General features: G+C 39.4%; 2 protein-coding genes and 1 pseudogene across 2 annotated transcripts; all 3 read right to left on the reverse strand.

The window, feature by feature from the left end:
• Positions 1–20115: 20115 nt before the first annotated feature.
• MMP27 (matrix metallopeptidase 27) lies at positions 20116–31662 on the reverse strand. Its single transcript, XM_004427399.3, has 10 exons — positions 31561–31662; positions 30485–30723; positions 29173–29321; positions 28951–29079; positions 24710–24871; positions 24412–24532; positions 22973–23103; positions 21983–22142; positions 21320–21423; positions 20116–20357 (listed from the first exon to the last, which is right to left on the reverse strand). The coding sequence occupies exons 1-10, from the start codon at positions 31660–31662 to the stop codon at positions 20116–20118; spliced, it is 1539 nt and encodes a 512-aa protein (XP_004427456.1).
• Positions 31663–36708: 5046 nt separating this feature from the next.
• MMP8 (matrix metallopeptidase 8) lies at positions 36709–46536 on the reverse strand. The gene is made up of 10 exons (XM_087434033.1): positions 46376–46536; positions 44474–44718; positions 43680–43828; positions 43467–43592; positions 40685–40846; positions 39231–39348; positions 38331–38464; positions 37605–37758; positions 36975–37078; positions 36709–36818 (listed from the first exon to the last, which is right to left on the reverse strand). Exons 1-10 carry the CDS (start codon positions 46484–46486, stop codon positions 36709–36711), a joined length of 1413 nt encoding a protein of 470 aa, XP_087290159.1. The 5' UTR covers positions 46487–46536.
• A 16481-nt stretch (positions 46537–63017) lies between these two features.
• Positions 63018–70625, reverse strand: LOC101391648 (interstitial collagenase-like; annotated as a pseudogene).
• Between the last annotated feature and the right edge of the window lie 1464 nt (positions 70626–72089).

Raw genomic sequence — 72089 nt, forward strand, 5'->3', positions numbered from 1 at the left:
TTTCAGTCTTTTGTTCCCAAAATAAAATTTTCTGGACTGCATCTTCACTGTTATATATGCCCATAATAGAAAGAAAACTCTGCCTCTCTGGAGAATAGCTCAGTCAAGGAAATTCCATTTTTATGAGGAAGCACAGTTTCCCTTTAGAGGGTTGATTGGGTTGGAATCTAATGACAGTTCCTACTGGAGTATTGACAAGAGCTTTTCTAATGGTCCTGTATTATTATAATTTGATTCTGATATGAACATGTTATTATTAATTTGCTAAGTAATAATTAAAATATTGATTTATAGAGTACTTTACATTTCTTACAATATTATACCATCTGTTACTAATTTTAATTTTTCCTATAGTACCAAGAAGAGGTTGTAACACTAATCCTTCGGAGGAGTATAACATGTGGCATTATTCACGTGTAACAGATAAAAGAAAGTAACTGTTGAGTGAATCGTCAAATGCACCAGAACTATTTAAGCAGTAGGCCGAAGTCTAGAACTGAGGTCATATGAACTGAGCCCTGTATTCTTTTAGCTACATCGTTCTGGCTCTCTCTCTCTCTCTCAATCTCTCTCGCTCTTTTATTCTTTTGTAATTTTCTTTTTTGCTTTCTCACTCTTTTTAATGGTAAGAAACTCATAACATGAAATCTACCTTCTTAACAAACTTTTAAGTGTACAGCACAGTGCTGTTAACTATACAGCAGATCAACTACTTTAATCTTGTAAAGCTCATGTAAATAAAAACAGGCTAAGCAGCGTGGCACCGTGCTGTGTTTCCCAAAGACGGTGAAATGTTCAATATTTTTAGGTGAAAGGTGGACAAATATTTAAGAGTTATCTATTTATTTTAATGTGAATTAGGATAATTGGCCAACACATGAATCTCATTTATGAAAGTGAAATAAAGTTTACATTTATACTGTATTTATTTAAAGGAAAAAGAGCCAAATTAAAGAGTATTTAGAAAACAGCGTACACAGGTGGCAAAGCCACATAGGTGGTATGCAGTTGACTGAAGTTTGGAAAGAGAGACAGCTTTGGGTTCACATTCTTGCTCCAGGACTTCCTGCCCATGTGAATTGGGGAAAAATACTTAACCTCGAAGGGCCTCAGTCCTCTTACCAGCTGAAGGAGGAAAATACCGCCTCCTTCCAGTGTTGTTACTGGAAGGATTAGATGTAACATATGTTAAGTTTCTAGTTTCACAGCTGACGTATAATAAGACACTCGATAATAATTAGAATTAATTGAATGCTTCCTATGTTTCAAGATAGTTCCAGGGCTCTACATATATTAACCTAATCCTCCAAAAAAAAAAAAAAAAAAAAAAAACCCTCATGGGAAAGATACTACTATTAGCACCTTTTTGCCAATGAGGAAACTGAGGCATAGAAAGGTTAAGGGAATACTTGGCCAAGTCACACAGTCAGTAAGTGGTGGAACGGCGATTTGAACCTAGGCAGTCTTGCTCTAGAACCTTTCCATTAACTAATATTCTAACATTTTACGTGTTATCTATGATCATGAACTAAAGTTTATCATTCAGGGGCCTTCCTAGTGCCTGCCATGTGCTAACAGGGACACCTGGGGTGTTCAGCCTGGCTGGGAGTGGATGGGGCATGTAGGGAAGCAATTAAGGGACATGCTGGTGACCTTGAATGATAGGGCAAGGGGCTTGGAATTTCTTTGGTAAGTAATGGGGACCATCAAAATACTCCAGATCCATTTTTACGTGTTGGGCATATAAAAACCCAAACAAATAAATAAGATGTGGTCCAGCCCTCAAGGACCTTCTAATCTAGTGTGAAGCAGCTGGCTAAAAATTTATTGCAATGAAGAGTAATAGATACTGTGAGAGAAGTCTACCTGCTACAGTGGAGACACAAGGTAGAGAGGGTCAGTTCGACTCAGAGAGGCTGGGAGAGAGAAGGCTCCATAAAGGAGATGGAATAAGCTGATCCTTAAAGGGTCCGTAGTAGGTTTTGAGCAGAAGGTCATGGTCAGAGCTGTGCATTTCATTAAATAGCCTGTTGCAACAGCCCAGGGAAGTGAGGGCCTGACCCTGGATGGTGGTAGTAAGAGTGGAGAAGAGGCGTGCCCGAGGTGGGATTATTAGGAGATGATGGTTACATATGAGGTCCAAGGACAGCAATGACCTAAAGTCCCGTGACTGGGGTGCCATTCTCAGGGACAATTTATGGAAGAAGAGAGCAAATTTATTTGAGTTTGAAGCACCTATAAGCATAGAGATGCAGATAAAAGACTATATGAAGGAGATGTTGGGTTTCAGCAACAGCTTTCTCTCCAGAATGACTCTATTAAAAGCCATGTTACTGATAAGGAAAGAAAAGGGTCATTCCTGACTTTTCCCCATTATCTCAGGTTAGTTTATTAGCCTTGCAATTGTCCCTGGAGGCTTAAGGAATGTAGGAGATGAGAAGTGATTTCCAGAGGGCAGGGGTAGGGAACCCTGCAGCATCCAGCCTGGGCTGGTTGGACATAGAGTCTCTCCCGTTCACTTGCATCTTGGATTTGCTTTCTTGAGGGAAAGAGAAAGGGTGTTGTTTCAGCTAGTGGATGAACAACTTTTGAGAACTTGGGTATTCATTTAACTTTCATATGACAAATATTTATTGAGCAAATGTTTATTATTAGGTAGTAGGCACAGTTCTTGAGGTTCTGGATGCTGTGGGGAACAAAACACAGGCCCTGCTCTCCTGGGACTTACATTATGGAGGTAGGGCAGTAAGTAAACACATAAAGGAGTGGGCTATACAAATGGCTGGGGGAACAGGATCCAGGAAGATGGGATAGCAAGTGCAAAGGCCCCGTGGAAGGAGCAAACTCAGGTTAGTTGAGTGCCGTTGTGGAAGAAGTCATTGCTTTTTATTCTGCTGGACCATCACTCTCTCCTTCTTTGAATTTCAGGAAGGGGCCCTAAATTTCTTAGTTACTAGTGAACAAATTCTCTTTGAGGGGCCACCTGTCACGTGGTGTCACTCTAGGCCCGATTTGTACCCTGAAAGTGAGACTTGAAGAAGCCTTGGGGATTTTACTTCCTTTGAGCTCTAATGCTCTGGGGAGCAATCGCCATCTAGTGGTAAAATGAGGAAATATACGTGGTAGATTGAGAAGAGGGAAGTTCAACCTTCAATCCTTGGCTGTGCAGTTACTCTGAAAATTTGCCAATTTCCCATTCTTACAAAAGTCCAAGCAGGCTGGACAATTAGCCCAAAATAACTTCTATTACAATTGTTTTCTGACCGAAGACATCATTTCTTTGAGATCTACTTGGCATTTTACATGTTTCCACATTTAATCTTCACAGCAACTCTGCAAAGTGGCTGTTTTCATTATCCTCATTTTTTAAAAAATTATTTATTTATTTATTCATTTTTGTGAGGAGGATCAGCCCTGAGCTAATGTCTGATGCCAATCCTCCTCTTTCTTTCTTTCTTTTTTTTTTTTGCTGAGGAAGATTGGGCCTGGGCTAACATCTGTGCCCATCTGCCTCTACTTTATATGGGACTCCGCCACAGCATGGCTTGACAAGCAGTGCATCGGTGCATGCTGGGGATCCGAACCTGAGAACCCGGGGCCACTGTAGAGGAGCACGTGCACGTAACCCTTGTGCCACTGGGCCAGCCCCTCATTATCCTCATTTTGAATATGAGGATACCTAAAGACTAAATCACTTTTCCAATGTCTTAGAGCTTTTAAATGACAGAGTTTGCATTTAACCCTAATGGACAAACTTGGGTTACATTGCCTACCTGTAGGTAGCTCTGAGCATTTAGTAAAGGAACTAGTTCTTTTTTTTTTTTTTGGGGAGGAAGATTGGCCCTGAGCTAACATCTGCCAATTCTCCTCTTTTTTTTTTGCTGAGGAAGACTAGCCCTGGGCTAACATCCATGCCCATCTTCCTCTAGTTTATATGAGACACCGCCACAGCATGGCTTGACAAGCTGTGCATAAAGTGCGCGCCCGGTATCCGAGCTGGAGAACCCTGGGCCACTGCAGCGGAGCGCACGCACTTAATCGCTTGCGCCACTGGCTGACCCCACTGGAACTAGTTCTTAACTGCACACCAGCGAGTCCAATTAAACTGACTCTGAAACCAAGTCAACTAAATCTCAGCGTTGTGCAGGAAATGCTCAGAACTAGGATTAATAGGGAGAAATCACCACAGGTAAATGTCAGCTCAGCATCAGGAACTTTCTAGCATTTAGACTTGTCTACTGTGGAACAGGATGCCATAGCAAGCAGACATAGATGGGGTTGCTGCTGGGGGCTGGCAGCACATAGATGTGTTTTGTGTGGCCCAGGCCACGTCTTGTAAACATTTGCATTTCGATGCTTTGTCTTGGAGTTCTTTCCAGTTTGTCACAGTCTCAACCATTTCCTAATTACTACACTTGGCCCAATTCACATGTCAACCTTACCTGCCTGGCCTGGTAGGCATTTGAGTTGTTGACCATCAGGTAATTTACAGGTGTTTTATGAGATGTCCTATTGTATATTTGATGGGCTAACAGCGTTTTAAAACTAATGTATCAATTCATTTTCAGTAGGAGTGTTAATGTAAATAACTTAGTTCTTTGTTACCATAAACATTTTTTTGTATCTAATAGATAAAAATATAAGGAAAAAAAGATAATAACAATGACTGACATTTATTGAATACTTACTTTCAGTGACCATAAGCTCTGATTTTCCCAGTTTTGTCATTGTTGATGCTGTTGTCCCCATGCAGTTATTAACAGAGCCCTCTTTCACCTTCAAAATTGTCTCTTATTCTAGGTTTCCTCAATCTCTCTCCTGCCCAGGAGCAGCCTCTGCTATTAGTCTCTTGACTATCACTTAGGAAATTTCTATAGGTATGTAAGCATATGCGTACATAGCCTTTCTGAAAGAAAAATAAATAGGAGCATATTACATTGTACATCATTCTTGACCTTGCTTTTTTCTCACATAGAGTCTTTTAAAGATTTTTTTTTGCAACACACAAATCAAATGTTAAATTTAACATGAATATCTGTCTGTTTTTTTAAAAAAATCTTTTATTTTAAAATGATTCTAGATTCACATGAAGTTGCAAAGATAGTACAGAGAGAACCCATATACCTTTCTCCCAGTTCCCCCAAATGGTTACATCTTATACAATTATAGAACAATATCAAAGCCAGCAAACTGGCGTTGGTACAATGTTTGTGTATTGTTCTATGTCATTTTACCACATGTGGAGACTCATGTAACCACCAGTGCAATCAAGATAGGGAAATAGTCCATCACCACAAAGATCTCACCACAAAGCAACCCTTTGATAATTAACCTGCCCCTTCTCCCCAACCTCCCACTGTCCCTAAACCCTGTCAACCACTAATCTGTTTCCATCTCTATAATTTTGTTGTTTAGAAAATATCATATAAATGGAATCTTATAGTATGTGACTTTTGAGATTGGATTTTTTTTAATTGAGGTCATATTTGCTTATAAGAGTGTGTAAATTTCAGGCGTACATTATTATATTTCAGTTTCTGTATAGACTGCATCAGATTCACCAGCAATAGTCTAATTTTTGTCTGTCACCTTTCATATGTGCCCTTTTGGCCTTCCCCCACCCCCTTCCCCTCTGATAACCATCAATCTGTTCTCCTTATCTATGTGAGATTGACTTTTTTCACTTAGCATTGTGTCTTTTTGAGATCTATCCAAGTTGTTATATGTATTAATAGTTCATTCCTTTTCATTGCTGGGTAATGTTCCATGGTATGGGTTTACTACAGTTTGTTTAGCTGTTCACCTGTTGAGGGACATTTGAGTTGTTTCCAGTTTTTGGCTATTACAAATAAAGCTGCTGTAGCAATCATTTATTGATTTCGTGTGAACATAAGTTTTCATTTCTCTGGTATAAATGCCGAGGACAGCAATTGCTGGGTTGTATAAGTGTATGTTTTGTTTTTCAAAAAACTGCCCAACTGATTTCCCAAGTGTACCATTTTACCTTCCCACCTGCAATGTATGAGAGATCAGTTTCTCCATATTGCCAGCATTTGGTATTGTTGCTATTTTTCATTTTGACTGTTCTAATAGATATGTAGTGACATATCATTGTGGTCTTCATTTGTGTTTTCCTTTTGGCTACATTGTATCTTCTCCTGTGCCATCCATATATTCTCTGTAAATTGTCTCTTCATGTCTTTTGCCCATTTTCTTTCTTTTTTGCTGAGGAAGATTCGCCCTGAGCTAACATCTGTGCCAATCTTTCTCTATTCTGAGCCACCGCCACAGCATGGCCGCTGATGAGTGGTGTAAGTCTGTGCTCAGAAACCAAACACGGGCCGCCGAAGCAGAGCGCAGAACTTAACCGCTAGGCCACAGGGCCGGCCCCCTTGCCCATTTTCTAATTGGATTTTTTTAAAGGGAGACTTTGTCAGATATGTGGTTTGCAAATATTTTCTCCCAGTCTGTAGCTTGTTTCTTTATCCTCTTAACAGGGTCTTGCATGGAGCAAAAGTTTTTCATTTTGATGAAGTTCTTGGAGATTTTTCTGTATAACTATATGTTACCTTATTCTTTTTTTTTTTTCTTTGTGAGGAAGATCGGCCCGGAGCTAACATCTGCCAATTCTTCTCTTTTTCCTGAGGAAGACTGGCCCTGGGCTAACATCCATGCCCATCTTCCTCCACTTTATATGGGACGCCGCCACAGCATGGCTTGCCAAGCGGTGCATCAGTGCGTGCCCAGGACCCGAACTGGCAAACCCCGTGCTGCCGCAGCGGAGTGCACGCACTTAACCGCTTGCGCCACTGGGCCGGCCTCTTACCTTATTCTTTTTAATGGTTGCATTGTATTCATTTGTATGGATGTACAATAATTTATTTGATCAGTCCTTTATCTAAGTACATTTAGTTGTTTCTGATAATTTATAATTTAAAACAATGCTGCAGTGATTTTCTGTGGATATTCAATTTTGTGTATGGGTGCAAATATTTCCTTAGAATAAGTTCCTGGAAGAGGTATTGACTGGATCAAAAGATGTGCGTATTTTAATTGCCCATCAACTATATTGCAACAGTTTACATCTATACTAGCAGGAGGTTTGAACATCTTTTATCTACATTATGTGTTAAGACATTAAAAAACAAACAAATAACTTTGATGATCTGAGAGGTAAAAAAAAAAAGAATCTCAATGTTTTTTATATTTCTTTAATTATGAGTGAGATTGAGCATAGATTCATATGTAAGCCCTCCTTCCACTGGCCATGAACCTCATTTGACCATTTTTCTGTTGAGCTGGTGGTCATTTTCTTACTGATGTTAAAAGAGGTTTCCACTTAATGGGCTGGCCCGGTGGCGCAAGTGGTTGGGTGCGCGCCCTCCGCTGCGGAGGCCCAGGGTTTGCCGGTTCAGATCCCAGGCGCACACCGACACACCACTTGTCAGGCCATGCTGTGGCGGCGTCCCATATAAAGTGGAGGAAGGTGGGCATGGATGTCAGCCCAGGGCCGGTCTTCCTCAGCAAAAAAGAGGAGAATTGGCAGATGTTAGCTCAGGGCCGATCTTCCTCACACACACACACAAAAAGAGCTTTCAACATAAAGAAGGAAACAATCCCTTTCTGTATGCAAATATTTTTCGTTTTGCCTTGTTTATAGTATTTTTTTTATTGATGTCATAATAGTTTATAACATTGTGAAATTTTAGTGGTAAATTATTGTTTGTCAGTCACCATATAAATGCATCCCTGTGCCCCTTGTACCCCCACCACCCCCCTTCCCCCTGGTAACCACCAAACTGTTCTCTCTGTCCATGTGTTAGTTTAATCTTCCACATATGAGTGAAATCATGTGGTGTTTTGTCTTTCCTGTTTATAGCATTTTTTGCCATGGAGAAATTAAAATTTTTATTTGGTCAAATTTTTCAGTTTTTCCATTGTGATTTCTGGGTTTGTGATTTACATAGAAAGGAAAAAATGTTTTAAAAGATTCTCTCATGTTTTCTCCCAGTACTTTAACATTTGTAATGTAATCTAAAACACCAGTTCGGGTGGAATAGATCCTTTGTACTTAAAGCGTTGTTTGGAGAATCTCAGTGTGGGCATCAACCGGAAGCTCGTTAGAAATGGGGAATCTCGGGCCCTACCCAAGGCCCCCTTGTATCAGAGTCTGCATTTTACCAAGCTCCTGGGTGATTTATACACACATTCCATTAGAGAAATGGTGGAGTAGGTTGTGCATGTTTGCATTTTCCCTTTTATTAAACAGTGGTCGGACCCTAGAGGATAGATGAAGGAACCCATTTTCAGCTCACTGAAGTTTTCACTAGGTGGCGCACGGAGAATTTAAACAATGCTTCAGATTCAAAGATTTAAATTCAGAAAATTGTGAAAACAGACTTGACCTACTGGGTCCACTCAGCTATGAGAGTTACAAGAGGTTAAGAGAGAGCTAATCCAGGACTGTGCTTAGCAGAATGCCTAGTTCTGTGATCTGGTTCGTTCTTTTCTGATTATTGGTTTGAATGTTCTCTCACTGGCTGAATCTGGTGTTTTCTTCCTAATAACTCCATGGAGATTTGTGGAACCTGGCTGGTTGCTATCAAGCTCTAAAAATGGGGGTTTTGACTTTCCCTATGGAATCACCCTCTTTAGTAATGGCCCAATCCAGGCTGAGCCCAGCTCATATTAGCATTGGCTAGTTCCTCTCACTGCCCGGGGCTGCCCCGGGGCTGTCACAGACACTGGAGATGCATTTACTTTGCCCTCTCCTTCTTTCACTCAGAGCCTAAGGGGCAAAAATAGAGGAAGTGATTAATGGCAGCCAGAAGAATAAGTCAGGAATTCTCTCACCATTAGGCACTTCCCATTCTCCTCACTAGCTAGTCACACATCACTGTAGAGAGAAAAAGGCTGGCTCTGTCCTCAGATTATCCTTGTGAACAAGTTCCCTTTCAAAGTAGTTTGTAAAACTGATTTAATGAGTGCCCTGATGCTTCAAACAGATTCCTGAATCCTCAGAGTTCAGGTGGGTGTTGATCTTTTCTAGGAAGGATCTTCCACAGCTGGCTTTAATCATTCACTCCAGTGTTCCAAACCTTAGGGCCAGCCAAGGGAGTTGCCTTTTTTCTTTGGGGATCGAGTGGCTGCTATTAGAAAGCCCAAGTTAATGTGAGGCTGGATCCTGTTTGATAAACACATGACACACCAGTGGGGACTGTTGGACAGAGGCAACTGCTGGCAGCCTTGATCCAAATCCTGAAGTTGAGTTTATGCAGCCAGACCCAGAACAGTCAGAGGGATAGGCGCTCTCTCCCTGTCTTCCTTGGTCTTGCTTTCTATGCTCTCAAGTCTTCACCCTGGTAGCCACAATGGAATTAGAAGGACAAAAAATGTAGGTGGGGTCGGGCGTGGGGTGGGGGGGGCAGTACACGCTATAGCGGTTTTCAAAGTGGGTTCTCCAGACCTGCTGTATCAACATCACCTGGAAACTTATTAGAAATGCAGAATCTCAGGCTCCACCCTCTTGAGATTCTGATTTAACTCCTCTGGGATAAAGAAGTTTAATTATTAGTAATTTTAAAAGCTTCCCAAGTGATCCTAATTGTGTATGGTTATGGACTGAATGTTTGTATCCCCTCCAAATTCATACGTTGAAATCCTAATCCCTAAAGTGATCGTATTTGGAAGTGGGGCCTTTGGGAGAGAATTAAGGTTAGATTAGGTCACGAGGGTAGGGCCCTGATGATAGGATTAGTGTTCTCATGAAAAAAGGAGGAGACAGGAGATCTCTGCACACATGAACAAAAGGCCATATGAAGACACAACCAGGAAGAGAACTCGCACCAAGAATCTGACTATGCTGGCACCCTGATCTTCCAGCCTCCAGAACTGTGAGAAATAAATCTTTGTTATTTAAGCCAGCCAATCTATTATAGCCACCAGTCTGTTATAGCAGCCAAATTGGCTGAGGCATGCATCTGGGATTAAGAACTACTGCTCTAAGGAAGAAACTGTTAAATGCATTTTATGTTTTCTGGGAGAAAAGGTGGGCCCTTCTTCACAGCTATTAAAATATGTAAGTGATTTTCCTTTGCAGATTTACTGGAGGTCAGTTAGAAGAGCTAAGTTATCCCTCCTTCAGGGGTGATAGGTGGTAGGTTTCAGAGTTTCAGCAGAAGACGGCCTGGAGGAATCAGGCCAGGTGTTATAAGTGGCACAACATCAGCCAATGATACTTTTAGGTTCCCTCAAGGGAATGAAGCAAAGCGCTAAGATCAAGCTACTACGGTGTGAGATGAAGGCCAGGAAAAGCCAAAGTGGGGAATAAGAAAAGGAAGGCCCAGCAGTTCAAATTCAACTCCAACCCAGCCCAGGGTCAGCAGCCTAGGGGGCTGCAACCAAGGAGAAAGGTGGGCAGTTCTCAGCATGAGAGGCGTGGGGACTCAGCCTGGACTCTGCCTGAGGGCCGGGGCCAAGGTTAGCCATAGAGAGGCCAGGCTCAGGGGAGAAGGGAAGGCGGTATCTGGGAGTGCTTCAAGACTGTCCTTGCCAACTGGATGGCTGTCAGGACTGGCCTGCAGCCTCCCCAGGAAAGATCAGTATCTTGGGCATTTAGGTTAACAAACCGACTGTGTGTATATGTGATATCTTAAAGAAGCTACAGCTCCGTGATTTTGTGAACACCTGTTCCCACTTAAGGCCTGCTTCCAGTGTGTTATAATCCTCGGGGTGACTGGCAGCTATGCTTTTGGGTGTTAAATTTTAAATTTACTGAATGATCCTCTTCTTTGGATGATGCAAGGCAGTGAGCTGGATTTTAGCATTCCCCAAACCTCCACTGGTACCCCAGGCTTGTGTCTGTTGGAATAAATGCAGTGAATACGAAGGCCCAAACCAGATCATGGAAGTATGACTGCGAGGTCATTTATTTCAATCATGTTCCTTGAGGTATCCTAGGTATTAGACACTATCCTAAATGTAAAGATGCCTCAGGCATGGTCCCTCCATTTAGGAAGGGAGTCAGTTAAGACTAAAACAAATAATCATCATTAATAACAACGACAAAAAGAAGTTGGAGAGGCGAAGAATGTTATACAGAAACTAGTTATAGTAAAAAGAACACAGAACCACTAGCCAGGGTGTCTGAATATGAATTCCATCAATTTTATCAGCTCATGGTATCTTACCTTTCTTCTCTGTAAAATGGATTGATCACCACTAGCATTGTCTTTCTTACCTCCCAGGATAGAGAACTGAATAAGATCATGGATGTGAAAATAATTAATGAAATACAAACTTTTAATTGTCACGATTGTCATACTTTGCTTGTGTAGTTCTATACAAATAACTTGCAAACCCATATTTTTAGTTATTTTTGTTATTGTGAAATAAAGGAGTTCCAAGCTCAGAGGCTGGAGAGTTGAGACACAGTCGGGTTCCCCAGAGCCTCTTTGACAATTGCATTCAGCAGGAATGTCTTCGTGGAAGGATGCAGGCAACACTGGGTCCAGCATAACCCAGGTTACTATCTTTGGTCACTTGGTGTGTTATAGGATTGCTTAATGGGGAATGTACTGTGTTCTTTCTTTTTCCTTTACACACGTTGAGAAAATAAACCACAGCAATCGTGAAATCAGAACTTTTTGGTGAAACATGTTGCAGAAGAACGGGGAAACATGTTGCAATGGAGCCTGCGGGGTACTGCTGCAAGTTTGGGGGTGAACAAGAGAATCAGGTTCTTACAGGTAGACAGATAAATGTGTACAAGAGAGTTTTGTATTGTTTTGTTTTGAGTGGTGGTGATTACAGGGCATGACAGAGTATTAGAACATTCATATTCTATGAGAAGATTGAAACTGTGAATATATGACACAGGATTTGGATCCTAACATTTATCATGTAACCTTGGGCAAGAAAAATAATCTCTCTAAACCTCATTTCTTCATTTATAAAATGCAACAATACCCACCCTTATAGGGTTGTTATGAGGACAAATGAGATCCCATAAAGTAACCAGCGTATTGTGTTTAATAAATGGTCACCATTACTATGATTATTTGAAAAGTCCTTATAGAACTAGGTTGCAGATAAACTATCTTTAACACTGAAGACAGGGGGTTAAAAATATAGGAAGTCATTTTCCACTTGAGTGTCTGTTCCAAACAGGATAGGTACTCCATTCTGATAATGTGCTGTTCTCGCCACCGGGAGTTAGGTCTGAAAGCAGGATGTTTTCCTAATTTGAATGCGATGACTGAGGGAAAATGATCCAGTGAGTTTTGTTTTGTTTTGTTTAGAAATGTTGCCTCTAATTTTAAATTCTTGAATTGATTTTTTTGTTGTTTCTTAAAACAAGTTCCAGTCTTGTAAAAAAGAAAAAAATGTCAGTAAAGTTTATAACACATATTAAAATAAAGTCTCAATAGCCCACAAAGCCAGAAACTCAGCTTGTAGACCATTTACCAAGGAGGTGAGGCAGAATTCTCCTACGTCATAGACAACAGGTCTCTCCTCAAGAAGGTATGATGGAAGTTTTCTCATTTTGTAAAATTTTCCATATTAATGAAAAATGTATGATCTTTTTATATATTTACTAAATAAAACTCTGATGTACATTGTTGACAGATGATTACACATACTTTCGAGAGTTCCACTTTGTTTAAATCTGGGAAGCTAGGGGCTAGTGCCCTCCCCTCCAACCCCATCCTGTAAGACACACCCACATTCTGGGTTGGAGAATCCACTAGAAGGGCTTAAGAGTTGTGGTAAGTCATGCAGGGTGAAGCAGTGAGCTCATGGCACAGCATGGAAAATGAATATCCAACAGGAAGAACGTGCCCATGTGCATAAACAGAATTGCTGTGGGATCAAAATGTACAACACAGTTTATCTTTAATCTGTTAATGACTAGGGAGGGACCGGTTCTCAGTTTCTTCTTGTCTCTATCTGGGTCACTGCCTCGGTGACCTAATCCAATCCTGTGTCTCTACACAATGACAACTCTCAGATTTATACCTCCATGTTCGGGCTCTCTTCTGAACTTCAGACCGATGTATCCAACTGCCGACAGCACATCTTGATTTTCTCCTCAAATTTGTTCCTCCCTAGACTTGATCACCTCAGTGAATGGACACTCCATTCTTCCAGTTGTTCAGAAAAAAAAGTTGACTCCTCTCTTTATATCACACCAGACATCCAATCAATTATCAAATCCTGTTGTCCTATCTTCAAAATACACCTTCAGACTATTTGTTGCTGCTAGCACCATCATCTGCTGTTGCAGTACCTCCTGATATATCTCCTGTTTCTGCTCTTCTGCTCCTATAGTTTATTGTACTCAGAGCAGCCAGAGTGATTCTTTTAAAATACAAGTCAAATAATAATGTTGGTTCTCTTCTTAAATCTCTCTGGAATCCAAAGTTTATATAATGGCCTATAAGGCCTTACATGATCTGTCTCCCTGTCACTTCTCCAACTTTATCTCCTTCCCCTGCCTCTACCCCCTCCCTCAATTTGTCCCCAGTCACTGGAGCCTCCTCACTGTTCTTCAACCAAGACTCAGGGCCTTTGCACTGAACTGTTCTTCCTGGAGCACTCTTTTCCCCAGATATGGTTTGCTTGCTCGCTTCCTTCAGATTTAGGTCTCAGGTCTTCACTAAGAGCTCTGTGTAATTCATCCCCAAACACCTCATGCCTGTCACACTCTCTCTAACCCGGCACTCAAAGTATTAGTCAAATGTCAACGGGAAAACAGAAATCATTCTGCGTATTTGAAACAGGGGGGATTTAATGCAGGAAATTAGTTCTATGAGTAATGGAAGAGGCTGAGAAGCCAGAGGGGACCATGAAACAACCCAGAAGTCAGAAACAGAGGGAAACCACTAGCCCCCTCACCCCAGGAAGGAGGGAGGAAGGCACGCATATCACCTGGCGGAAGCAGGAGCCACAGTGGTTGTGGCAGAAGCTGGAGCACTGAAGAGACAGCCACCACTACAGATGCTGCCGTGGGAGAGAGAGGGAGAGACATCCTGGCTTCTTCCTTCCTCCTGCTCTCTAGTCTCTTGGCGCCTCCCGTTGGAGGAACTCACCGTGAGGTGGGCTAACATGAGGCCTCTGCGTAGCCTGCAGGGGGCAGCACCCACCAGGCTGTTCTGGGCAGAGGAACGAATCTGAAGGCACACAGGCCCAGCTCTGGCACAACCTGCTCTATTTTCCCTCAGAGCATTTATCATCCTTGACATATTGACAAATTTTTATTTGAGGTTTCTCTACCTTGACTGGAATATGGGGTCCATGAAGGTGGGGGCTTTGCTGTTTTGTTGACTACTATATCCCCAGCTCCTAAAACAGTGCCTGGCTCATAGTAGGCACTCAATAAATGTTTGTTGAATCAAAGAATATGCCTCAACTGACAATGAATCTATTCATAACACACATTGGATAAATATATATTGGATAAAAGAGACTTATTAACAATTGTAATACCAAGGTAAGTGTTATGTGAAAAATAACAAGGTGCCATCTTAGTTGAAATGCTTCTCAACAGATTTTCTAACATGAGACTCCTGAGAAGATCACATTCATTTGAAGAGCCTTATAATTTATGATGCATTTTCATATGTGATTCCTTTGAATCTCTAGTATCATATTTCCTGAGGGCTTTTAGACTCATTTGATTTCCATTTCATTTTTACAAATTTGCCTAGTTGAAATGCTCCCTATTTGATTCTTTTTGCTTCTAACCTTTAAAAATGATTCAGGAGACCTGAAACTCTGAACTCAGTTTGTTGAAAAAATAAAACAACCTTGAAAATAAATGCTTGTACTATTCATTCCTAATAAAATTGAACACTAATTCAGGAAAAAATGAACAAAAATCATTATTTTATTAAATCTCAAGATTAAAATCAGATCTGGCTCTGTGGTCAATTAAGCAATAAATACTGCATGAAACTATAAATAGTGTTGAGACAGCAACATTTCACTGTTCTGGAAACTTTCGACCTTAAGGAAGTCTTAAATTCATTGTTGACTATCTTGTTTGTATTTTCTTGGTCTCTCCTAGAGATCAAATTCTAAGTGATTCATATCAAGAATAGTTGGATTTTTATTTCCCTGTGGAAACTTTGGGTAGATAGTGGTATCTGGGAAGTGAATGAATGTAGACTTAAAATTTATGATTTTGTGACCAATTTAAGTATATTAAGATATTTTTTAGCTACTGATCTTCCTTTTTAGGAGTCTCTATATCTGAAGACAAATAAGGGACTAAATTTCAGCCTAAAAATATGTCATGTGTTTAAAATAACTACAAGACCAAAAAAAAAAAATCCTGTTTTCCTCTGGGACAGATGATTCATTCCAGTGAGCCTCTTAGGAGAGTCCACCCATGATGAACAATAGAAGGTTATGATGAGTTTCTCTCTTTGTCCCTGGGCAAGAAAAAATTCAAATATGTTCTCTCTGTATGAATTAATTTCTGTTACATCTCAAAACAAAACGAGATGCTGCTCAGGTGTCCAAAATGAATAACTATTGTCAACAAAGTCTTGTTCGTGCTTGTTTTTTAAACTGTGTTTTTCTTTCAAGAGCCAATTACAGGCCCTTGAGAAAACTAGAAATGACACAGCAAACTGGAACAAAGTTTGATGTTCCAGTTAATTTGTTCCCAGTAAGTGTATATACAGCAGGGAAAGAATTGGATCATATTGTATTCCAATTTTGAGAAACTCGGAGATTGGCTTCTAGTTGTTCCAATTGATTGTACTTTTGGATGAATTGCTTAACATACTGAATTATAATAATGATGGCTCACACTTATCGAGCACTTACTACGCCTCAAGTACTGATTCTATGCTCTGTATGTTACCAGCTGTTCAGACTCTGAACAACTCTAACAGCCTGGATCTCTTACTATCCTCATTACACCAATGGAGAAACTAAGGAACAGAGAGGTCAGTAATTTGGCCCAGGTTCCACAGCTAATAAGTGGAGGAACTGGGCCCAGGAACTGGGCCCAGCCTAAGCAGTCTGGCTCCAGAGCCATACCCTTCCCCAGCCTCTAAGCTAGCAAAGGGAAATTAAAATGTCTTCCTTTTGAAGCAAGGTGAAAGTGTGTTCTGACGTTCTTCTCTAGGAGAAAAAAATACCTTGTTAATCTGCTTTTCCAAGAAAGGGGAGGCCCTGATGGCATGTTTAAGAGACAATAAAACAAAGTTTGCAGCGTAACTGCTTTACATTTAAAAAGAAAAATAATTAAATAAGTAAAAACTTAGCTTTCTCATAGAGGGCAAGGCAGGCCAGACAGAAGAGCAGGAGGCTGGAATCCGGGAAGAAGTGTCTGGGGAGATGACTTGGGAAGTGTGTTGGCCAAAGGACATTACGAATAAGAATTTTTTTCCCCCAATTGCTTGATGGAGGGCTTTAGAATCCCTATAGGATTTTGGAAGTCAAGTTAATTTAAATTACAAAGGAAGAGTGATATCACCTGACCTCTGGGTTGTACTTATAAATCTTTAGTATAACTCTAATAGTCAACATAAATTCCTTGGAAAACTGTGTTTTTAGATATTCCACTGGGTTATTTATTTATTTATTTATTTTTTTCCCCCAAAGCCCCCGCAGATAGTTGTATATCATAGTTGCACATCCTTCTAGTTGCTGTATGTGGGACGCGGCCCCAGCATGGCCGGAGAAACGGTGCGTCCGTGCGCACCCGGGATCCGAAGCCCGGGCCGCCAGCAGTGGAGCGCGAGCACTTAACCACTAAGCCACGGGGCCGGCCCTCCACTGGGTTTAAAATAGGATTATTTTTATAGTTGTATCTTACCCTCTCTTATGGATCAATTTTTTTATTGAAAATCAAAGAGAAAGTAACCACCCATAAGCAAATTTGAGTGCAACTTCAGATGTTCTCCAGATTGTAGTATCACAGATATTTATGCCACAGACTTGAGAATAGATGCAAGGAAACAAAACAAGCTTGACCAACATCTGAGAATCTGCTACATGTTAAGTACTAAGCTGCACTACTTTTTTTAATAGACAATATTGAAGTAGAATTAACGTATAATAAAATTCACTGATTTTATGTGTACAGTCTTAAAAAATATATTCAGTAATGTCACCACCACCATAATCATGATATAGAACATTTCCATAACTCATGTTCCTTTGTAGTCAATCCTTTCCTCCACTTCTGGACCCTGGCAGCCAGCGATCTACTTTCTATTACTATCGTTTTGTTTTTTAAAATTTTTCTTACAAATGGAATCATATGACGTGTATCTTTTGTGTCTGGTTTCTTTCATTTACCGTAATGCTTTTGAGTTTCTTTCATTTTATTGTATGTGTAGGGGAGAAGAATTTGCCAGCCCAAAATGTGTCTCTTTGGCTTGATTATTTTTAAGAAAAAAGACTTAGGAAGAAACTTTGACCTTCTCTCTAACTGTCTGAAAGAGTTTAAAATAGAAAGCTCGTTCCAGGAAGGAGCTATCACCATGGATAACTATAGTATAATATGAACTAGGTGTAAGAGGAAGGAACCTAACAAGGCCCATTTGATCAAAGTCCTCTTCATGTCTGGTTGTATGGGCATGTATCATGCCCATACAAGGCATGGCAAACAGCTGTTTGCCAAATATTTGCTTTTCCATCTCCATGTGAATTTCCTTCCTCCCCTTTGAAGTCCCAAACCACTACCCCCGACATCCTCCTTTGTCTTTAACTGAAGATGGTATTTAAGGTGGTGGCTTCAGCCATTTTGGGAGTTACTCAGTTTTCCTGGGTTTCTCCCACGTATGCATGGTTTTGAACTTTGTTGATTTTTCTCCTGTTATTCTGCCTCCTGTCAATTTAATTCTTAGACCAGCTAGGAAAACCTAGAAAGGTAGAGGAAATTTCTTCTTCCCCTACACACATATCAGTCATTTGTTGCTTTGTATTGCTGTGTAGTTTTCCACTGTCTAAATGTACCACAGTTTGTTTACTCATTCACCAATTGATAGACATTGGGTTGTTTCCAGGTTTTAGCTATCATGAATAAAGCTAACATGAATAAAGTTTATGTATAACTATTTGTGTGAGCATGTTTTCATTTTTCTTGGATAAATATTTAGGAGTGGGGTCATTGGGTCACATGGTAAGTGTATGTTTAACTTTATAAGAAATAGCCAAACTATTTTCCAAAATGGTTGTATCATTTTTCATTCTCACCAGCACTCTAAGAGAGTTCCAATTAATCTACATCTTGTCAACACTTTATATTTTTAGTCTTTTTAATTTTAACTATTTTGGTTAAATGTATGGCATTTGTAGTGGCATCTTATTGTGGTTGTAATTAGCATTTCCCCAATGATTAAGATGTTGAATATCTTTTCATGTGTATATTTGCTACTCATATAGGAAAGGTTTTGGCCATTTAAAAAAATGAGCTGTTTGTCTTCTTATTTTTGAGTTATAAGAATTCTTTTTATATTTAGGATACAAGTTCTTTATCAGATCTATGTTCTCCCAATGTGTGGCTTGATTTTTCATTCTTTTAAGATTGTTTTTTTCAGGAGCAAAGTTTGAAATGTTGAAGTTTAATTCATCAATTTTTTCTTTTATGGGTCAGGCTATTTATGCCTTATCTAAAAATTTTTGCTTAATTCAAGGCCATTTAAAAATATTTTCTTCTAAAAGTTTTATATTTTTAATTCTTCTGTTTAGAGGTCCATGGCTCATTTTTAGTTAATTTTTGTGAACAGTGTGAGGTAAGGATCAAGGTACTTTTTTTTATGTGTATGGATATTTGATTATTCCATCACTATTTTTTGCAAAGACTAACCTACTATCTACTATGTACTAGGTATTAAGCTGTATTTCTTAAAATTTACTTTCTGTTTCAAACATGCAATAAGTCTTTTCTTTTAGGAATCTGGGAACACTGAACTCAGGTAACAATGTGTGAGTGGGAGACTAGCTGTAGGAATTCCCGAGATTTTCTATGCTTATTTTCTATCAGTTGACACCTGCTCAATCTTTCGCCTCACCTCATCAGAATCAAGTTCAACTGACAACCTTCCATCCATCTTCTGGGTCAGAAAACTTATGAAGAGCTTTGCTAAGCATTCAGCTTTAAGGGTGTAAAGGTAAGACCTAACCATGAGAGTTTAGAAACTCAATCAATACCTGGTGTAACAAAGAGGACAGGAACTTTCCACCTGTAGGTTTAGGCTCCTGTAGGTGACCCACATGTCTCAAACTCAGGGAGAAAATCTCTACATTTCCTATATGTGAGATCAGTGTGCACAAAACTCTATTTTAAACTCTCCAAGGAATGGTTAAATGCACTGGTCTATGCTTGGGGGGTTGGAGGGAACACTACTTTCCTACTCCTGCCAGTTCCTTAATTGTTGGGGGATCACCTTTAGTGTAACACTTCCTGCATCACTCTAGGTGCTCACTCCTCTCTTTGGGAGGTGGAATAACTTAATTGATTGGTGAATTTTGGAACAGAAACTGGGCATATGTAGCCCCATCCTCCTTTCTTTCTCCCTGGGCTCCATGCAGCCTATAGGGAACTCACCTTCTTGGGGAGGCCTGCTGCTTTCCAGTTCTCCCAATGACTTGTGGGTAAGTATGTCTCATTCTAAAATTTGATATTAGGAAAATTGCTTGCTCACAGATACGCTCTCCAAAAGAAGCTTTATCAGTAATAAAAGTGGTCTTTTGTTCTCCCCACTGTATGTTATTTCTCAGTGGGTTTAGAACATGGGTAGGGATGAGGAATGCAGTTTATCAGGCCTCTCCAACTCCAAAGGTACAGACAAAATAGAATGCTAAAGGTTGGTTTAATAAGTGACTTCAATATTTAGTTGTTTTAAGACACAGGGCTTACTTCTTTAAGTCCACAAAGCAAAAAATAGACTTCAAGTACAGTGAGAGTTTTGTTTATACATAATATCTTCCTATAAAAAGAATCAGGCAGCTCAAAATAGCTGTTGAATCTTTATCCAATAGACATTTAAAACTAGGACTGGCAACTTGATGTTAAAGAATAGTTCTCTTCTACTTTGAAGCAAAGTTCAGATTAAAAGACCTCTTGAGATGTATTTTAGGTCTATGAATTTATTAATAACTGTAGATATTTTTTAGCACATGAACAATACTGAAAATAAGCAAGTTTAAATTCTTATGATGAAACATCTCCACTCCTCCTGAATGTAATTCTTTCTTGCTGATACTAAAATCAGATGATGAGTTTAATGGTTCTTTACATTGAAACCAAGTATTGGTTTTCATCATTCGGGTAATGCTCTTTGCCTTAGGGTCATATTCAAATTGCTTTGATCTACGGAAGAAATAGAAGAAACCTAGAGAGAGAGAATCATGTTTAGTTATATTGCACAACTATACAATGGTTCCACAATTTTTATTTTTACGAGTATAGAATAAAATAATTGAACATTATGGAGACAAAATAAACTTGTGTAGTTATATAGATACATTTTACTTTACTACTGTCACATGAGAAATATTATTTCGTTTCCTTGAGGAAGAGGCCAATGTATGAAACATGAATTTTAAGGAGCTTACTACCTTTCTAGCCAGACTGTGGTTTATGCCAGAGGTTCTCAAATTAGCTTTCAAAAAAATCATCTCAGTAAGGGGGAGAAGAAGACCTCTGAGGGTATGGCCTTGGGGCCTACATCCTCATTTCTCTGGGGGTGTTCTGCTTTATCTGTTTTAGATTTTGAGATTCTGTATTAGATTTCATTGGAATAAAAGATTGTGTCACTCAGAAACATTTTTAGACTCCTGCTTATTCCAGGGTCTAGGTCTTTTTCTTTGAAGTTATAGTAGCTGGACTGGTACATTAAATTACCTGAAATTCTTTTAAACTGTAGGTTCCTGGATCTTACCCACAATCTTACTGCCTCAGAAACTCTGTAGTTTTGCACACAAACCCCAAGCTGTGCATATAATGTATACATTATAGTTTGATAAACACGGTTCAGTTCCTGTGCTTAGTCATTTTTCACACTTAAAACTCTTCAGGGAGTGTATAAAAGATACCAAGGAGGTATCTTGGATCAATGATAAGTAAAACTAATCTTGGGACTTTTGGTACAGCTAGAAATAGTATAACAGAGAACATAATTCAGGACTTAGTGATTCAGTTTGTGACAATGCCCACAGGGTTAAAGTTTATTATTACATGTACTCAAGAGTAATAAAATTACATTAAAATTGAAACATTAAGCTTTTGTGCTGTCTTCCTTCACAGTTAATAAAATCTTCCCAGTATCCTAATAGTTAAGGCATTGCTACTTACCTTTCTGCTGAAAAGCAGCATCAACTCGGAGACCAATTCCCGGAAAGTATTTTACCACCCTCCGTGGATACCCTTTGTCCATGGTTTGGGTCACTTCGTCATACCTGGAGACATGGATTTGGAAGGTTTCCAGGGGGTCTTTGTTTTGGGAGCTGAATTCTTCTACTGCCTAATTTGGAGTCAAGCGAGGATATGGAGAAAAAGGAGGCCTACTAGAGGAAAATTAATTGGATCAATAATAAAAAATATGGCAAAGATTATGTTCGGCTGAATCATTTATAGTGTCTTGAAAGGAAGAAATGATGAGGTAAAGAAGCCACATCATTTGTCAGATTGATGCTATTCTGTGGAACTGATCAATCAAAGTAAGGGCTCAGCTCAGAGCTTTCATAGGTTTTGAATGGTATGTTTGTCATTAACAATTTTATTGGCATCACCAGCTTTATTATTTTATCTTATCTTCATTTTTTAAGTTGGAGAAAGATCTTTGGACTCATTGTAACGTTCTTTTGTTTGATGAATGTCATCCACCCGAGATTGCTTTCAACATAATTCACTTTAAGAAGGCTATATGTTAGTTTTATTTTTACCTGTGTTAAAGTGATGCTATGTGGATATTTTTCTCCAGAATAAAATGAAAGTGTCAATTGTCTGTAAACTTACCTCCAGCACCAAATGCCCACAAAGAAGTAGGTTTTTCTTGTGTTGTGGTCACAGACAGCTGCATCAATTTTATTTACATGTCTTGGAAAGCCAAGTGTGTAGATGGATTTGGGATAATCTGGCAAGACAGCATATCCTCTGATCATCCAGAAGTTGTCATCTAGGAAGAGAGAAAGTGATTAACTTCTGATCTATTTCCTAAAGGGAGAAATAGATGTCTTAAGAAGTTTAAAAATAATTAGATACCTAGTTTCTCTCAGGTTCAATACTTAGAGATTTAGTAATTTTATGTCTCCATTTATTCTGACCACTTTCTTTAGCTGCTTATATCATTAATGTAACACAAATAATGTATACCTATAGTTAATAGTGTGCATACCCATGTCAATTGGTTTCACTATATTGATTGCTTTTCTAACTCTGACAAAACAGTCAAGTGTGTTTGGACATGTTCTCCTAAATTTCAGCACCCAAGTGTTCTCAAAGGCAAGTAATCTGATGAAATCCATGTTAAAAGTAGGGTTGCTAGATTACATACAAGATACCATTTAAAACTGAATTTCAAATAAACAATGACTAATTTTTGGTATAAGAGTATCCAAAATATTGCAAGAGACATAGTTATACTAAAAAATTATTTGTTGCTTATCTGAAATTCAAAGCATCCTGTATATTTATTTGCCAAATCTGGCAACCCTAGTGAAAAAGGAATATAGAAGAGAGATGGGTTACCTTTATTTGGCAAAAAAAGACTGTTTTTCAGTTTTTGTCATACAGGTGTCTTTTAGCTCCTGTGCAATTGGGATGGCGTTTATCTTTACAGCCACAGAGAATTCTTGGATAGTTGTTCTTTATGATATGAACCTAAGATCAGGGCAGAAGCCCTGTCCATTTGGCTCATATATGAAGATTATATTCCTTTCATCAAAATACCCACTGACCAGTTCAGGCATCCAGAGGGAAAAGAGGAATCATGATGGGCAAAGTTACCTTTAAAAACCAGAATCTTATCTTTGGGGTTCTCATATGCAGCTTGAATATCAGCTGGCAGAGATGGCCAGAAGGAAGAGATTAATTCAAATTCAATATTGGTGATATCATAATAGATCCTCCATACGTGCCTGTGTTAAACAAAAATCACTTTACACATACAGCCTATATATATCTATTTCATTCAATGGAAACTTTGCAATCTTAGGCTTGTCTTTTATCTAATGGGTTGATATTTTCCTCAAGTAATTTAGAGCATTAACACAATTTCCCTCAGCAAGTTTAGGGGGTTGTGAGTCCAGTTCTACCCTTTGGACTACCAAAGTCCGGATGTGTGTTTGTGCCCACTCTCTTGGGTACTTAGAGTAGAAAACTGTCCGTGGAAATCTCATAAAAAGTTCTCAATGTGCTCAATGGCTTGTTTTTGCCAAAGCAGCAATACTCAACATTCTAAGCCAACACTAAGCATTCTAAGAAGAACTTTTCGTGCTGATGTTTGCTAGACTGAAGAAATGTTATCATTGGCATGGCAAAATATTTCCTCAGATTTTCCCTTCTGGCTGTAAAGTTCTGAGTCTAAGAAGGAGACTTGAAAAGCCCTTATCGTCTATTTCCCTTCCCATGCTGGCAACCCCTTCCTGACAAGTGGTCTCTCAGCCTCTGCTGTTGAGAGAATGGTAGTGAGAGGATGTCATTACAGTGCTATACAACTGTGGGTGGAAGGAGTCTGATTTCAGGTATTTTTGATCTTTGCGCCTATATCCCCTATGTGCTCAATAGCTTGTTGACACATATATTGTCAGATGGTGTAAGTCTTGATACTTTCTTCTGAAAATATGGTCATGGTATACATAACTGATACACCATGCTGCAATTTAAGTCCTATAAATGATACATAATGAGAGAAGAGATTTCCTACTACAGCTAACACTTTATTGATGCAACATTAAGGAATGGTCTGCTGATATGTGTTTAACAGCTGGCTCTCCAGGTAGGAAAAAGACCTAATTTTTATCATTTGCTGATTTCCAGGGTGTAAATACTCCACCCATGGACAGTTTCAAACTACCAAAGCAATGTGAACTGGTTTACAAAATTCCTGAAAATTTAACAATTGGATCCTGAAATAGTATAAGTCAACTCCAACACATCACTGGGATTGTTGTATCATTTTAGCTAAGAAGTCACTGAAGGTAGACTCTACTTCACTTTCTTAAACAATGGCAATTTGAAAATTTGCTTAAAAACATTTAAAAATTAATTTATCAAACAAGTAAGATATATGCCCATAGTACAATATTCAAACAGTGTGGGCAGTTATAAAATGGAAAGTAAAAGGTACACATTCTCACTATCCCCATGACTCCCTCTTTATTCCCAAATCTCTGGAAAAGAAAAATCTTCATAGGAAGTTGAAGAGCTTAAGGAAATGGGTTTACCTGCCTTTAAAGAACATTACTTCTCTGCGGAAAGTGGTGATAGCATCAAAAGTCACATCAGGGTCACAGGCATGGGATACAGTGGGTTCTTTAGGCTTAGTAGGTGTCTTAGGTAGACCTCCTTTGATGAGAAAAGAAATACCACAGTGAATTAAGAAGGCATGTGGAAATATCTACAGAAGGATCTTACCCAAGTGAATATTTTCTTCATAAAATTTCAAGAAGTGATTTTCTCAACTTCCTCTTTGGAAAGCTTCCTATTTAGTTCACATATATTCAGATTTATGATGTTGCTCACCATAAATGGATTGGATTCCACTGATATCATCCTGAGAAAGTGGGTATTTGCTAGGATCCAGGGAGACATAATTTGGGAACATCAAAGCTGTTGGATCATTGGAGTGAGAGAGCCCCAGTGAATGACCAAATTCATGAGCAGCCACAAGAAATAAGTTGAATCCTTAACAAAAACAGGGAAAACATGAGTACATGAATCAATCAAAAGGAGAATGGTTGCATCTGTGATTAGGAAGTAGCTACGGGGAAACAAGAAAGGGCTTGCCATACAGCAGATAATTCTTATAACAAATGCATCATCACTTCTCTGGGGAATATTTCAATAGTAATAATTGGTATTAGTCACATCATGGAGCAATATGACCCAGAGGATGCAAATGGCAGGAAACAGGTGTCTCAGAAATGGATAGTATTAAAAAAGAATAGAAGTCATTAGGTTTTGATTGTTGCTAAGCTATCCTGTATGTGATCATGTTTCTCCTACATATATTCTTCAGAGGTTCTCCATTGGCTGTAGGATAAAGCACAAATACCTTAACATGGCCCTCCATGATCTAGTCCCTTCCTTTTTTTCCAGCCCCATATTTTATTTTCATATTCCATGAGCTTGCCATATTGAATCATTTGCATTTCTCATCTATGTCATGTTCTTTCTAATCTCTGTGTCTTAATATCTCCATCTCTTTTTCCCAGAATATTATCTCTCCCACCTCCTTTTTGCCTAGTTATCCTACTTATTCCTCAGAAATCCCCTCTAGAGTCATGTCCTTCATGAGGCTTCCCTTATCCCCCCAGTCCCTATCCAGGCTGAGTTAAACGCACCTCTCTGGGCTTCCGTAGACTCAGTGCTTAATTCTGTCATAGCACATAAGGGACTGCATTGTTTATTTCTTTCACCAAGCTGTGTACCCTTTCAATACAGGGACCATGTCTTAACCATTTTTTATTCCTGGTGACTGCTAAACTGCTTATCAGTAGGGGGTGCTTAGTAATGGTTGCTGGATATCCAGGTGTTTATTTGAAAGAACAGTTAGATGCACCTCCTACACGAGATCACAGTACCCTGTGCTTCCCCATATGAGAAGTCTCACTATGCATGGTGGAATTGCTTTTTTATTTCTCTCTCTCCCACTAGTCTGTAAGGTTCTAAATATAAAAGACTGTCCTTGGACTTGCAACTAAGCCTATGGATCCTGAAGAAAAGTCTGAGCCTTTCATAATGAAGCCTTGTCTGGTGATGTTTGCACAAAACAAACATGAATGGCAAAAGATTATTTCATGGTCTTTCACACTTTTCTGCTCTGGCCTTTGCTGCTGCCTCTTGTCTGGCTGGCAATATCACTGGGTGTGCTTTTGGACAAGGCATGGGACAAGTGAGTCTTTGAAAAAGTAATTCAAACTCTGTTCATCTATATGAAGTCCAAACCTTTATCCTGGCTTTCAAGACCCTCTATAATCTGAATCCTGTTCATTTTAGCCTTCTCATCCACCACAATTCTAATACTTGAGTTCTTGGGCTATTCTGTCCAGATCACTCTCTATTCCACTTTGCCTTCTGAGTTCCTGCTTAGCCTTCAGGTCTCAGGTTTGACATCACTTCCTCCACTGACCTCTGTATTTGCTCCTATTACAAGGCTATAGTTTCCTTTAGCCCAGTGTTGATCACACTGGTTTTAATTGCCATTTGATTGCATGTGCTCCCTAGACTGTAAACCCCTTGAGGGCAGGGTCTGTGTCTTGTACATTGTCATACACTCCATTTCTATCACAGAACCTGGGTCATAGTTGATGTTGAGTAAAAGATTGTTGAATGACTTCATTTACCAAATATTTGCAGAGCATCTATCAAGTGCTAACCATACTATGGGCCATATGATACTGTAGGAAAAAGATATCTCTGCCTTCTTGGAGATGTGACTAAATAGATAAATCACTGTAATCATCATCATAACCAATACCAATTATCACCAACATAATTTTCAATGTCGAACAATTTCTGAATGTTCCCTATGGGCAAGTTCTTTGCAAGGTGGTTTCACCTTTATTACAGGTAACTTCTGTTATCTTTCTGCAAGAAGGGCATTATTATCCTTATTCTATACGTAAAGAAACAGAGTAAGAAAGATAATTAACTTACCCAGGGCCCCTCAGGTAGTTAATGGGAAGCCCTGAAAGATACCAAGGTCAGGCCTTGTTTGTTCTTGCCACATCACAACATGTGCACCCGTAAGGCCTGTTTCAGTTGTTTAGTGCACATGTGTGTGTAGCACATACATACTCACACATGGGCTTGACACTGGCCTCGCTTTAGGAGATTCTCAGGAAAATCTCTGTATTGCTTGAACTCCTCTGACATTGCCATGCAATGTCTTGTCCTTCCCTTAGGAAGCAGTGGCATTAGCAGATGACATTGTCTATTGCCCTTAATCAAGTTACACTAAGACTTTTGTACCCTTTCCAGAGGGATAGCCTACATAGTCCAATAAAGGAGGTAATGATATATTATATATTATTGCCAATTTCCCTATTAAAAATACCAATTTTATTGGAGATTACATTTGCTTGAGGTTTTATGTTTTTATTAGAGAACAGGAAGACATTTTCCCTTTTATGTCAGTGAGCTAAGAGTTATACGATTGGGTGTCCCCTGGGGCCCACATTTTTGACCCTGAGGGAGTGTAACAAAACAATGAGAAGACACTCATTTTGGTATGTTGCCTGGTTATCCACCCAGAACTTGGTGGAAGCCTCTATTTACCTCCTGCCTTGCTCAAGAAAGTTTTGCCAACTTGGGGCCCAGAACTCTTTGGACTTTTTGATAATCCACTGCAAACATCCCCCTTGGCAGAGAGCTATAGCAGTGTCGGTAATAGTAATTACTACCAAGTACTGGATTTAATAGAGATAAAAGAAACAGTGAAATCTGTGATTAATCTCTGCCTCTAGATATGAAAATAAAGCCTGGCTGAGCAAAGAGAGTTACCCTGATTTTGGCAAGCAGTAGGATATTTCCTATAACTGCCTGACTGAACATATCCATGCTGCCTGTAGGCCAAATTCAAAGAAATATTGTGACATGTCTCAGCAGAAGACACACAGCAGACATGGTCCATTCAACTCATCTGTTGTTTGGATGATGGTGTCATCCTATTTCCTTCATCCTCTTGTCTGTGATGCTAATTCACGGAGCAATGGCAGCAACCAACCCCAGACTTCCCCTGGTGCCTGAAGTCCAGTTAATACTGACTTCTTTATCTTCCTTGTTCAATAGCATTTGGAAGAACAATTGTATCACATGTTCAGACTTAGCAATGAGTGGCCACAGACCATTTTGAGTTACCAGCTTTCAGTTTTGCATAAACTATAGAATAACCCACAGACTATCTGGAGTTACTTGGTCAAGACTGAATTGTGGTCTTGTATACCACCCATCAGCAGAGCCACAGCTTCTGCTTTCCTGGTACCCTGGAAACCAAACACCAGACCCAACATGACTATTGTCAATGAAAGAAAATAATAATGGGGAGAACCTGCGAGTCTACTGAGGCTGCTTCTTTGATTGACACACATACTTTAACCGTAGCAAACTTTCATTTTTTGTTTGTAAATTTATAAAATATCTCCTATTTTAGTGCCAGAGAGGTTCATTAAGACAAAAAAAATTCAACCCACTTGGTCTGAAGGAATAGGTCAAATATAAAGATTAGGGACTGATTCCTTGGCAGATGGGCAAGAGTTAGAAGAGGAAGTTCATGCTTATAAATAGACCCTCTATGGGCCATGAACCCACACACCATCCTTCAACCATTAACTCAAAATTACCACTTCCCTAGAGTCTTCTTTCAATCCTCAAGCCCTAGATGACTTCTACCATTGATACAACACACAGCACGTTCTGCCTTATATGGTGGTATGTGGACCTAGGCCACATGAACCTCTGAAGGGCTAGAACTTTTCTAGCACAACTTTGTGGTCCATACAATACCTTGCATAGTTCCAGGCATGTAGTGGACCTTCAGGCATTGTGAGTATGTATGAGTAAGTGAAGAATGCTCTGATCACTACAGGATTACCAACTTTATAAGCAGTCTGAATAGATATTGAACACTTTCATCAATGTCATCTTGGAATATGGAAAATTATGGAGAAATTGGAAAGTAAAAAGAAACTAATTGCAAAGCTATTCTTTTCAGGGATTATTTAGAATAATAAGGTTTTGTTCATAAAGAAAATTGGGCTCACCTACTCCATCCTTGGTCCAATTTTCATCCTCATCGAAGTGAGTGTCTCCACCCAGACCCAGACCAGGAGGAAAGGCATGGCCGAGGACTCCCAAGGGGCCATCAAAATAACGAGGACACTGCCCATGGACTGAGATACAATTCATGGGGGAAAAAAAGATCAGTCTCCTTGAAGCTCCTGAGATGAAAATAGCCATATTTTTCTCTCCGTTGAAAATCTTACCTCGGGTCCTAAACGCAATCATAATGTCTGCAATCCCCTTGGAAATCTTGGTGAATGTTAGTGGAGTAACTGTGCTCCACACTTCTAAACCTTTTTGGATAGCCTCGTCTACATCAGCTCGTGCCATATCTGGAGTATAATTCATAATTCTTAAAAATTAGCAAAAATATATCAATTTGTGCTTGTACACGTGGGTATGCACACACCTACTATGAAAAGAAAATCATTTCTATTTTATCAATCATATGCTACAGCAACTTTTGGTATGGTGCTATTCTTACATTTGTATGCATACATTTGTATAATACTTTACTATTTAAATAAAGTACTTTTATATGTGCCACATAATTCAATTCTCTCATCTGCCCTATTAATCAGGTATATTATAACACTTTAACAAATGAGATTCAAAGAGGCAAAATAACTTCCGTAAGATCACACCCTAAGTGGGAGAGCATTAATCTCATGTATGTGTTTGCTGTGTATATGACTGTATTATAAATGTGTTCTAAAAAGAATTGAGATTTATTTTCTCAAACGACTTGTGGAAATCAGTCTTATGCACGTGTCATATATTAAGAGTCTCAACTTGAGAGCCACAAAGAAGAGTTAGTTACTCAGGAAAAGATTTCCCTCTTGTTTCTATTTCATATCTTCCTAAACCTATTTTTAACTCAATCCCTAAGACCAATAAGAAGAAGGAAGAACTATCAGAAACTCTTTAGGGCCAGCCAGGAGGGCTGTAGAGCGGTGGTCAAGGTCACTGTTTCTATCTCAGGTCACGGGCACACTTCATCCTCTTCCTGCCAATGATCCAGCCCCCCTTCCTTGAGATGTCTAGGGGAAAACTCCGTACTTCACTCCCGGGACCGTCTGAGATTTGACAACTCTTTAACTCACATACGTCTCTAACGTGAACTGGTTGTGCTCCAGGGTCTTCCCATTTTCTCTTGAGCACACTTCATCCGTACCTTCAAGCGTCTGCAATCAGATGGCAGTGCTTCTGCTCCCAAGGTTATATGGATGTGGCAGAGGCTAAAGGTTAGAGCATCTCTGCCAGAACCAGTCTGCTGATAAAAGCTATGTAAGCTTGACTATGGTAAATAACCTTTTGCTTCAGCTCTTCTGTGTTTAAGGTGGAAATAACAGTGGTGCCTACATCACAAGTTTGTTGGGAGGATAGAATAAATGAAATTTATAAAGTGCCATGCACATAGGAAGTACTTGGTAAAATAAACTATCATTATTTTTGTTCCTTTGAGATTCTATTGTTTCTTTAGATTAGGGGGAAATAAGTTGGCAGAAGCATTACCTGTATGTGAGGTTGTATTTGTTCCACCCAGGCAGAGTGTAGCCATACTGACCCACATCAGGCACCCCACACCTGGGTGTCTTCATGATCTCAAGTGTGTTTGAGTCCAGTTTTCCAGTCACTGTCAATCCAAAAAATGCTTGCATTTCCTGAATTTTGCCATCTATAGGACTCCTGTTCGTGCTTTGAACAAGATGACTCCCTTCTATTTCAAGAGAGTAGAACTGGTTGAGATACGCCTGACCAAAAAGACAAAAAAAGGCACAAACTACAAGAGGGCAAATCTCCATCTCAGGTTAAAACAAAATTGTCTGAAATCCTTTTTGACAATTGGGGAGGGGACGAAAGGAAATAGGTAATGAGGGAAAGCAAGGAGTGAGGGAAGAAAGAAAAAAGGAAGGAAACAGAGAGGAAAGAAAAGTGTCACCCTGTTTTTTCAGTTTGCATGGCCTGATTGAGCTATGTGTGACCAGAATTTGCCAAACCACACAGCCCATAAAAACTCCAAACTTCCACAGAAGAGATTCAAGCTTCTCGTATATGTTAAATGATCACATATCTTACATATTTTTGCTGTTACTTTCATTGTGGTGTTTCCTTGAAACAAATTCTAGAAGAGATAGGTTATCATTCATTTTGCAAATTTAATTAATTTAACCACATATGGCAAATTAACTGTACTGATTTTTAGAAAGAATCTCAAAGCAATGTATTATTCCTATATAAAGGGATAAGGGGCTCCAAATCCTAGTTGGGTCCTCTTGGTTGGTCTCAAAAGGCTTTTGTAGAGATCTCTATTTCTTGCAGGGCTGTCCCATTTCTCCTCTCACTATCTCCTCATTCGTAACCATTGCTTAATGTTGTAGCAAACCCTGCATTTTCCCCCACCCCGCCCCCACTCTCCACCCCTCACACAGTTCTTCAACGTGCTTAGAGCCAGGGAATTGAAAAGCAGCTCCTTCTCACAAGAAAGTTTAGGATGCTTTTATAGGAATTTGCTGTCTTTTTAGATCCCAAGCCAATCAATAAAATGAATGTTTGTTGATAGTTGTTAATAATATTTCTTGAGACAGTACCTCAGCCAGCTGCATGTTTTCTTCGTTTTCCATCTTTTGGTCTGTAGGAAATGCAGAAGAAAATGTTACAAAGAGCAAAAATAGAAGCAGAAGCCTCTTCATTCCTCTTTCTTCAGTTGAAGCTGGTTCTGTTTGCATAGAATTTAGAAAATAACAGTGAGACGTGGCGTGCATTGGCCTGTATCATCCTTTAATTAACAGCAGAAAAGGGCATTTGCCATGAAATGTGTCATGATATGCTTTTTTTTTTTCTTAGATTGACTTGATTTTGCAATCATGATCTGCAGTTGCTTAGGAAACACAGTCATTGTTCATTATTGAATTGAATATAATATGAAGTCAGCCTCCAATTTACTTTTGTCCTTGCAGAGCTGGAGGTTTTCCTATCCATAAATTCTTGAGAGTTTATGAAATGATTTCCTTTGAATGAAATTCCAAAATATCTTGGGTAGCACAGTATCATGAAAAGACAATTGAGTCAGGAATCAAATTACCCTAATTAACTAGGGTAAACATCAAATGTTTATTGAGCACCTACTATTTGTCCATCACTGTAAATGTAAGCATGAATAAGATACCACTCCAATTTTGTTGGAGAATTCAGACATATACAGAGACTAATGACAGACAAAATGGAAGCAAGTGGCAAAATGCACAGTGAAGGCTCTGGAGACTGAGAAGGGCCAAAAGGTGGAGAGATCACTGCTAATGGGTGTGGCCTAGAGGCTTCAAGCAGGTGGGGCTTGCACTGTCTTGAAGAATGGGTAGAATTTGGAGCCCACAGAGAAAGGGAGAAGATGTGTGAATGGAGGGAGGCCAAGGAAGCAGGTACCACAGCAGAAATGAGCTGTAGGAAATCTGGTCTGATTGGAGCCAATATATGTATGGACAGCCATGGGAGATGGGGAAGGAGGATCTAAGAAAGGGTGCAAGGAAAATAAATGTTTTCAATCTTTTCACGGCTCAGAATGCCCTTTATTCCATCCTCACACTTGATTGAGAGTGTGTCTGGATACAGAATTTCAGGCTGAAATAAATTTCTCTGGGAACTTTGAAGGTACTATTTACTTTTTTTCTAGAATCTAGTGTTGCTGTTGAGAAGTCTTTTATTCTGATTCTTGATATTTTTCTTCTGAAAAATGTTGGAAATCTTCTCTTTACCCAGATATTCAGAAATTTCATAACGACGCCTCTTGATGTGGGTCTTATTGCATTAACATTGCTGGGCAGTAAGCGGGCCCCTTCATTATTAAAACTTCAATTCAAGGAAACTTTCCTATATTATTTCTTTTATAATTTCTTCCCACCCATTTTTCTCTCTTTTTGGAATATGTATCAGTTGGTCTTCCTGGATTGAATCTCTGTGTTTCTAATATATCCTTTACTATTTTCCAACTCACCTATTGAGTTTTTTATTTCAGCTCTTTAATTCCCAAGAGCTCTTTCTAGTTCTCTGAGCATCCTTTTATTTATTGTTTTACTTTTTTGCATTTTGTTAGTGTTTTTGGATATAAAATATGCTTTATTTTTTGAGAATGTAAAGTATTTTTAAGTTTGACATTTTCTTTTGCTCCCAGGATCATCTCTATTTCTTCAAAGTTTCTTTTTTGGTGTCTGTTTTTCAGATTAGAAACCCTGTTTCAAATGTTTGAAGACTTTGTGCTGCAACCTGTTTAAGAACTAGAGATGAGAAAGCTGACTGGAAGCTCTGTGTGCCTGGGCAGGGCTTGTTGATTGATTACCTTCACCGCAAGTAGGTGAGGTGGCTTCCAGACATTTCATGTGACGTATTAGTTGGAATGAGATTTGGTTGAACATAATGGAAAAACTCAAAATAACAGATGATTAATAAAGTAAAAACTTACTTCTCTCTCACACAAAAAAAGTCCAGATTTGGTAGTCCAGGGCTTATATGACAACTCCACATCATCAGGGATGTAGGCAACATCTACCTTGCTATACCACTCAAGTGCAATGCCTCCTGGTCCCAGTGGCTTCCCAACCTCTGGTGATTGTATCTGCATTACAGGCAGCAGGAAAGAGGAAGGCAGAGAAAGTAAACTCCTGGTATCTTTCCAGAAGGCCACACAATAATCTGCTTACACATTTTGGCAAAATAGTAAACACATGGCCACATTTAGCTGTAAGCGAGGCTACAAAATGTAGTTTTTTAGCTGGACGTATTGCTACCTCAAATGAAGTTGGGGTCTTATTGCAGCAAAGGAAAGGGAGAATGGTGTAAACGTAGGCAACTAGCAGCCTGTGCCATATTGAGATTTCTACAGTGTCAGTATCTGTAAATCTTTTTTCTTGGGCTAATAAGTTTCTCCAGAGAAGTCTCCTCCAATTTCCTATCGTTTTAATCTCCCAACAACAAAGATATAGGAGATGCCTCTGGTGCCCTGTGTCACATCCCCTCAGCATACCTCTGGTGTTGGTTGCAGTGGTGGTGGATAGGTGTAACTCATCTTGCTCTGACCAAGTCCAACCTTAAGCATATACTGTGTGTCTTTTTGCTTTCTGCCCCCAGGGGATTGAGATGCCACAGAGCCACACTCTGGGGGAGGGAACTGAAGGACGAATGTTCCAGCCTCCCATCCACTAGAGATTTGAACAATTGAAAGGTATTCTGTAGGCTTCTCAGGAGGTCTGGGTGGAATTGAGCCCCAGGTTGCCCATAGAAGAAACCTTGATAACATATACTTGTACTGGCTTTTCCTCCTTCTCTGTTTCAGTCTGCTTGCTAGCTCACTCTTGCTTCCTGGGACCGTGTCCCAAATAAAATAACTACGTCAAAGTCTTGACTTAGGCTTTGCTTTCAAAGAAACTCAACCTAAGATAAAATGTAGTCTCGTTACTTAAATTTTAAGCTTAGATTCCTACAGCTATTGTACTCACATAAAACTTCAATGTAACAGCCAGAAAATACCACATTGTTAAGAAGAGAACTTTAAAAAAGGGAATATTTTTTTTCGAATTCTTTGTTACACTTCATATTGCTGTTCACTTTCCATGACTCTGTGAAATATAGTTAAAGAAATAAGATGAACTCAGTTCTCATCTCAAAAATGTTTAGATGAGATTTGAGCCAAGAATCTATCATAACTAGCTAGCATAACTAGCAGGTGTTCTGAGAAGATGAATCTCCCATCTTCGCGCCTATCAAACTGGCATAAGTTAGAGAAAATATGATAGTCTGAAATTGACTCTACTGTTAAAAATGAAATACCCTGTTCTTACAGGTCCTTTCACTCTTGTTACCTTGATGCAATAAATTACTTACGCATCTCTCTCGCTTTTCCTAGCACAGTACCTGGGACATGTAGGTAATTAATTTTTGTTGAATAAATGAATGAATGAATGAATGAATGAAAAGATAGTATGCCCTTGTTTGTTTTCTCACTTGTAAAATAAGTTGAGAATAATGTGCCGACATATTTGAGGGAATTTTTTGAGGACATCGAATATTTACAAAATATTTCATGACCCGTGAAGCAATATCTAAAAGTTTAATATCAATGTTATAATAGTTCTGACAAGGGAATAAATGGCTGAAAATATATCAAAATTTGCTATTCCTTTTTATACTTTAGATACACTATGTGGTAGTATCTTAAGAAATTATAGTAGATCACAAGTCAGTCATTTAAAATATTTATTTTGAACTTATTTAATAGATAATTTTTGAACCAGAATAAGGTGCCAAATTATACTCAATTATCTATGGAATTTAAAAACTTTAACAGAAAAAGAAAATAGGATGTGCTAGTGATAAATATATTTTACAATTCACATTTATTATGTAATAAGCTGCATTACGTTCTAACAACTACAAATATGACATTATAAGGATTGTTGATGTCTAGACTAGCCATTATGGTCCCACAGGTCTTACAGTTCTTAACAGAAAAGAGTCTTTAGTAAATGTATGCATCTAAGCTCACTTTAAGTCAATTTAATGAGATTTATTGAATTTTGTGCCCAGCACTGTTCTGTTTGTGCAGACCCTGGTTATCTGTAGATGGTGTCCTCCTGAGTATCCCAGGAAAAAAGGAAATAAGGAACATCAGATCCAACTAGCCCATTTGCTTAGACTCTAGAAGGAGAGTGTAGGGAGGAGGCAGGAGAGGAAGTGGTACCTCTCCTTTTTGCTGCTCCCCTGGAAAGATGCCAATAATCCTTACAGGGGTTCAACTTTGTCATTCTGGGTTGATTCATTTTCTTAAGTGCAGATGTACTATATTAGCTTCCTAGGGCTGCTGTAACAAAGTACCACAAACTTGCTAGCTTAAAACAACAGAAATTTATTCTATCACAGTTCTGGAAGCTATGAGTCCAAAGTGAAGGTGTCAGGAGGGTCATGTTCTTCTCTCTGAATGCTCTAGGGAGGATCCTTCCTTGCCTCTTCTGAGCTTCTGGTGGTTGCTGGAAATCCTTGGCATGTAGATGCATCATTCCCATTTCTGTCTCTATCTTCATATGGCCTTCTCCACTGTGTGTCTGTGTCTCTCCTCTTCTTATAAGGACACCAGTTCTTAGGCCCACCCTAATCCAGCATAACTTCATCTTAACTAATTACATCTGCAAAGACTCTAGTTCCAAACAAGGTACATTCATAGGTACTTGGCGTTAGGACTTCAACATATCTTTTTGGGGAACACAATTCAACTCATAACATATATCAACAATATTTCTTTCCAAGAGTGGAAAATAGCACATTTTTGATAAAGGCAAGGGGTACTGTCTATGTTGTTCATAATCCTTACTTCTAACCTAAATCCAGTGCTAAACTGCATGTAGCAGATATGCTTAATACATGTTTAAAGAGACTTAGGAATATATGAGCATTATAGAAGTCAGATAAGCAAATAATGAAATAGTGAATAGTGAAGTGACAAAGAGGGGTTAATCTTCTTCTTGTTATGAATTCGCTGACCCGAGATGGAATGCATAAGAACTAAGGCAGCCTCTGCAAACAGCGGAATTTTCAAATGTGTTTTCACTGAAGACAGGTCCAATGAATACAGTGATAGCAAACAACATTATTTGTTGTTGAGAAAAGTATAAATAGGTCACAATTTAATGGATATGCAAATTAGATTTCCCTGCCTTATTTGGAAAAGGGATACAAAAAATTTTGATTTTGCTTCAACTTCGTCTACAGTTAAGCCATTTATTGCTTCTTGCAATCCTAGTAACTCTACGAGTATTAAGATCAAATGCATAATAATATGGTCCGCTGAAGAAAAGGAAGTAGTCTATAAAAAAAAGAGATAATGTATTGAATTAGCTTGTAGAAGATCTCAGATGTTTTCAATTAAAGAGACCCCACTCCAGTCCCAATATGACATTCAAATGCAAATGTACTATTTTAAAAAATAAAACACATTTATTAACAGTTTTTTTCTACTTACGATCTTGCTGGAAAACTGCATCAATTCTCCTTTCTATTCCTCCAAAGGCACTTGCTATGATTTTGGGAAAACCTGCATCCATGGATCGTCTTTGGTTATCAAATCTGATGAGAAAAAAAATGTTCTGTGTTTTATAAAATGTATATGTATCATTAATACTAAAACAGGCTTCTGATTGCTGGCGCAGTGTTACTTTCAAGAAGAAGAGCTTATATTTTTACAACTTTTACTTAATTGGTACACAGTCTCTCTCTCTCTGAATAAATGTAAATAATAAGTCCAACTTGGACATCAAATTCTGTATGCTATCTGGATAACATTAGCTTGCGTGTGCTACAATTTAACTCATAAATGAGAATTAGCCTGTTTCTTTGCATCCCACCCCCTAGCGTTTTATTAAGGTTTGCTCTGTTCAGATATAGAATCCTCAATACCATGATGCAGGCATTTTAATTTTATAAAAATGAAAATTTCAAAAGCCATAACGACATCAATCATCTTGTGAAAAAGAATGCCTATCAAAGACCACCTAGATTTTTAAAACCTTTAGATGCCTGATTGTTAGTGGTTTGTAGACAGGGTAAAGCAACATAGGTTTCAATCTGTAACTAAAAAAATAGTTTCCCTTACCTCCAATATTGGTCTTTTACGAAGAAGTATGTTTTACTCTCATAGGAAACAGCTGCATCAATTGCTCGGACACTGCTTGGGAAGCCGTAGTTGGATATATCCTTGGGATAACCTGGCTGAATGTCATAGCCATTCAGAGCCCAGTATTTGTTGCCTGCCAATGATTCAGGTTATATGTTAGACAAAGTTCTTCCACTCCTACAAAACGTGTACCACTTCTTCGTCTTTGCATAAATTCATCATAGAAATGAAAATGGAAAAAGTAGTGTTTAAAAGATAGAGGTGGTAGAGTTAAGTTCATTGGGCTATGATGGCCCTTGTGGTTGCCCAGCACCTATAAAAAAATTCAAACTTCTTAGCCTTACATTCAGGGCCCCACAATTGGATGTCTGATCTCATGTGACTTCTATACAGAGATTAAATTACAGCCCTGGGGAATCTTGGGAAATTACATCTGGGATGAGGGTAGAGGAAGACTAAAGATGGTCTCATATGGTTTTCTTATCTTGTAGATGAGAAACTGAGGCCTGAAGAGGGTACAGTCTGCTAAAGTTCACATAGAAGTTCGTGGCAGAGATGGGACTAATCCAGGTCTCTTGATAAAACCTTGGCCAGCGTAACAATCTCTCACTGGCTCACCTCCTCTGAACCTGGAAGGGACCACAAAGAAGTCTTTCTCCTCCCTTCAGGTAGAACTAAAATAAGATGAAAACCATAGGCAGTTACCTTTAAATAGGAAAACTAGGTCCCTGTCAAAATCCTCATAAGCAGCCTGTATACCATTTGGCAGGGATCGCCAGAATAGAGAAATAAAATTGAGTTCGACACTTCGTAGCTGGGGATGCCTTCTCCAAAAGTACCTAATGGAACACAGGGGACAAAAGCACACACACAATAGTCTAAGTAGGCAGCTTCTGTGAGACTTGGGCTAGTATTGCCCCTTATAAGATTGCTGGAAGGACGTGACAATATAGTGAATGCATAGTTTCCAGCACAGTGACCAACATACAGCCAGTGCTTTATGGTGATATCGTCCATCCTGTGAGTACTTTACAGTTTTCAGAGGATGTCATAGAAGTGACCTTATTTGGTTATATTTTGCACTGTCCCCTCCTCACACATTGATAAGTCTTATTTTGTTAGTCTGTTTCATTAGTGTTCCTACAAAATGATGAGAATATTTAGAATATTCCAGCAAAAGTAATACAAGTACACTCAGCCTGTGATTAAACAATCACAAAATAGCCAATGGAAAATTGAAAAATTCTATCAGTTAGATGATTTTCCCTGAAGCTTATTAAGTGATAATTTTCACTTACTTGACTGAATTTGGGTGGAATTGAATGCTCTTTTGGTCTTGGATAAACCCAGCTATGGAGTTCCTAAGCAGCTAGAGCCCATGTTTGTTTACAGCTGATATCACAAACATCTGATGAATGTTTCAGTTACTTTTCTTTCCCTGCATGTTTTGAGTTACCCAGAAAACACTGTAAATTCCAATGAGCTGCATATGCGTAGAATTCAAAAGTAAAAGCTGAGTAATGTGTAATATGTGACTTAGTTAGAATCCAGTTTTAAGTTATGCCAGTAAAAGAAGTCAAAGGAAGGAATGGTTCAATCTTATACTTGTCTTGAAAGAAAAGTATTTCTCCACGGAGTGTGACTATAGCATCAAATGTCAGCCTAGGGTCACAGGCTGTGGGTGTGGTTGATCCAGTTGGTTGGATAGGGTTGTTTGAAGGTCCTGAAAAAAAAAAAAGGGTCCAGTGTGACTCTTAGTGTACTTCAGACACTTCTTAGGATGGTGAAGCGTCTTCATATGAAGAGAAATGCTACCAGACTATCCCACAAGGCATTAAAGTAACTGTGCATTTGGCCCTCTTAAAGTTGCTGTTGTGTGTGTGTTTTTTTAAGTACGAGTAATGGTGATTTTCAGGGACAGTTCTAAGTTAAGATGTGAGGTAAAGAAATTTGAATTCTATGCTTCCCCCTCTTTAAAATCCTAATTCCCTCCTTCTCCCCATGTTGGTTCCTCTTACTGTGTTTTTGGTCGCTCAGTATCTACTTCCTCCTTCCCCACCAAAATCCACCTTCAGGAAAGGAGCTGATATGAGTCTCTTACCCCACAGCATAAATATAAGTCAAATTTTAGCAATAATTTTTCTATAAGTATTTGTATTTTTTGTGTGCTTTCTCATTGTAGAATTAAGTGCTATCCTAACAGTTGAGATAATTTAAAACATAGGTTAGGCAAGGAAAGGAGGTGTTTTCAGGAAAAAAGGAGTTGCGGGGTAGAAGCAGTTAGAGTAGGTCTCCTCATTCCTGAAAATTCTACCATCATGAAAAAATTCCCTAGTTGTGTTATCCTGGCATGCTTGGTTTTATAATGCTGTCCCACCGGAGAGGGGAGAATGCTTTCCCCGCTCCACTCCACTCTTTTCCATTCCATTCCCTTCCCTTCCACTCAAAACTTTTTTAAAGAGCCGCAGACCTCTCCTCTGGTTTCTTGTTCTTAAGCACAGCCAGTAGGGGGCAGCAAGGCAAGAGGGAGGACAGATGCAGTACCTAGACAGTACTTCTTATAACAGGGCCAAGGGCCTCTATCCCTCCTTGAAGTATCAATCACTTCTCTAAAAATGTTTCTTTCTGTCCATCCTCCATTCTCATTCCCCTCCTTCCCCCACAGACAACAATCTTAATATGTTCAATATATATCTTTCTGTTAGCACGTTACTTGAAAATGGCTTGCTTTGTCTATATGCATTTTTAATTTATGTAGTTTCATATATTTTGTAATGTAATTTATACACTGTGTAATATGTATCATTCTGTTTCTTTTTCATGAAGTGCAATGTTTTAAAGACCCATGTGTGTTGTTGCCGTATGTACTTCTAATTGACTATTTCTAACTGCCGCACATTACTCTGAGGCACCTATTCACTACATTTTACCTGTAAATTCTCCTCCTGAGAGACTCCCAGGTGCCCTCCAACTTCTACCACCACAGACAAGACCACAATGAACATCCTTGACATGCCCAGGTCTCACCATGTACTGCAGTGTTCTTCAGATGACCTTACCATAGATGGCCTGAATGCCATTGATGTCATCTTGGGAGAGCGAGTAGGTGCTGGTTTCCCTGAAAGCGTAGTTGGGATACATCAAGGCACCGGGGTCAGAGGAGTGAGCGAGCCCCAAGGAATGGCCAAATTCATGGGCAGCAACAAGAAACAAGTTGTAATCTGAAATGCAAGCATGTGTGGTGAATGGCTCTAAGTGGAACCAAGGGCGGTGGAAATATGATCTCAAGGAATGCAGTTTTCCAAGCCAAAATTGCCTGGGGAAACAGCCCTTCCTGCACCTTTTTCATTTTCCCTTCAGGTACCTGAAGAAATGGAAATTGGAAAGAATCAGGGTAGAAGCTATAGGTTAAGATTAGGTGAGTATGAGCTTCTCAACAAATCTTAGAAGAAAAGTTGCCTTTATTCCGATTCCCATATTTCATGGATGTGGACCTGAGGTTTAGAGAAACGATGGCAGAGCCATCACAGGTCTCGTGACTTTCAGAAGCCCTCTCCCCTTGTGCGCTCACATCTACCTCTCGCCAGGCCCTCAGGCCCTCAGCCCCGTTAGTAGAGTCTCAGTGAACAGGTAGGTAGAAAATGAGCTTGCCAGGCAGCAGAGTAGCCTCAGATGCAGAGCTGACTCACTTTGGCTCCCTAATCCCCCACAGGCTAGTACCAGCTTTTCCCTGATTCTGAGCTCTCCAAGCAGCTCCAGACACTCCACCAGAAAGAGACAAACCCTGACTCTTTTCTTCCCTTTCCTCCTCTTTTAATTTCCACAAGCAGAGTGCCTTTCACAAGTGGGAACTTAAAAACTCCCAAGGCTCGCACTTCCTATCAAATAAAGTCCAAGCTTCTTTGCGAAGTCCAAGACTTCTCCACTTGGCTCCAGCAGCCATTCGAGGGCTTGACATGTTATGTGAATCCTTCACTCCAGCCAGTCTATGTGCCATCTTACAAACACACTGTGCATTTCCCTACATGCCAACTTAAAAAAAAGATACACAGTTGTAGAGTACTTTCTATATGCGAGGAAATGTAATATTGTTTAATTCTCACAATATTTTTATGAAGCATTGTTAGAAATATTTTTACAGTAAAGGAACTGAAGCCCACAGATTTTGTTACTGGTCTTGCAACTAGTAGGTGGGAGAGCCATGGTCGAACCCAGATATGGTGGCAAGACCCGTGCTCTTACTAAAACATCCCACTTCCTTTTGATAATTAGCCTACTAAAATTCTACCCAAGCTCCAAGACTTGCTTTCTTGATCATCACACATCCCTCTATTTTTGCATTCACAAATGCATTTCAAAAAATGTTTTGAGTGCCTGGAGTACTAGATGAGAGAGCAGTTGGAGGAGAAATAAAGGCCGTTGGGATTCTGAGGAGGAAGGCCTCATTTCCAGCTGAAAGTAAAGACAGGGGGTGGCATTTGACATAGCATGGAAAGAGAGAGATTTTGAAGGTGGGGCTTAGGGTGTGGGGAAGGACATTTTAGAAGAGGACAATGTGAACAAATGTAGGGAACTTGGAAAGCACATGGAATGATCCAGGAATAGTGAACGTGCAATGTGGCTGGTGTGTGCGAAATATGAAGACAAGTCGTGAAAGATGAGATTGGAAAGTCATCAAGAGGCTTTAATGCCAAATGAAGGTATTTGGATGTTATTTTGTCCAGAAAATGTCAACACTGAAAGTTTTAAGCAGGAGAGTAAGGTAATCCAAGATGGGCTTTCCAAAGACAAACCTTGCTGCAGTGTTGGGAAAAATTAGAGGGAGCAGAGATTGGAGGTAAACAGTCCAGGTGGGAATTTGGTTCATTTAGTTCAGGTAAGAGGTAATGACTATCTGAACTAGTGGGGAGGGCAATAGGAATGCAAAGTAGTGGAGAGTGTTATTTATCTTTGGGTACATATAGCCCCTAGCACAGGGACTTAAGTAGAATAAATACAACACATATGTTGAGAAAACGATGAGAGGAACAGGTCTCAAGCAAAGGTAAAAGGTTCCTTTCCTATTATTTTCTAAAAAGTGTTCTGTGGCATATTGTTACCCCATGGCCTTGTGAAGTACCATGTGGTCTGGATATACCTGTCCTTATCCTCAATCCTTCCCTTCAGGTGGTCCAACTCTTATTATTCTGAGTCTTCTCCTGAAAGGGGTGTTTGCATACCATTGAAAAAGAGCTCCAAGAAGATGAAATAACTAGACGAAAAAAAAAAAAGAGGGCTGCTGTCTTTTAAGTTGGACAGTTTTCTGAATCAACTCAATTATTTCTGAATTTCCAAAAATAGAGACCTTTTTCAAACACCATTAAATTTTAGAATACTAAAAATATATATATGCCATACAGCAATGGTCAGCAAACTTTTTCTGTAAAGGTCCAGAGACTAAATATTTTAGGCCTTGTGAGCCATATTGTCTCTGTTGCAACTACTCAGCTCTGTTGTTGTAGCATAAAAACAGCCATAGATGATACATAAACAAATAAGTGTGTCCCTTTTCCAATAAAACTTTATTTATACAAACAGAGCCAGGCAGGATTTAGCCATGGTCTGTAGCTTTCTGAGTCCTGCCCTAGGAAACAAGGTCAGTTATTAGCTTCAGGATTTTTTTTTACACCTAAATTGACTTAGTGTCTTGAGGTAGCAAAAATTTTAAACGGTCAGTTTGCATGAGTTTGAAATGTTACAATAACTTGGATGTGTGTGTGTCTGTGTGTGCGTGGAGGGGGAATTCTAATGTGGCAAAAGTTCATTTAAAGCTGCAATATGGACACAAGCTTGTTAACTTACTTTCGTCGTCTGTGGTCCATGTTTCATCCAAATCAAAATGAGCATCTCCTCCAATACCTTGGCCTGGCTGAAAGGCATGAGCAAGGATTCCATCAGGTCCATCAAATGGAGAATTGTCACCATGATCTGAAATAAAACAATTTGTTTTAGGTCCTTGCCAAGTCTCAGCTTAGCCAGGGAAAGCAAAATTGAGCATGACTGCTTCAAGCCTACCTCCTCGGACAAAAGTAATCCTGATGTCTGCTTTTTTCTGTGAGATCCTTGTGAATGTCAGCGGTGATGCTTCACTCCAGAGTTTAAAGGCTTGCTCAAAAGATTTCACCACGTCAGCCCCTGATAAGTCTGGGGGATAGCTAATAATGCTTCAAAATGAGAAGATGTGTGAAGTGCTCATTATTATTTAGAACAGCAGTCTGTCAACAGACTGAGTTACTCTATTTTGGAGTGAGTTGCATACATGATGCGCTACCACTGGAGACGGTATAAGGAAGGAGTACAGGACTCAGGGTTGAAGAGAGATGTGGGTTCTAGAGAAATTACTACATGTCTTGAAACTCAATTTCCTTATTGATAAAATGAGGATAATAAAGTAGTACCTCTCTCATAGGGTTGTTTTGAGGATTAAATACACATAAAGTATTTAGTTCACTACTTGGCAAATAGAAATATTCAACAAATATTGGGTATTGTCATGATCATTATCATCATCAGGATGCATGAAATGTGGGGCTAGATTGTCTCCAGCAACGATTAAGCCTAACATTGCCATTGGCCTCTTTAGATTGTTAGAGAAGGAAGACAAAAGTGGCAGGCTTTGGAGTGAAAAGAACCAATGGGGCTTTTACCCTTTCATTCTCAGACTCATTCACCAGAATCTAAACTCTATAAGGGCAGAGATATTTATTTGTCTCTAGTGTATCCCAAGTCCTAGAACAGTGCCTGGTACATCGTAAGAGCTCAGTAAACACTGGCTGAATGAATGAATTCTGAAACTCTAGAAATATTACCTGTAGGTCAGGTGAGTTTGTTGCCACTTGGGGTTTCCTGGGGTTATCATATAACTGACACCATCAGGCACTCCACAGCGAGGCTTTTGCATCACCGCCAGAGTTTCCTCATCTGGCTGCCCCGTCACTTTCAACCCAAAGAATCGTTGCATTTCTTTAAGCTTTTCAACAATCACACTAGTGCTGTTCTTCCTTGCAGACCGATGTTCTCCCTTTGGTAATTGGTAGAAATTTTCTAGGTAATTCTAGATAAAGACAAACATATAAGGTAACTTGCTGTGAAATTACCTTCAGTTCTTTGGGCATTTTGCATTCCTTTCTAAGTTTCTGCAGAGGTCAAACTGGGGCTAATAACCTGATAGCAACAGGAACAAAACACAAATTGGTAGCTTGACTTTGAGGGAACAGTGCCTATTGGAAAGAATAGCCCTCTTGTCAGTACTCCAGTTAATGTTTATGCATAAAAATGGGTATTTCATAAGGAATGAAGTCCAAGTCCTCATGCAAAATGCTAGTATACAGTCAGGAGACTGCCTTCTTATTTTTATTGAAAAAATAGCAATAGCACTTATTGACTTCTTGAGACATTAATTGCATCAATGCTGATTGGGTCTTTTACTTCTCTTTTCACTATTGTATTAATCATCCTCATGAAGAAATGGAGGCGCAGAGATGGAAAGAACTTGCCAAGATGACAATTCAGGCCTCAAGTCACCATGTTGCTTCTCAAATGAAAGTTGACAATTTCAAAAGAAGAACTCCAAATATGTTTTGGGGCAACAGCGGCATCTCTAACATTAGCATTTTATCCACCACAGTCACTCTTTGGAAGGAGCCAACACTCATGAGGAGGTAAAGGTTCTGAGGGGGTATTAAGCCAATTGTAAGACTTCTTTCTCTCACCTTAAGCAGCCTGTGAACACCTGGCGCTTTGCAAGTGACATAGGACAGAGAGCTTTTGTGCTCGCACAGATTTTGGGATCAGATATGTTTGGGTTCAAATCTTGGCTCTACCACAGATTAACTGTGAGTCCTTGGACATATCACTTAACTGACTTAAGATTTACTTTAGTCTCTGAAGTGGAAATGATAATACCCCCTTCACAGGGTTGTCGTGAGGATGAAATGAGATGCTTGTGAAGTGCTTAGCAGGGTGCCTCATGCAGAGTAAACACTTAATGAACTCTAGCTGTTAGTCCAGGAGTCACTATTACCACTGAAAGAGATTAAAAAAAAATAAGTAAAAGAAAAAGCAATGAGAATAATCATTTTCTAAAATTGTAATACTAAAAAAATTATGTGTGACAAATTTGTGATAGCATTCCCTGTGTTTCTTAAAAATGTAGCCTGACTTTCATACTGCAAAACCATGGAAAAAAGCTATTGGTTCCACTTTTATAGCACTTCCAAGAGTTTATAAACAGCCCCATAATCTGGTATTAGGAAATCTGATTACACTATGAACTGATTTCTAGTCCCTTATAATTTCCCATCCTCATGCTCATTTCTACACCTGGGATTTTTGGCTGCAAAGGTCCATATAGAGAGCATCAGACATGTAGCAACTGGGTTTGAGATATACTGAAAGGGAAAATCCTAGGTAAGTGAGAAAGAAAATAATTTAGTTTTGTAATTAAAACCATTTCTTTTAAAAGGCCTCTCCAACTGGAGGCAGCTCAGCAGCAGTATTTTCCCAGGGTTTGAAGAGCCTGGCTTGTTTTCATGCCCAGCCTTTAGAGGGCCCAGCTTGGAACCTTCCAAATCACTGAAACAAGACATTCAACCTCAAATCATCCAGAGAATTTCTTTCAGGTTCTTTTAACTAAAAAGAGAGAAAAAAAACCCCACGCAATTTCCTAATAACTGGCAAATCAACCAGCCACCAACTGATAGTCAATTTACCTGGACGATTTTTGTATTTTTCTCTTCTGGGGATTCAGAAGGTATTGGAAAGGCCTTGGAAAGCTGTATGTCGAGTAAGAGCAGAAGTGGAAGCGTCTTCAGAGTGAACATGGCCTTTTCTTCAAACACTACCTCTCCTGGCCTGCCTCTCTCCCCCTCTGGGTAGGGTCCTTCCCCCGGTGGGTGCCCTGAGGTTCACAGCATCGTGTGTCTCTCTTTTGGTCCCTTATAAAGCCATGTCTTAAACAATTGCCACATCAGAAATGTGAAGCAACATGGGTTAATTACACTCTGACTATTTTGCAATGTTATAATGTGATTTAGTACCCACAACTGGGGGAATGTTTCAACAGAGAAAAGCGCAATTTGCCATTCTTTGCTTTTGGAGTTTTTAGATATTTACTTTTGCAAAATTATCTGTTTAAGGAAAAGGAATAGGAGACTATTCCTGAAGTTAATGAACAGCAGTTATCTATGGGTTTACATTTTTGGGGTATGTAAGATGCTGCAGCTGTATTAATTTATGCAAGGGAATATTGTTAGATTAGTGGTAGGTGTCTTGGGACCAAGGAGTCCAATTAGAGAATCTCTGTATTCATCTATCTCGCTGTATGTGAGGAGAGGGTGTGCCTGTGTGCATTGTGACAAAGCAGGCTTTGCATGTGGGTCCTGGAACAGCTTCTGCAGGATGTGATTTTGGCATCAATGTCTTAGAAAATCCCCAATCTGCAGGCTGGATTTTCCACAAGAAAGACAAAGAAAGCAATACTGATGATGATAATAAACATTTGCTGAATATTCATTAAGTCCCAGACATATATGCTGTGTATATATATTACCTCAGTCCATCCTCACATGGCCTTGGGAGGCAGATGCTACTGTTATCTGTATTTTGTAGATGAAATCAAATCCAGGGAAGTGAGATGATTTATACAGGTCACAAGCTAAATTCGTGGAGGAGCCAGGCTTCAATCCCAGGCGGTATGTTGAGAGAGACTGAGCTGGCAGCTGCTCCGTCAGGCTCTGTTTTGTAGTCTCCCACTCACGTGCCTGGCTAGCCTATAGTGGAGCAGTAGCTCCAGGCCTGTAACATCTGGAATCCCTTGGCTTGTGTTCATGGAGAAGGAGATAAGGCAGAGGAAGAATGAGATGTCATATATATTCCCCAGGGAAAACGGTGAGGGGATTTTCAGACAATGTGGCTACATAGGGGGCTGTATTGGTCAGCCGTCCTTGGGCATGCTTTCCAAATCATGTCACCTGGTCTCACTTATTCTGACTCTATGTGCATGTAGATTATGTTACCAGACAGTCTTTGCACATATTCATGTACATTTATTTATATATAAGAGCAGGTATTCTTGTGTAGAAATGTTTACGTCAACATGTATGAAGTATAACATCTGTTAATATGTAAATGATGTCCTTGTTTGAGATGCTGTGGTAAGTACTGCAGTTCCCTGCTGATGTTTCTTACAAGCTTTGTAAACAATCCAAGGAAATGTATCTTGGGTCAGAACTTATTTGGACAGCAGATTAATGTTCATGGTGTAGATTCCTGCATTCACTTAGTAAGCATTTCCTGCCACCCACCATATGCCAGGTGCTGTGATAGGTACTAGATTATTGGGGATGTTAACAGTGGTTCAGATGAAATGCTGTGGGAGTCTGGAGGAAAGTACAATGGCAGAGGTTGGTGGAATCAAGGAAGGCTTCATGAGGGACACAGCGTTTGAGCTAGACCTTGAAGGAGAAGCAGAATGTGGACATGCAGAGATGTGGTGATCCATTCCTTGTATGTGAGTGGTAGCTTTCCCCCTAAGTTGTTCAAGCTGTTCTATGGTTGTGATCATGTTAACACTCCCTGAGTACATGACTTAGTCATGATGTGGCTTCCTCCACATTAAGTCTTTAGTAGGAAAAAACCCTTTTCCTACTGAATGAGAATGACCTAACGTTGGTCTACCTTATGTTGAGTTATTTTGATGCCCTGGCTTGTTTATAAAGTTTGTAAACTTACTTTCTTCTGAACATAATAGTAAGTGATTTAAGCAAGAATCCAAAATTTTGGTGAACTCAGTTTTCCAGCATTTGTGTAAATCTTGCGTCAAAAACCAGAGTTGTTGGATCTGGATCCCTAACAGGTGCAGCCCCAGTGCAGGGTGGAGAAGGCCACATTTGTTTTCTGGGCCTCCAGCTTCTGCTTTCTGAATCCTTTCTCCACACCTGACTGCCGCTCACCTCCATGGTGTCTGTGCCTCACCCCTTCTGGTACCTAGAACCCAGAATTCTCTCAGGCTGTCTCTACTTGGAAAACCTCCTTCAGGGAAAGGATCAGCTATCAGTCATTCTACACCTCAGTGTGAACTTAGGGTCTATTTGTCTTTTAAGTCAATTTCTTACTAGAAAAAAAACCAAACAAACAAGCAAACAAATTTTTAAAAATGAAGACTTTGTTCTTTATAACATCAGTTTCAGAGCAAGTAAGAAGATGGAGGAAGTTTAGTTTGTACAGAAATAATGCAAGGCAATGGAGGATCTTTCTGTCTCCCCAATGCCACCCCTTGTAGGCAGCAACCTAGTCTGACCATCCGATGTGCTGTTCCACAGCAGAATAGCAAGTTGTATTTTTATAGCTCAGTTTTGCTTTTTAGGCCTGAAGAGATGAAGTTGATGGACAGATATATTTTGTTTTCTCTTTAGTTAAAACAAAAAAATAAAAAGGAGAATGAGTCCAGCCAGCTGGGATGGGCATAGGTAGCAGAGAAAGCTGCCAGGAGGTGTTCATGTGTGCCTGAATCAGAAGGATGAGTAGGAGTTTGCCAATGGGAAATGTGATCCAGTAGAGGAACTAGCACACTGTAAGCACAGAAGCGTACCCAGTGAAGCAGACGGCTCATTTGATTCATATAAGCCAAGGCATAGTATCCTCTGCATCATGCATTTTTGAACTCTGGTGATCAGGATGGAAGTCTACACACCCTGATCAAGTTAACAGGATGATTGTCGGGATCATAACTGTGGTGAAGGGTAAAGAGCATTGGACTTGAAATTATACTAGGTAGGTTCAAATTGTAGTTCTGTCACTTCCTACTTATGCAACTTTTGGCAAATCATCTAAATTCTTCTGAGCTTCAGCTTTCACATCTATAAAACTGGTGCATGAACATCTCTCTCGTACAGCATCAAGAGGATTAGATGAGATAACATATGTAAAAGCTCTGTGTAAGCCCTCCAGTGTGGTGTCCTCTTTGTATTATGAAAGTGATAAAGTCATGGCCGTGCTAGTTCATGTGTCCATTCTGTGAATTGAGTTAGCAATGTTGAAAGGGTCTTCTTTTCCAGAAAGAGAAGTACTTCAAAGTTAAACCACCAAGTGATGAAGTAACTTCCATACAGTTTCCTTCAGTGTGCAGTGCTCAGTGCAGCCAGGGGACATATGCATGTAACTTACACACTTTGCACTTAAATGGTTAAGTTAAAATCGTACAAACCATCATGTACTATACACTGTGGTAAGCTGGCAGTCTTTACTATCAAGTGGTGGAAAGGTATGTGTTAAGTGTCTGCACTCTGTAGGACTCTGTCTTAGAAATTCACTATCTGTTATCTCCCTTAAGCTTCATAACAACCCAAAGAAGTAGGGGTTATTATCCCCATTTTTAAGATAAGGAAACTGATTCAGACATCTGATTCAAACTTTTACCTTTCCATTTATCCTTCCTAGTAATCCCTTTTGTTCTCTCAGTGAGGAAAGGTTCAAAATAAGGCTCTCGGTCTCAGCTCTACATCAGAATCCACATTAAAAATACAGATAAGTGGGCTCTAGTCTAGCTTCTGAGTCAGAATCTCTGAGGTGGGGTCCAGGCACGTAGAATTTTAGAGAGCATCCCAGGTGACTCTGAGAATGAGTTAAGAACCTTTGTTGTAAGAGAGGATAGAGAACATACAACAAGAAAGGTGAACATCCACACCTTAAGGGTTTAAAAGAAGAAAAAGTCACATCCTCCTAGAGACGTCAGCAAAGCCTTCATGGAGGGGGCAGCCCTCAAGGTGAATTTCAAATGATAAGTTGAATTTTGGTATTGAGATTGGGGTGACTGAGGGTGGGATTACAAGAAACAAAGAGCAAAGGCAGAGAGATCAGAAACCTTGGGTTATGTGTAGGAATTAACAAGGTTCTGGGTAAATAAGCATAGAATTTATAAAGAGAAGCAGGTTGGAATGGTAGGCTGGAACCAGATGGTGAAGGGGCAGGAATTGAACATCAAAAGATCAGTAATGAGAAGTCATTGTTGGCTTCTAGGTCAAGTGATGATTTGAGCTGAGTTAATAAAGCTAACCTGGCCACAGTGTCTTGGACAGACTGGGGTGGGGAGAAGCTGTAAGTAAGGAGAACAATTAAAGGATAAGGTAAGAGTTTTGGTGAAAGATCGTGAGGACCTGGCCCTGGGGGTGGCCATAGGTCTCCTCTGTGAAGAGGAGAGATACATCTCTCTTTGTGCAGGAATGGAGGGCAAAGAAATGAGGTTGAGGAGGACAAGAGGGAACCTGGGCCATCACACCATACATCTCCAGGGATAGCCATTCACATCACAAATGTACACTGGGGAATCCACATTGGATAACATCAATTGTCTGGATAAAGTAAGAGCTGTTGTCTTGAGTATAGGAGGTGGAAGCCAGGTTAGGGCTGGGGCTTGAAGGAATTGGAGGTGACTTACAAAAGCTATGGTAGTAAATTCAACAGGCAGATGAGGCCAATAAAGCCTGGCTGAGCAGCTGTGATGGCCCAGGCAAGTGAGAGGGTGGCTACAGTTAGCAATGGGGATCCCATCCCTATCTTGTTTATTAGCTTCAAATATTTCCATTTCTTCCCCCACTTCAGTTCCCCTCCCAACTGCAGGGTGTTGAGGAAGAGATAAAACCGAGAAAATGACCCATTGACAGTCAATAACTGTCCGCAAACCAGTTTGCAGAGACCCGTGAGAACAGACCATGACATCATAAGCATTTCCATTCCAAGCTGCCCTGTGTTTCTAGAGGCAGGAAACTGCTGACTGAATTTGCCAAAATTCTCCTCCTTCCTCCATCAGTCCAGCTCTGTGGCTGGGATGTCTCATTTTTCATTTTTCTTGAGCTGTGTCTTTTCTAAATCTTTTCCACTCTTGATTGTCTAACCTCATGCCCAGCTATACCAAGAAGGTTATATTACCTCCTACCTTAGGCTAATTGCCTCATTTTGTTTCATTTCAACCACAAAAAGTCTCTGATTTCCCTTATCCTGATTCCTGATGACTGTCCTTTATTGTGCCCATGGGTCTTTCTCTGTGTTTCTACACCAGAACCTGTTTTCTTTGTATAGTCTCCTCACTCTTTTCTTTTCCCCTCATCAGCACCTTACCTTCTGTCTACAAATGACATCAGTCATTCTCTATTAAAACAAAACAAATCAATGGCCTTCTCTCCACCCTGCTAACCACTTGAGTTACAGTCCTTGCTCTCTTTCCCGCACACTCAGACTTCTCGGAGGCCTAGTCCAGTGCTCCATTTCCTCACACCTCCCACTGCTCCTTATTCCCTCCTAGCCCAGACTCCATCCCACCTGGCATTGTCAGAGTCTAAGGGAACTCATCTGAATAAACTCTGTCTTAAGTCTATAGGGTCCCCAATGGATACTGTTTTTTCTCATCTTGATCAATGGTTCTTGTTTTATTTTTTTAACCTGAAATGTCATAAAGACACCACAGATGCCCTTTGGTGACTGGCTTATCAAGGGCAGCGTATTAGTTTCCTATGGCTGCTATAAGAAAATTACCACAAGCTTAGTGGCTTAAAAAAAACGAATGTATTGTCTTACAGTTCTGTGGTCAGAAGGCTGGTGTGGGTCTCACTAGGCTAAAATCAAAGTGTCTGCAGGGCTCCATTACTTTCTGGAGGCTCCAGGGCAGAATCTGCTTTCTTGCTGTTTCCAGCTTCTAAAGGCCACCTGTATGCCTTGGCTCCTGTCTCTCTTCCCCTATCTTCAAAGCCAACAAGGTTGCCTCTCTTTAACCCTTCTTCTTTCATCATGTGTCTCCCTGACCATGTGGGAAAGGTTCCACACTTTTAAGGACTCTTGTCATTACGTTGGGCTCACTTGGACAATCCAGGCTACTCTCCCCATCTTAAAGTCCTTAACCTTAATCACACCTGTAAAGTCTCTTTTGTCATGTAGACCAACATATTCACAGATTCCAGGGATCAGGGTGTTCATATCTTTGGGGCCATTATTCTGCCTACCACAGGCAATAATTTTTAGCAGGAAGAGACAGGGAGCGGTCAGTAAATGTGTGTGGGGACTGCACAGAGAAGGGCACCTTGGGGTCTGTGGGTCTGCACGTAGTTTGAAGAGCCTTTTCAGAGATTATGCCCTATAATCCCAGGACAACCTGCACCCACCCTGGTCCCCATTTTGATTTGCAACGCCAAAAATATATCATGTGAGTATTTACTGAACACCCATTTTAAGCCAGGTGCTATAGTAAGTGCGTTTGCAAAGTCACTTTCATCTCTTAAGTATGGCTTTTTAAAACAATACAGAAACTGAGGATCAGAGAGGTTAAATGAATTCCCCAAGGTCACACAGCGAGCAGGTGTATAATGTGAGGTGGAGTTTGGGATCCAAGTTTGGTTTCACAACTCTGACTCCAAAGCTCTTTCCATTAAAGCTCAACAAAGTCGTAGACTGGAGTTGATCTTTCACCTTAGCAGCTTCTGTAGTTCAAATGTTACACTCAGGTTGCCATAGGAATATTCTGAACCTTCCTCCCTCCACAATTCTACAAGTGTGATTGCCAAGTACATTAGGACAGGATGTCAGAGGAGCCTGAAATGGCAAGCCTGAGGGCCTTCATAGGTAGCCGGTTTATCTTTTGCATGTGGAATGGAAGTCTGGAGACCTGGGTTTCACCCCTTTCTACCATTTACTTGACCTTGGACAAGTTCCTTCTGTGACTCAATTTCACATCCCTGATTGGCTACTTACCGCAGTGGGACCCTGAACAACTCACTTCATCTCCCTAAGCCTCGGTTTCCTCATGTGTAAAGTGGTGATAACAATAGCACCTACATCTTAGGAATGCTGTGAAGATTAAATATAGGTGTGCATGGAAAGTGTTTGGCACACAGCTTAGCACACAGAGCAAAATAACAGATAAGAATTGCAATTCTCTGACAATTGGATATGAAAATATCTCACAGGATAGCTGTGGGTTCTAAGGATGTAATCGATGAAAAGCAGTTTATAAACTATGAAGTGCTGTTCAAAGGATTTATTTTACTTAAAAATCACTTATTTAAAAATATTCTACCAATACAGGGGCCAGCCCCGTGGCCTAGTGGTTAAGTTTGGCGCACTCCGCTTCGGGGGCCTGGGTTCAGTTCCCAGGCGTGGACCTGTACCACCTGTCAGCAGCCATGCTGTGGCCTTGACCCACATATAAAATAGAGGAAGATTGGCACAGATGTTAGCTCAGGGCGAATCTTCCTCAAGCACAAAGAGGAAGATTGGCAACAGACATTAGCTCAGGGTGAATCTTTCTCAGCAAAAAAATAAAATAAAATAAAATAAATTCTTCTAGTACAGGAATACACGCTCATTTGTTAAAAAAAAAGAAAACAATTTCAAACGCTGAGAATATGGAATGAAAACGTGAAACTCCCTAAGCCCCTCACCTCACTGCACTCCCTTTCTCTAAATGTAACCACTGTTAACATTTTGACACGTCTCCACCAGATATTTTTCTATGTCTTAAGGCCAAAGATTAAAGATTGTTATTAGTTATAGAAGTTTCCAGGACTATAGCATGCCCCCAGTGTAAGATATCAGATGCTCCAAGACTAGGCTGGAGTAGAGGAGAAGCAAACAAGGCCTAAATGAAGTCATGGAAAACTTGAGACCTGTCACTTGTAGCTAAGCTAGTGGTTGTCATACCCATGTAAAACCAGTAGAGGACGCCCAGAGTCCGCTTGAGCAGTGAGCTGTTTGGTCAAGTCAGTAGTCTGAAACAGAAATGTAAACACAGATGACCATTATCTTATTTAGTGAGGATTAGCCCAGGGTTTGAACAAGGCAGGTTAGTTGGAGAATTGGGAATTAGAGACTCAGCCACAAAGCTCATTAATATGCATAGTTGGCTATAGGTGAGAATACAGAGTAAGAAATTCCACAGAGTGGCCACAAAGTCTCTAAGCACACATTTTGACTTCCATTTACAGAAGAACATCTTCTTAATGTCATGTTTTGGGTAGCAGTTTTAGAAAGTCACTGATAGGGCCATATATAGTCACACAGTGGCCATGACACAGCTTGTTTGAACATACTTCAGACACGGCTTGTTCTATGACTGCTTGAGACTGGTCTTGAGGCAACATGATGGTGCACCAGCCCCTGAAGGTTTCTCAGTTGAGAAGAGCTTCTCAACAAATTCAGTGGATGATGGATTGGAGATGGATCTCATATGCGGAGGAGGGTACTCCCCAGAGACCAGTCGTGTCACAATTTGCTTTGGGAGCATGGTAAAAGAAAAAAATTTAACTTTGTCAAATAACCATTGAAGACTTGATGACTACCTATCATCAACAGGAAAGAGGCTCAGAAGAATCTGCAAGAAAATTGATATTTGTACAGAGAATAGAAGGAAACATAGAAATGATTTCTTTCATGTGTCTCCTCCGCTACCACCTTGGTCTGAACCACTATCACCTCTTGCCAGGAAAATAAACCTTCTTGTTTCTATTCTTGCTATTCTACAAGGTATGCTCAACACAGCAGTGAGCATACACTGCTTTGCTCCAAAGGCCACAAGGTCTCCTGATTTTGATTTCACCCAGAGTGAAAATGAAAGTCCTTACAGTGGCCTACAAACACCTTTCTGATCTGACCAGTCTGTTACCCCAATTCCTACTCTTGGCTTCCCTCGCTCTGCTAGAGCCACAATGGCCATGTAGCTTTTCCATGAATGCCTATTTTATGACCTTAGTGTTGGCTGTTACCTCTGCTTGCACACTCTTCCTCAGGTATTCAGGTGGCCAGATCCTGCTCCTCCTTCAAGTCTTCCCTTAATGGACAACTTGTCAGTGCATCCTAACCTGACTATTCTAATTAATACAGCAACTGATGGGTTGACTCCCCCTCCCCAGCACTCTTCGTTCCCCTCATCTTATGTACTTCCCTACCCTAACATTTGTCATCTTCACGTATACTTTCTTTTTAAATTATATTTATTATTTATTATCTGGCTTCCCTGAAAAGAAATGTGAACCTCATGAAGACAGCTCTCATTTTTTTGTTTACTGATGTGTCCAAAATGCCTAAAACAGAGAATCTGCACAGTAGGTGATCAATAAGTACTTTTTCAATTTATGCATACATAGGGACTACTTGATATCATATTTGCTATGTGAAAAATTCAGGCTATAAAAAAGTATATACAATATACTTTCAAATTTATAAAGACAAATATAAGCATTAAATATATTAGAAGTTTATGATCCAAAATATTAAGTGTTTATCATTGGGTCATAAGATTACAGATGATTTCTGTTTTATTTTTGGAATGTTTAGTATTTTTCAAGTTTCTTTCATTTTCCTTTCTCCCCTTCCTTCCTTTCCTTTCCCTTCCATTTTCCATTTTTCTTATTTTTTGTTGTTGTTTTTTTGAACTCAGACATTCATGTTGTTAATCATAGCCCTCAATTCAGGACATATGCTCCTCATTAGTTTATACACGACTCATTTTAGTATTGTTATCGCTGTTTTCCTCTTTACCCCAAACCACAGCTCACATACCCCTCCCCACAATGTATTTAATATATATCCTTCCAGTTTTCCTTCCAAATGTTCGTTTTAATCTGCATGTACTCTTGGAAAATAAATAGTGTTGTTTTGTGTGTGGATTTTATTTTTTTAATAAATGGCATGTACTTTACATTTCATTCCATTTCTTTCTTTATTGGTTCTTCATTTTTGAAGTCAATCCATGCTGCTCTAAAGTCATTCTAGTATACTGCTACTGCAGTATACTAGATATGCTGATATATATCTCACATCTTATTTATCAGTTCCCATAAAAAGGCCACTCAGGCTGCTGCTAGCTCCCTGCTCTCGCCAATAGTTCTTTAATGGCTATCCTCCTACAAGTCTCCTATGGACCATGATCATAATTAATACCCAAGAGAGGAATTACTGGGGTTAGGGCATAGGCATTCTTACAGTACAGCCCGATTTTGCTTCACAATGGTTGTACTAATAATACTCCCACTAACTGTGAATGAAGGTTCATTTTCCCCATGTTTTCACCAGCACTTAATATTATCAGAACTTCTAATTTCTACCATTTTGATGGGTATAAGTTTGTATCTTGTTTATATTCATATTTCCCTGATTGAAAAGTATGACTGAGTATTTCTTCATATGCTCTTAGCTACCCAGGTTTCCCCTCCTGTTAATTGCCAACTTATTTCCTTGGCCTGTATTTCTATTGGATAACTTATCTCTTTCATGTTGAACTGCAGGAATTCCTTATATGGACCACATATTAGTTCTTCCTTAATTTCATATGTTGCAAATATCTTCTCTACCTTTCAGTTTTTCTTTGCCGTTGTTTTTGATGCCTCTCATTTAATATAATTCTTTAATTTTGATGTTGTCAAACCTATCAGCTTTTTCCCTTATGGTTTATGCTTTTTTAGTGTTGTTTCAGATAGTCTTTCCAACCTTAAGATGGCAAAAATATTCTATTGCTTTTTCAATTGTTTTTATAGTTTTACCTTTCACGGTGAGATCTTAAATCCATTCAAAGCTTAATTTTGTACATAGTTTATATCAGGGAAGATAGGCTAAACTATTCTGTGATTAGAAGGCTTGAATCCTTTAATGTCTTTTAAAGTAACAAAAGTTTACCTCCTGCTCATGCTACATGTCCATCATGGTTAGACAGAGGGGCTCTCTGCTCAAGGCCGTGACTCAGATTCCTGGGCTTCCAGAGGACCCATGATCTTGAATTCTGTCAATTATGTTGGATGGAAAAAGATGTCTGAAGGATTTTGCACAGGCAATTAAATGTTCCAGCCCAGAAGAGCCAAATGTCACTTCCACTCACAAGTGACTGTCCAGAGCTAGTCATGTGGCCCCAGTGTAATTCTTCCGTGTGTCCAGTAGGTGGAGTACTGGAAATACATGGTGAAGAGCGTTAATCATGAACACTTGATGGGAGATAAAATTCGTCTTTATCTTTTTCCATATAGTATACCAATTTTCTCCAAGCCATTATTTAATAATTCATTCTTTTCCTTCTAATTTCTAATGCCTCCTCTATCACACCAAGGATATGCTTCTTGACTCATATTTGGTTTCGTTAGCTTCTTTCTCTGCTCCTGTTATCAGTTCTACATGGCTGGTGCAACGGTGGTTTCGTAAGACGTCTGAACGTCGGATGGTTCAAAATTCTTAGCTCCTTGTTTGTATTTATTCCTTCATAAAAATTTCAAAGTCAATTTTTCAGGTTTCTCAAATAATCCTATTGGGTTTTAATTGAAGTTTCACTACATTTATAAATTAATTTGGAGAAAATTATCATCTTCAGAGTATTAGGTTATTCCGTACATGAATATGGTATTCGGCTTTTCTTGTATATTTTAATAGAGTCTTAAAATTTTATTTATCAAGATTTCATTCTGGTTTTGCTAGATTATTTTCTAGATAGATCATAGATTTTACTGTAGCTATTAGTATTTTATTTTCTATATTTTTACTTGTTTATTATAAATATAGGAATATAAATAATTTTGATATGTTGAAGTTATGTTTGGAAACCTTGAAATGTCCCTCCTTTCTGAAAATTTTTGATTCTTTTGGGTTTTTCTATGTAAATGATAAAATTATCTGCAAATAATGGGAATTAGGACTCTTTCCTTTTGATCCTTATACCTATTGTTCTTTTTCTTGTCTTAATTTTTGGCCAGACCTCCAGAATTATATTGAACAAATACCAGTGATAGTGGGCATTCTTCTCTTATTCCCAGAATTAATAGGAAAGTGACTAAAGTTTCTCCATATGTGCTGTCTGGCGATAGTAGAATATGTACCTTTGTTCTCTCTGAAAGAGTTTGTGTAAGATTGGAACACCTTGAAATGGATCTTTTGGCAAAACAAACCAATAAAACCATCTGGATTCAGTGTTTTCTTTTTGGGAAGATTTGTAAACCATTGTTTCTAGGTGTTTTAGTAGTTATATAATGGTTAAGACTTCCTTTTTTCTGTTAGTTTCTTTTTTGTGTGTATTTTTTGAGATATTGACATACAGTGAAGTGCACAAATCTCAAGTGCATAATTCAGTGAATTTTACAAATGTATATGCCCATGTAACACATACTTCATGAAGAAATAGAACATTTCCATCACCCTAGAAAAATCTCTGGGCCCTTTCTCAGTCAATCCTAATCCGTCCCTGGAGTCAACCACTGTTCTGATTTCTTCCCCTATAGATTACTTTCCTAATCATAACATTCACATAAATGGAATCAAAATCATGTACTCTTTTGTGCCTGGCTTCTTTTGCCTGGAATAACGGTTTTCAGGTTTATCTATGTTGTTGTGTATACTAGTAGATCATTCACTTTCATTTTTCTATAATATTGCATTGTATGGATATACTATTTCCAGATTTAGGCTACCATGAATAAAGCTGCTATGAACGTTCTTGAACAAGCTTCCTGTGTATTTATGTTTTCATTTATCCTGAGAAAATATGTAGAAGAGATCATAAGGTCATAGGGTAGATAAATATTTAACTTTGTGAGCAATCTCCGTATTTTATGGGAGTTCTAGATGTTCTAGCTCCTCATCAACATTTGGTGTTGTCAGTCATTAATATTAATAATTTTAGTAGTTTCCTAGTAGTACCTTATAAGAATTTTATTTTCCTGGTAACTAATGATATTACGTACTTTTTTCATGTATTTATTGGCCGTTTAAATGTCTTTCTTTGTGAAGAGTCTGATTTGATTAAGACTTCTGGACTTTTTTTTTTCTTTGCTGAGGAAGATTCGCCCTGAGCTAACATCTGTTGCCAATCTTCCTCTATTTTGTATGTGAGCCACTGCCACAGAGTGGCTGCTGATGAGTGGTATAGGTCCACACCCAGGAACCAAACCTGGGCTGCCCAAGGGAGCCCGACGAACTTAACCACTAGGCCACTGGGGCTGGCCCAAGACTTCTGTGCATTTTTAATTGGATTATTTGTCATTTTATTACTGATCTGTACAACTATTTTATATATTCTGGATAAAAGTCCTTTGTCAGATATATGTATTATAAATACATATTTCCCCTGTGATCTCATATTCCCATGGGACTATCAGTTTCTCTGGCCTCTTTAGATGGGTTAAGACCTGAGTCCTGATTTGTTCTCTTTGTGAATTTAGGGGCTGGGATGGAATTGAAGCAGGGTATGGTGCTTGGGGATAAAGTCTGGACCCAAGTACTCTCATTTCTCATCTTCATCAGTGGATCTTCCCCTCAGGGACACCTCAGAAATTGTCTCAGGCTCTGAGCATTTCTGGGGGCTATTGCTGTGTCTGTAATTTTCTAGTATCTGGGCTGGGGAGGATGGAAAGGAAGAGTCTCTCAGGAGTTGGTCAAATTGACTGCACACTTTGTTATTGACTTCCCAGCTTTGCTGGCATCCAGCAGCAATTCTGTATTCATTTATTAAAAATTTTTATTAAGCACCTACCTGGCTCTTGAATGATATATATAAAACAGAAAAACAAACAAAACAAAAACAAACACAAAATTAACAATGGCCCCTGCCCTCATGGAACTTCCATTGTGGCAGGGGAAGACAGGCAATAAACAGCAGACATAATAAATGATTAAATTATATAATATGCAAGAAGCTGATAAGGGCTATCTATGTCTGTGTGGAGGGGAGATGTATGTTGTAATATTAAAAAGAGTAGGCCAGCGAAGTCCTCATCCAAAAGGTGACATTTCAGCAGAGTTGGAAAGGAAGTGAGAGAGTCAGACATGCAAATATCTGAGGGAAAAGAATTCCAATGAAAAGGCACTGACGTATGAGTACCTCTCACATGTTCAAAATGTAGCAAAGAAGCCAATGTGGCTGGGATGGAGCAATCAAGGGGGAGAATATTAGAGAATGAGGTGAGAGTGTGAGCGTGATGGGGCAGAGCATGTAGGACCTTGTAGATCATTGTAGAGACTTGAGATTTTGCTGTGAATGAAATAGGGCACTGCCCTGACATCATCCCCTATCCCTTGCTGGTCCTGCTGCCTTCCAGGCCTGCCATATAGAGCCATAGCAACATGTTAGAGAGAAACTACACAAGTAGAATGTGCATCCCAAAGCTTGTGCCCAGTCGGAGGCATCTGGCCCCTCGCATACAGGATGTTATTTCCTCCCCCAAGCTGGTTGGGTCTATCTGCCCACTCAAAGCTTTCTTACTGTTTGTGTCTAGTTCTAGGATTCATCAGCCTCCCCCTTACTTCCGCGGCACTGGTTTAGAGGAAGGAGCCCACAGCTGGATTGGCATGTTGCCCAGAATTTCCGAGTGTGCATTTATTAGAAAAAAATAATATTCAAAAATAAACATTATACAAATAATTCACTATAAAATCGAGGCATTGTTAATCACAGAGCTCCACCAGAAAACTTATGAGAAATAATTTGACTGGATGAGCAAAAAAGACCATCTGTGTAGTACCGATCCTTTTCAGCAGCAATAGCTAGCCTTTGCAAATTTATATCTGCATAATGCAATTTGAAGCCCACCCAGAGTGTTCTGTAAGGAAAGCTGCCTGGGGGACAAGACCCACAATGCTAATACTCAGGGGTAAGATCCTAACTTGAGGAAGATAGCTAGGAGAATAGCTGAGAAGTCTAAGCAGTTTACTCATACTTTTGCAGTAGATTTGAGGGTGCAGAGTATGTGCTGGCATCAGTCTCTGGTTTTTTTCACAAGGAATTGGAGATAACTTTCCACAACAGGGCTGAGGGAACAGGTAAAACTACCTGATCCAGTGCTCCCTCCAGGACCCCTAGCCAAAGCTCAATAAATCCCTTCCTTTATCTGACCAAAGGCTTAGTGTGAAATGAAAATAAGTGAGGAAGGTCAATCACCAGCCCTCTTTCCTTTATGTGATGCATATTCCATGAGAAGGGCAAGTACTTGAAATTCTATACATCTTATCTTCCCATATACTTGCATTGAGAATTTGCCTAACCTAGAGATATAATATTTGAAAATGTAGTTATTATGAGAAATATTATTACTTAAAATATCATAGAATATTGGTAAAGAGCTTTTCTCTATGAAAATCTAAGGATGAACTGTGACCTTGACATCCTCAGCACTCACTTAAAGCTAAACTGTACAAGTTCATGAAGGAGTAAATCTAGTTAACATAGAATATGTCCCCTCTGAGGTTAAATAAGATAGTACTCATATGTCTGTGTCTCGGGATCACCAAGAGAGTAAAACAAAACACTGAAATATCTGGTTCCTCAGAAAAACAATCTCCTTGGGCTCATTAGAAATATTTTTTCCTTTCTCCTTTGTGATAGTCAACCATCATTTATTTCTGCAGTTGAATCAGCTATTAGTTTTCAGGAGGGCCAAAATTCACTTTGTTTTAGGATCAAATTTGTTCCTTGTTCCATGAAAGAAATAGGAAAATCCTGGAAATAAAATGAAACATAATGATCATATTAGATAAATAGATGGTGATTTTCTACATGAACTCTTGAAAAAGAATACAAATTTTCATGCACATAATTTACTTTCATATCTGTTATTTCTATGGTAGCAAAATGGAGAAACTGGATGATCTTTACCTCCATCTTGGAAAACAGCATTAACTTTTTTGCCAATTCTGGGGAAATCATGAATTACCTCTTTGGGATAACCTGCATCCATGGACTGCATATTTTCATCATACTTGGTAAAAAAAAAAAATTGGTAATATCAGAATGTGTGGTTAATATAATAATGATAAATAATACTTAACATTCACAAAGGACTTTCCATGTGCCAGTCACTGTTCTAACTGCTTTGAGTATACCGATTCATTTAATCTTCACAACAAATCTGAGAGGTAGGTCCTATCTTTATCTGCATTTTGCAAAACCCAATGGCTGTTTTAAATAATTATGAGTGGGTGCATCATTGGCATGAAAATAATAAGAACTTTTAACTGGAAAGGCTGCCGGTTGAATAGAGTTATGGGAGATTGGGACAGAGCAGACCACCCCTAAAGTGGCATCAACTCTAAAAATCTAATTCAAATTTTATCTTGGGCTCCACCCTCTGCTCTATCAAGGAGAAATGCTGTGGGAAGGAAGGTTCCTTTTGGATGCCTCTGCTTTTTATCTCCTTTTTAAACTCAATCCTGCAAGTCCCTTGCTTTCCAAGGACAGGTGTGGTGTGATAATAACAGGTAGGGGACTAAATGACGCTTGGCCTGCCTGCATCCATTTACAGAAGGACAATGGAGTTTCAGCACAATTTGAATATAATTTTAAAAGGCAACTCTCCTTCCTCTGGAGTGATCTGATGCCCTAAGATTTCCAAGGGTCTGTCTTTACCTCCAACACTTCTTGGCAACAAAGAAGCATGTCTGTTCAGTTTCCTCCTCATTTCTTCCTCCTTCCCTCTCAGGGAAGTCAAAGGAACTGCAGATGTCCCTGGGGTATCCGTACAGCATCTGATCCCCCTTAACGACACAGTATTTACCGCCTGTCAACCAAAAAATCGGCTATGAAAACAATTTGCCTAGGACTTTGGAAGACAGTAGGCAGGGTTTCCTCCAGACAGTCACTTCACAAGAAGTGGATGGAGAGTTTTATTCCAAAGTGAGGTTCACCTGAGTGAGGCTTTTCTCCTTAGTGTAATTGGCTCACTTCTCCAGCTGCACAGGGAGCGTGCATGGGCACGAGTGGTCCTGCGCGGGCCGGAGGGCAATGCACATGTCTACAGATTATTTCATCTGGCTGGAAGGCACCTCTGAGCTCTTGGCTAAGCTGCATCCCAACAAAGGATTTTGTATTTGTTCATTTAGTTTCTCCAAAATGTCAGTTCACCTTACATCATGAAGCTTGAGTGTCTCTGCACAAACATGTGTTACCCCCTCACAAAAGGCGGTTTGAAGCTTCATATATATAAACCCTCCTTATTTTCATGATATACACATTAGAGCTGTTTCAAGATTCTTTACTTATTTAAACTTTTAAAATTATTCATGTTACTTTGGTGATAGGATCAAGTGTCTTTATATCTTGCTCTTAAAAAAGCCAAACGCTTGAACATTTTTAAAGAGCTGAATGTTTAGTATAACATACATGAAGCCAGGGGTGGTTATTAGAATGTGATTGGATATGGCAGAATCCAAGCATTTTTTCCATCACGCACTGTAGCTCAGTCAATCAGTATAGACAGTGGGTGGGAGAAGCACTCCGTACCTCCCTTAAAATGATGATGCATATTGATAAACTCTCTCAGAAAACCAAAGAACAAATATTTGTGTTCCATTTCTTGTAAATGTGGCGTGTATACATATGTGTGTGTGTGTGTGTGTGTGTGTGTGGAGAGAGAGCGATCTCCAAGTAGAGATCTATATAGATATCTAGATATAAATATATATAATGACCCAGGCCAAATTTCCATGTATGTATGTTCCATTTCTTGTAAATGTGGCCTGAGTCAATATATAGATACAGATATATATAGATATAGACATAGATATAGATATAGATATAGATATAGATATAGATATAGATGATATGGAAAACTTGGCCTGGGTCAGCAGATAGAGAGAGATCTATATCTATACAAAGATATATACTATACTATAGATAGTTATCTATATCTATACCTGCATCTATATCTATATCTAGTAAATATGGTTGAGTCAACTCAAGCCACATTTATAAGAAATGGAACACTTATATATGGAAATTTGACCTGGGTCAATAACTATATCTATATCTACATCTATATCTGTATCTATCTTGATATATAGATATTTATGTATCTAGACAGTCAGGTGCTGCATAATGACATTTTGGTCAATGACAGATTGTATATGGTCCCATAAGATTAGTACCATATAGCCCAGGTGTGTAGTAGGCTATATCATCTAGGTTTCTGTAAGTACACTCTATGATGTTTGCACAAAAATGAAATCTCCTAACACGTGCATTTCTCAGAGTGTATCCTGGTTGACATATAGCTATCTAGATATTTGGATACTGACCCAGGCCAAGTTTCCATATATATAAAATTTATTTACATAATCAATATTTATATCACTATATCTAATCAATATATCTATATACATTGACACAGGCCAAGTTTTTATATATACATATACATATATATATAAAATTAACACACCCAGTAATGTGTAATGTGCTTAAAATACATACATAGTTTGCACTGAAAGTGAAGTTTCCTCATGCTAGTATCATAATCAATAGGTAAGAAAAGTTATGACTCCAGGCATTTGATATTTATCAAAAATTTTGGAGAAATAGACTATGTGAATTTCAATCACCATCATGGAACCACATGATTTCGTAGGTGAAACTGCTAGTTTCCAAGAGGAGTCCATAGATAAAAAGTACCTTACATCCCGTTAATTTTCAACCAAAAAACTGATGAAAAATCGAATTCATAAAAATATTGACAAATTAAACCAGAAGCTTTACCTTCAAAAAATAAGGTTTTATCTCTTTTAACAACTTCATAAGCAGCCTCAACTCCATTTGATGGTAATGCCCAGAAGTTAGAAATGAAATTGAGATTAACTGTTTTGTAGAAGGCATTTGTGCATATGAAGAACCTGATTTAAAAGAAAGTGAAGGATTTTATCTAACTGCCAGCAGTCTCTGGCTCACTTCCAGCTTTTCTTATCTCTGTAACACAAATCTAACATCCACAAAGGAGACAACTCCCAACATGCCAGGCCCTTACCTACATTATATATTTTCTCACAAAAATCCTACATGGAGGTAGATGAGAAGTTGAGGTCAAGTTGACTATGGGAGGCTAAAGGAGGTGTTAAAGGCTGATGAGAGGCAAAGGCTGCTCAGGCTAAACTCTTCCCTTTTATGATCTTTCAGCTGGGAGTTCTGCTGTGTTCATTTCACAGTCATAGGGACAAGGGTAATAGCACGGCACAGACTTCCACATGGGCTGACAGAAGTATTTCCAAAACTACAGAGGCCAAATGGAAGCATCATAGCAAGCCAGCCTTGGGAAATAATAAAGGATCGTACAAAGACTGAGGCATGGAAAGAACCTTTTTTGTCAGTCTCTGTAGCAGACACTGTTGATGCCCAGATCCTCTGGACTCACTGCCAAAGACACGTGCAGCTTTGGCAGACAGTCCCCGTAAATAGCTCCTAGTCATTGAGCTTTTCCCAGCCCCAGGAGCATGCTGGGCCAGTGCAGGGCCAGCCAAAGTGCTGCCTGGTTGATGCCTTCAGGAGCATCCCTCAAACAATCAGAGAAAAAGTTGGTGGAAAGCACCCCAGGTCACTTGCCCTTTGGTGGGACAATTCTGAAGGGTGTTCTATGAGTGCTTCAAAAGGTCTGAAGTGGGACTGAGCCCTTGTTGCCCACAGTGGTAAACCTGCTTATTGGTGCACCCCTTGTTGGCTCTGCTCCCTTATCTACCTCACTTCCTTACTCCCTGATCATGCCTCGTGGGATCACCTCCAAAGCAAACTATGTGCACCCAAATCCTTGTGTAAGTATTTGCTTCAGTCTTTCCCCTAAGTGGCTAAAGACCTTGTGGAAATCTGTGAACATATCCAGGTTTCAGTTTCCTCAAGGATGAAATGTCATGGTCACAGGGAACACTCTCAGTGGTCCCTTTTAGTGCCAAATTCCAGCTCTACCTGAACTTTTCCTGCTGAATGGAACATTTCCCTCACACAACTGTCTTAGGCTTTTCATGACATACTGAGAGCTTGTCATTAAAACAGAAGATGAAGGAAGGGAGGAAAGGAAGAAAGGAGAGTGAAGCAAAAGGGGAAGGAGGGAAAGAGGAGAGAAAAATTTAACATCTTCTAGTACTTATCCACGAATATCTATGTTTACCAGTACTAACGAAAGTGTATTGTAGCAATATCCATCATTGTCTTGCATTTTTATCTTGTGTAGATATTAACACGTAAGAGTAAAAGACACCAAACATTTTACAGGAGCTGGGAGACTTGCTGACTCCTTTCAAACTCCCAGCAATTTTCATCTTTTTGGGGATCACAACAATGAGGAATCATAGTGCTTTCCTTAACCTTTAAGGGATCAGTTTGGTGGGAAGAGGAGGCCAGTTCCTCATGTGTGAGGGGGACCTCAGCCTTTTTGAGCACACACTCTGCAGAAGGAGTTCTAGGATTCTGTTCCTCTCTGGAGGAATGTGACTGCCCACAGCTGCCCACAGGGCATCCTCATGAACTCTTGGGGATTCTCCTCACAAAGGCTTCTTCCCTCTTCTAGGCCTTTGGGGAAAAACAAACCCCTGTCAGGATCACAAGCTTTGGGGTGGCCATCTTTTCCAGGATGGAAGGGGAGATACATAGTGGCCTTCCAGGGCTCCAGGCTACATTGCCCACAGGACAGCGTAGAGATCTGATTTAAGGAGTGTTGTTCAGAAGAATCTATTTGTTCTAATTCGCTAACATATTTATCATCCTAGAGAGTGGAGTAGTGAAAGAATTGGAAGACCATTTCTTGCTCCATCACTAACAAGCCCGTGGTCTTCAACAAGGCGTCTTCTTTATGTCTGCCTAACTCTATACATTTGTATGTATTGTAGTGGTTGAGTGGGGGCCTTATAATACCCTTTACTTCATGAATTTTCTGAAGATTGAATGACTTATCTGTGATAAAAATTTTTGAAGAATAAGTAATTTTATGCAAATGCACTATTATCAAAATTATAAATTAAAAATATATTATTAAAGTAACATATAGCACATTTAGTAAAATGTCAGAACAACTTAAAAATATGTCAGTGTTAATGATGATTTTTTTCTTTTTTTTACCTGTCTTTAAAGAAGAACAATTCCCATGAATTTTGGTTACAGCATCAAATGTTAACTTGCTATCACAAGCTCATGGTATTTGTGGCTCTTTTGGCTAGATGGGATTTTTGGAAGGTCTTCAAAAAATAAATAAACATTCTGAAGTAAGGTTAAGTTGGCATATTATGTCAACACAAAAATGCTTTGAATGAAGGCTCTTTCTTAAAGGACACAGCAAATTATTTGAAACACATATATAGACCAATAATCTCTTGTCCAAGGTGCTTTTCTTTGTACTCACAATGTACGGCCTGGATGGCATTGATGTCCTTCTGAGACAGCAAGACATCGCCACAGTATATGTATCTGGGGTACATCAAAGGACCAATGTCGTCAATACGAGGTAGTCCAAGAGACTGGCCCAATTCATGTGCTGAAACATAATACAAGTTGTTGTATAGAAAGACCAACAAAACAGGTTTGCAGTTATTGGAATGCTGTTTTGAGGAACTCAAAAAGGAAGTATAAGTCTCCAAACTGCAAAAGATTTACCATTGACTTTGCACAAATTTGGTATGTATTTGTTGGTATGTCTGTGGGGTGTGTGAGTGTGTGTGTGTATGTGTGTGTGTGTGTGTGTGTGTGTGTGTTTAATGAAAGAAAGGAGAAGGCCTTTATTAATACTAAGGAGGGATGATTAAAATCTGAATTTCTGAGACTGGGCTAGTATAATTCCTGGAAAAAATCAACTGACAAAGAAAAATCCTAGCATTTATTAATAAATATCATAGTAAATAGCATTAAATAAGGTAGAAAAGTATCATATTTTAGAGGAATAATAGCATTCTATTAGCCTTTATTATTCTTTTTCCTGTTCATAAATCTTATATATGCTCACTTCTGAAAATTTGGATATTACAGGAAAGCACCCAGAAAAATTCCCCAAAATCACCTTGCTAAAGCTAACCAATTTTAAATTTTGGTATATAATTATATAGGCAACAATAAGATATGAAACATCCTCGTAATATTTTTAGAGTAACATATTTTTGTGAGTAAAATGATATTACTTGCAGAAATAATATTCTCTTACATTTTTACTAAATGAGACAAAAGAATTGCCATTGTCTTTCTAAGCAATTATAGTTTTAACAAAAGCTATGTTTATTAAAGTATTTAAGGCTCATTACAAAGTTGGTTCATTTTACTAAAAGCCTTCTTTTATATATTTATTTTTTTATTGAGGTAACGTTGGTTTATAACATTATATAAATTTCAGGTGTACATCATTATATTTTGATTTCTGTGTAGATAACATCATGTTCACCACCTAAAGACTAATTACAGTCCATCACTGTACACATTTGCCCTAATAACATTTTCACCCTCCTCCCTCCCACCTTCCCACAATCTAATCTCTGTATCTACATGTTTTCTTGTTGTTCTTGTTGTTGTTTTTATCTTCCACTTATGAGTAAAATCATGAGGTATTTGACTTTCTCCCTCTGACTTATTTCGCTTAGCATAATACCCTCATGGTCCATCCGTGTTGTCGTGAATAGCAAGATTTCATCTTTTTTATGACTGAGTAGCATTCCATTATATATATGTATACACCACATCTTCTTTATCCATTTATCCATTGATGGGCACCTAGGTTGTTTCCAAATATTGGAAAAACCATTCTTTTAGATCAAACAAAAAATGTTACATTAAACCATGAAAGGGAAAAATAAAGAGAGGAAGAATTTGTTGATTCACTTCTGAAATTATTGGTCCCTGTTTCTTCTTCATCAAAATGAACATCTCCTCCAATTCCTCCTTCTGGTAGGAACACATGAGCAAACCCACCCCCAGTTCCGTTAAAAGGAGAGTTGTCACCATGATCTGTGAGAAACACAATGCAGCAAAGACAAATCCCTGTTTCTGCTTAGGCTTACCCAGGAGAGATGAGAGCAGGAACAAGAAGCCAAAAGGTGTTCTTCCTCTGTGAGGCTTCCCATCTTCAGCCCATAAAATCAACAACCCTTATGTATGGAGACATTCTGACAGCAAAGCTGAGCGGATCTGGGACCAGCAGGAGGTGAGATTCAGAATGGTTTTGGGAGACAAGAAGAGCTTACCTCTCCAGACAAAACAGAGCTTTGTGTCTGCTTCACTCTCAAAGACCTTAGTGAAGGTCAGGACTGAGGCATTACTCCAGAGTTCAAAGGCTTTCTCAGTCATGTGGCCCACATCCTCTCGAGGCAAATCTGGTGTGTAGGGTTTGATCTCTAATTGAAACAGGGAAGACAGAGACACATTGGACCTCATTTCTTACGGTTCTGGTGGGAAATAGTGTTCTCACTCTGGTACTCACTCTGGTTACCCATAGGTCAGGTGTGTGTTCTCCCAATAAGAGTTCCCCTGAGTGAGTTTAAACTGAGCCACGTCAGGCACCCCACATCTGGGCTGCTTCATCACATTCAGGGTTTCAGCATCTGGCTTCCCAGTCACCTCAGCCCAAAGAATTCCTGCATTTGCTTCAGCTTTTCAACCACTGAACCACTGATTCTCTGCCTTTCACATTTGTTGGTCCCAGTCTTCAAGTTGTAGTAGTTTTGTAGGTGTTTCTGATAAAGAAAAAAATATTGAAACGCTGGATGTGAAATCTTTCTCATTTTTCTGAAAATTCTCAGCATTTCACTGTGATGACAGAATAGCTCTTTTACCTTAAAAATTTAGCACAAAGAGGAAAAAAGGTTGTCTGCTTCTGCAACGATTTCATAGCTTTTATTGTGCTTACCGTTGGTGGAGTAGGAGTAAACATGCTTGTTAAGTCTGCTTTACTTTGAAGTCAGTGTTAACGTAGTCAGGCCTGCATATTTTTCTTTTGGTTCTTTCTATCTCTATCTTCTAAAAACCTCTATGGATAGTAAGTTGATTTTTGCTTTTGTTATGAGGGGACCTGTTTTTGACAAAATAGTTATCCCAGAATGAATCCCAAACTTGCTTGAACTCCTACCCCTTGACTTTGGAAAAATGAGACTGTAATGCTCTTGCATTTTTATCTTGTGAAAATCAGCATTTACCTGGACCATCTCCATATCTTACTCTTGTCTTTCTGAAGTTTCTGGAAAGCCATGAGACCCACTGTCTCAGAGCAGCAGAGGAAGGCTGGGCATGCTGGCCTCCATCTTCCTTCTCAGCTGAAGGTAACTGACGGCTCCCTACCTCCTGCTGCTCCAGAATCTCAGCTTGCAGGCTCCCCCTGTATGTAGGGTCCTTGCATCCCAAGAAAACCAAAAGCTGTCTGACTCACATCTGACAACATCCTCTTCATTTTCAATGTGTGGTCTCAATGTTCAAATTGTTACATAAAGCAGATTAATCATTTTTTTTGTCTTTGCAATCTCATGATTATCATCAAAGGGGACATCAACAAAGAGACACACTCCATCCCACACAGTTGTGGTCTCTTATTAATTCTGTGCTATCTTAAGAAAGGCCCTTAGTATCTACACTGTAATGTATAACTCACTGAGCCCTCCATGAACTTTTAAAAAATTAGACTTTACTACTTAATTCCGCTGGTCCTGAACTGCTCCTGGGTTCTACGTGCACTTTCTGCCAGAAAGAGAGAGGACTGGCTGGCAGTATGTGGACTGCCCCAGCTCTTCTACCCTACAGGACAGAGAACCGGCTGTAGGAATCACTGGCTTTTCCATTTGCCAAGGATTTCCTCCTGCTTTTCTAAGTCTCTTGGTATAATTTATTTTTATAGCAATCAGGCACTCCCTAAGTCACAAATCAGCTTGAAGTAGAGAATGTTGATGGCAAAGCTGTCCATGTCCAAAGAGCAAGTGTTAGATAATTCATCACTTAGTTTCAATCTTGCTTTGTCTGGTACCTGGAACACGTAAAGATAGCTGTGTGGAGGTCCCAGGTAGAGCCTTGTCAGAAAAGCCTGTGGCTGAAGTTCATTTTTCTACCACACTGCTGCTCCTGGATGATTGAACACATTTAATGCATGGGACTAGACTGCAATTCTTTACTCTATTACATATGCATTTCTCCGTTCAACAGATATTTCCTTATATCTTCTATGTCCCAGCCACTAAGTGGGAAAGGGAGAAATGGGTCAGTAAATTTTTCATGGTGTCTTGAGTTTGTGCTATAAGAGATTTGTACAAAGTGCTACAAATGCACAGAAGACAGAGACATTAATTCCCCGAACGACTCGGGCAAAGGGAGACAGTAGAGTTAGTGGGGCCTTGAGTTTCCTGACCTTTATTAACCTTCATTCCTCCTCCTGGATGGTTGTCAGATCTACATATCTCCCTTTGATCTTCCTTTTTTTTTTTTTTTAATGCAATCATTTTAAAAACATAACCTCATTCTAAGCAATAATATCCATGGAAACATGGTTAGTATTTTGATTTTACAGTCAGTGTTATTCCTGTACTACATAAGAGCATCTTCTGTGCCTCCAATGGTTTGCTTTCCACCTGTTGAGAAAAACTGCTCTAGCCTAATGGCTTCTCCTCCTTTCTCAGTAAGCTAATCTCCTGCCTTGAGAACATGAACTTCACAGGCAAAGTAGAGGGAAAATTCATGCTAGATTCTTCTGCTCCCTTCTCTTTGGC

This window comes from Ceratotherium simum, chromosome 7, assembly GCF_057802395.1.
Source record: "Ceratotherium simum simum isolate JZ-2026a chromosome 7, ASM5780239v1, whole genome shotgun sequence".
NCBI classification, from domain to species: Eukaryota; Metazoa; Chordata; class Mammalia; order Perissodactyla; family Rhinocerotidae; genus Ceratotherium; species Ceratotherium simum.

What these genes read in the sequence shown, in the direction of transcription:
- MMP27 (XM_004427399.3), bottom strand. Translation starts at nt 31,662, where the DNA reads ATGAAGAGGCTTCTGCTTCTATTTTTGCTCTTTGTAACATTTTCTTCT. An exon ending in GATTGCGTTTAGGACCCGAG is followed by an intron (nt 29,080 to 29,172) that starts GTAAGATTTTCA and finishes ATTGTATCTCAG; the next exon opens with TCCATGGGCAGTGTCCTCGT. An exon ending in GTAATGTTCTTTAAAGGCAG is followed by an intron (nt 23,104 to 24,411) that starts GTAAACCCATTT and finishes TGTTTAACACAG; the next exon opens with GCACGTATGGAGGATCTATT.
- MMP8 (XM_087434033.1), bottom strand. Translation starts at nt 46,486, where the DNA reads ATGTTCACTCTGAAGACGCTTCCACTTCTGCTCTTACTCGACATACAG. An exon ending in ATGGACCACAGACGACGAAA is followed by an intron (nt 40,847 to 43,466) that starts GTAAGTTAACAA and finishes CTTGCATTTCAG; the next exon opens with ATTACAACTTGTTTCTTGTT. An exon ending in TGCAGTTTTCCAGCAAGATC is followed by an intron (nt 36,819 to 36,974) that starts GTAAGTAGAAAA and finishes TTTTTTTTATAG; the next exon opens with ACTACTTCCTTTTCTTCAGC.